This window comes from Lytechinus pictus, chromosome 14, assembly GCF_037042905.1.
Source record: "Lytechinus pictus isolate F3 Inbred chromosome 14, Lp3.0, whole genome shotgun sequence".
Lineage (NCBI taxonomy): Eukaryota > Metazoa > Echinodermata > Echinoidea > Temnopleuroida > Toxopneustidae > Lytechinus > Lytechinus pictus.
This window is the reverse complement of record NC_087258.1, coordinates 9,121,538-9,193,626: the sequence shown is the minus strand read 5'-3', so window position 1 is coordinate 9,193,626 and position 72,089 is coordinate 9,121,538. Positions and strand designations below refer to the sequence as shown.

Below are 72,089 nucleotides of genomic sequence, written 5' to 3'. Positions count from 1 at the left end.
TAGCCATTTTACAAGGGTGCATTTGCCTGCTCCTTTAAAAGAAAGAATGAGTCTTCATGGTCTTGCACTTGGTGTTTACATCTTAGTGGTACCTTTTTGTTACCGAAATAGCTCTGTATACATGCAAGGCAGTCACGGTATTTTGTTTGTTGTGACCCACTTTTCCTCTCCTCTTTTTCCACTTCGGAGGTAACTTTCTTCTCATAAAAAAAAATACCAATTTCTATTTTTTTAGTCAATGTATTATTAGTGGATACACAGCATGTTTACAAAGAAAACATTTTAGATGGGGTAAAATTCTATCAAGTCACATTAAATACAAAGTTTACTTTTAAACATGTCAGTCCTCGAGACATTCCCTAAACAAGGCCTGTTCGTAGCTTGTCAAGTTGTACTCAATTATCAGAGTTCGATTCAATTTATTTTTGTCCCTGTTGATATTTACCTCGCTTATGTTTATATACATAAACAAGTTCTTGTATTTTCTAATTGAGCAAATGTGAGCATGATGAATTCAACATCTTGCTCACAGTGGAAGTGAGCCCTCTATAGAGTTAGAAACTGGAATGTGTTCATGAATGTTGATGTAGTCCTGAAAGCTAATTTTGAAGTCAAACGTAAAAAGAGGGGACTTGTAGTATGCCTTGACAGAAATTTGTGCATTTACTAAGTTCTGACATAGCAACATATCCATGACACAGGTAGACTCATGTGGCACCGTACTATTCAAGGGGGGGGGGACAAAATATATTATTTCATGCTCAAATATACGCAAGTGATTAGTGAACATATCTGAGTCATTTCATAACCCCTTCAATCATTCAAATTTCTTAATTTAGACCCCCAGTTAGGATTTCGATTTCACGTTCATGATTCAAGCTAGTTAAGAAACAGTAAATACACCCATTAAACCATGCTGAATATCCAGTGTAGATTTTTGTGTAATTTACTTAAGAATGGCCTGGCCTCATTATTAGGATGTGGTCAAAGTTATGTCAACAGTTTGAAAGTTTGCTTTATTCCTGACTACTGCCCACTTACAGAGATTATGGATCTTTGAATGGGAGTCCATTACTCAATGTTTGTTTGTCAATTGGGGAAGATGGCCCTGTTCATACCCATCCAGGATTCTCTTGGCCTGCATTCTGAAGTCTAGTTTAACAGAAACCATGGTCTAAATCTGTGCTAGTATTATGGGAAGCCAAAATATGTAAAAGCTTTGTTAACAGCTAGTTTTCTGGACCCCTCAATTATGATTAAATGAAGAGAATTTATCATTTATAATTCAAGAGAGTGTTAAGTATTTTGAGGTTCAAATGTTCTTAGTTCGAACCTCATGCATATTGTGAAAACAGGAAACACCTTATTATTAACACCTCTTTGTACTTCAAATTCTATTTTCAAAGTCATTTGTAAGTTTTAAAGTCATTTGTAATCTTTTCATATTTAACAATGCTGTTAAATATGTTTAGTAATCATATAAAGGCCTGCATGGACATGTTCTACTCCCTGGGGAGAACTATGGCCATGTGACAAGGGCCTTCACCTGGTTACAGAGTGGATAATGTGTAGTACCTCCTAACTCTCCCGGTTATATCTTGGCTAACAAATGAACATTTTGTGCTCATTTCCACTCCCTGGGGAGCATTCCAATCATAAACAAACTTAAGACCGTCACCTGAGAGGGAAATGTATATTTATCTTGTCTAACAAACTTTCAATGATTTTTTAAACGTTATTATTTTGTGTGTGAGCAGGGTCTTGTGGATAAAGAAAGAGAATCAGCTTTGAGAAATAGATAAGGCCTAATGAGATTCATTTAAGAGTAGACTTAGGAAGGTAAATGAATATTAAGTAAGCTTTTCACTTAGAGACATTACAAGGTTAGTAAATATTTAGTGTAGAGTGTGAGAGGAATAATAGTGGGTTGTCATTGAAGTTTAGAAGTACGTCTCACTTCAGCGAAATGAGCCCAAAATTTTCCGGGGACCAGATATGTAAGAGGCCAGTGTATGACTTCTGGTTGCCGACCTGCTCTTATTTTAGAAAACACAGACTGCAATGGTATTTTGACTGTAGATCTGTATACTGCCATCTTGTGTTCAGATTTGTCACCATTCTATGTGGGCTTCACTGGTTTGGTCAAAACTACTTCATAACAAAATAATACCATCAACCTTTTGTCAAATTATTTTATGCCAGCGCCATCTATATGATTACTTATCCACATTTAATTTATGAGATGTGAGTGGAGGTTTTTATGACCAGTGGTTGTCTTAAGAAAAGGTTTATTAAAAGTGGAGACCAAAGAGACATGCTTTCTGTTTGTGACTCAAAGCAAAGTTCTGTTGATTTTGGTGAATCATTTTTTTTTAAATATATACACAAAATGGATTTTTCAATTCATTATCAAATTTTCCCCAATTGAATCTCATGACAAGAACTTGTCTTACTTGACCTTCATTAGAACCCTGGGTGGTAAGGTGGGGTACTCAGTATATAATTGGTCGGTATGTATTGTGGAGGGGGGCACATTTTTTACACTCTGATTTCAAAGCCAATACTGTACATATAATCATTTCATTTCTTGAGCACAGTAAGCAATAACCTGTTGCTAAGCACCTAATTTTGTTCTTTTCATGGTAAACCAGTTCCAAAGTACCCCCCCCTTTTTTTCCGCCGAGGACTCAAAGGATCCCTACATGTACCTACCACTTTTAGGGTCGAGTGCACCCCCCCCCCCCTTCCTAGTTATATAATAATAATAATAATAATAGCGGTATATTTACCCAGGGTAGCCGCTTCAGTTCAGAAAACTGTTCTCCCAGCGGGCCCTGCTATTATCCTTTATGACAACAAATCACTTTTTTGTAATGATCCCTACATATCAAAAAGAAATTTGAGCTTGACTGCAAATCAGAATCCTTTTACTATTTCTGTCAATGTAGGATACTGAAAAGCTGCAATTTGGATATTAGATATCTGGATATTGGAGTCATTCCCATATATTTGGTCATAAAAATGCAAATGTTTGAAGTTTGGAAAGTGATCGGTAGATCAAGTCAGATCATTGTTGGTGCATGGAGGGCCCATGGTTGGTGTAGGCTCCCTTAGCAGTCTCACAAACAAGACTTTGTTTGATTATCCACAGGAATATATGACACTAATTAGCCTCTGTTTCTGCATACAAGGGAGTTTAAATATACTTGATGTTGGCTATTCTACTCAAGTCAGTCAGAAGTTAAATCTTTATTATTTGAATGTTATTCAAATAAGGATATTTGGGAGCTGAGGTAAAGTTGAAAGGATCTTTTTAGGCATGTTTAAAGATGATCTTAGGAGCAGTGTCATTTTACCACTGACTAGCATTCATTAACTTCAAGGTCCAGTCAACTGATTCAGACCACCACAGCTATGGAAAGCCAGTTGTGCCATAATTCATTATTAATAATACATACATAACATATCATGTGTTGCTGTAATGAGAAAAATGATAGAGAGAGAGAAAGATGGATGGATGGATGGTTGGGTGGGTGGACGGACGAATGGATATATGGATGGATGGATGGTCATGTGGATGGATGGATGGATGGATGGGTGGGTGGGATGATGGATGGGTGGATGGATGGATTGGTGGATGGATGGAAGGGTGAATGGAGGGATCGTTGGATAGATGGATGGACGGATGGATGGATGGAAGGGTGGATGGATGGATCGGTGGATAGATGTATAGAAGGATGGATGTATAGATGGATAGATGGATGTTAATTGTGATGGTATTGTTGGCAACTTTTCATATATTTTATGAAATTTGTGAATGAATTTAATATCTATAAAAATGTTTCTAATCATTCAGTAGAGTGGATCATGAACTTAGTATAAAACTTGTCAACTGGACTTATTTTTTTATTGTGACATTTCTTGGTTTGATGGAGAATCCTGGAGAGAGGATGCAAAACATTGCAATATAAAATAAATAAGTCAAATTGGCAAGCTCCTTCATTATTTCTTTATCTATTCTGCTTTAATTCAATAGCTCATGTCCTTATGTTTATCTTTCTTTTTAACGTTTTCTTTTTCAGATGTTCCTTTTGTCACAAGAAAACCAGAAAGAAAAGGTAAGAAATATAAAATTACTTATTGTTCCATTATTCAAAGCATTTTTTTTTTGTAAAGGCTCGATATATTCTTACTTTTATTCAAGTTGTAGAGACCGTTGCTTCACTTTTCATATATTGATTATCTTTTAGATTTTGGACATGGCCTTAATTGATTGATATAGATTAAGCACTTTCTATCGGGATTTAAAAATGCAAAATATCATTGTATATAAAGCGGAAAGCAAAATGATTTCAATATTCAAAATTGTTATAACAATACAATTGGTCAGTCTTCTTATTGTCCAATGGCTGAATGTGAACCTTAAAATTTTCAGATCCCAAGAAATATCTAATTCCCTGTGAATATATTTTCACCCTTTTTTCAATTTTTTTTCCAGCTCTTAAAAGACATATTGATCAAAATATTATTTCACTGTTTACTTTGCACTACGCACTTTCTTTGTATGAATTTCAATATAAAATCTAGCGCTTATTCTCATGTTCTTTGGTTTCTTGTTTCGCAGATTTGATCCAATTTCCTTGATCCGTCTATTGCTCAATAAGCACGCTTTCCCACAGCCATAAATACTCCCATACAAAATATAGTGTTATTCTATGTTATCAAGGGATAAAATCAAATTGGGGTTAGTTTTCCTTGCATCGCAGTCCTCTGACCTATTTCGGACTTTTTATCGCAAAGAATTCATCAAGCTAGCCAATTTTTCGACAAGATCTGGTGCCTTTGGGGTCCAGTTTTCTCAATATTTTGCTTTCTTTTTCTTTGAATATCTAGGTTGTAACTGCCAGCAGTTTTGTATTGGGTATATTGAGTTTTTTGAAAAATGACAAATCACTTTTGTCAGTCATTAAACTGGCAACAAAGCATCAATTTGAGTAAAATATATTTGTAGTTGCAAGAGTATTTTTAATTCCATATTGAAATTTAAAAGGAAAAAAAGAAGATCTGTGATGTGATTTTGACTTTGGTAATGTATGTTGATCATCTTTTTGAAAGTTCATTTTCATTTTTGTTTTATTTTTCATTCCTGTAAGTATGTCTGTGTGTGTGATCCTTTCTGAAATCATTGACACGCTGAGTTGACTGTTACCATAAATATGTGAAATTTGATTTTTTTTTTTTTATTTTTTTTATTAATCAAATATTGACAAGATTATGTCAAATGATTTTGCAGGGATATTTTCATAGAATGTAAACAATATGAGACCACTTTTAATCATTTTTATTCTAATCATCCAATAGCCACCACTACTCCTCGTAGCCTCAGGTTAGGAAAACCATAATCCTCCCTTTGCATGTAAATGTTAATTTTCCAAGTTTTTCAGTAAATAAGAAACAAGATATTAACTCTTCAAAGTTACAGAAAGCCATTGTGAAAAATGCCAAACTGGAGTAATTTAACCTTGAAATATCAATTGAAACCTTACAGTATAGGGAACAAAAGGGTTCATTTCTTCTTACAGTAGGAATTCGAACTCCGAACATCAAGCAATTCCCTCAATCTATCAAATTTGTATTGATATTATGAAGTCAACTAAAAGAACACCCCCTCTGGCTCAAATTCATATATTTTGTCTTTTAGCTGATACAAAAATACATCATTTAGGAAATGTAATACTTTTATTCCTTTCAGTTGTAAACAGTAGTAACAGCCATTGAAATGTGAGGTTTATACAGATCTACAGCTGATGAAAATTTGATGAATCAAGCGTCTAATTCATTTGAATATGCCCTTTTTACTTCTTTTTCTTCCCTGGAAATGTCTCTTTGATCATTTATTAATTTTTATCAGTCTGTAGGAATCTGGAACCCTGGCTCCAAGTACGTTAACTAGTATTTGTTTCACCAGAATTTATCATTCATCACATTTTTTCTCATATTAGATTATTATTGCCAATTTCTCGAAAGGCTGCTACGACATTTCAGAATTGAGGAGCAAAATGAAACTGTTAAAGCGGTGTTCTTATGAAAACATAGCGGTGAAGATTCAGATAAAAGACACATTCATTGTTGGCGATTATTTTTTGTTATTGTTGGAATAGAGAATAAGGGACCATCTTGTAAATCCATTTTTCTCAAAAAGAGCAAAGCCCGTAAAGTGTGTGAATTTGATCATGTTTTTTGGTATGGATTGCAAGGATGCCATAGGATTGAATGGTTATACCTCTAGTATTGTAATCCAAATTTGTTTAATCCCCATTTGATTTCATCTAGAAGGGGGCGGGGGTAGGGGGAGGCAGCAAAACCAACCAGAATTTCAGAGAGGGGAGAAGCGGAGGCACAGACTATTTTCCAAGCTCGCACCCAAAAATAAAATAAATAAATTTAACAAATATTTGAAAAATAGGGAATTGCTCCTAAATTGGCAAATTTCCTCCTAAAAATGACTCCAAAAAGGGGAAATCCCTCCAAAAGCTGTCATTTTTCATCTTAAAAGTTAAGTTGTCGAGTTACATTGTCATATTTTCATCCTCACTCTTAAATGGTGCACAGTATTACTTGTGTACAGATTTTAGTCAGGGAGGATGTGCTCATGATTTAGCTTTTTTCTGAATATTTTTTAGAATTTCATAAATTTGAAGGCAACAAAAAAAATTTGTTAGATCAAATATTATAAAATATTGTTTGGATAGTAACTAACAATAATGAGCTACATAAATTTTACTTTGCCTAAAATGATGATGATTTTATAGACTGATGTTAAACAACACTGTGCTTTAAATTGTGTTATGATGAATGCAATCACGTTTACTTTTCAGCTCGCAGGGACATGATTAAATTCATTTATTCAATGCCAAGAGACATAGGGAATTAATTGAGGGAGAACCTTCATTTTCATAAGCATTCAATTTCCCATTGCAAACAGTGTTCTCTTAACCTAAGGGGTAATAGTCACGTCAATGATGTGTTCCCACATTGCTTATCAGTAGGTGAATAGGTGAGAATGGTGTCTGTTATGTTTCAAATATAATAGATACAAAGATAGAATTGATACCAAAATCATAATAGGTCTATGTAGTACATCTAACAATAAACTTTTCTCTTGCCTAAAATATACTTTTTAGCCCAGTTATGATTCAGTTGGTTCTTGAAATTAAAGAAGATTCTTGATTATTAAAGTCATCTGTAAGATGTTAGCCTTATTGATAATATAAATTTATGATGTATGTCTTGTTTTCTTTCAGCTGCTATATCAGGCAAGTTTTACAACCTTCATCTTTGTATCAGACGTTTTCCTTTCATGCCATTGTCCTGATATTCTTGGTGATGAATTTCATTTCATTTAAATTATAGTAGTTGCAGCAGCCTTATAAAAGTAACAGCTTTCTTGTCTCATGGTAACAGTGGTGGTAACAGCAGAAACTAGTAGGAGTAGAAGTAGGAGAAGTAGTCTTCGTAGTAGCAAGGAGTCATGGAGTATTGTAGCTATTTCTCCTTGTTTTTTTTACCACATTGAAAGGAATAGAAAGTAAATGAAGTAATTTAATAAATGTTTGGTATTACAAAATCACAAAAAAGCATTAAAAATGGAGATGCTGAGTGAGAAAACCTTTCAGGGACAAACCAAAGCTTTTCAACATGCACTCATCAGAGTAAAATCGCATGAATGAAGTAGGAGGGAAGAGGAAGAAAGAAAGAAGACATTGCTTTTAGAACTGATGAAGCAGCAATGTTTTAGACTTAGCTTTGTAAATCCTACATATGAAAGCGACATTCTTTGAGTGTGAACTCCTCTCGACTGCTAAGAATGTATAAGCGTGAGTCATGGAGAGGCAACCCCGCGATCTGTGTAAAATGAAACGAAATTGATTGAATGTTCGAGGAAAGAATCCAGGCTCCGCATCCAATGGCTCATCATGTGTGTCTCAAATTGTGGCTTTGGATGACTAAGACTGATAAAGCGGTGCTGATCGATCGCCTTTTGTTGCTTTTTTATTCGGGAAATTTGTCAATCGAGGGCTTTTGTGGACATGATACAGTCATTGCAGGGGTGGAATATGTTTCTGAATCAGAGTATAATACACTTGAGATATGTAGAGGCATATCAATGTTTCGAGATTGAGAAGAATGGGTCAGATACATTTAAATGGTTTGGAGTGACTTTAAGAGCTGCCTGAATATTGATATGTTGTAATAGAAATTCAGACTAAGAGAAAGAGAAAATAGTTTGATAGAAGCTCAGGGGGAGATTCTAAGTGCCAAATTCAGTGAAAAGCTTAAATGATCGTGATGAAGGGACTTTAATATTAAGGCTAGACAGATTTTATAAATGAGGAAACAATCTGTGTGCAAAGCTTTTTAACACTATAGTTGTAATGATTGAATAATTAGATCTACAAGATAAGTTTTTGAAGATTCTTTATGGACAAAAATCATAACCTGTCCGAAGCCAGGGTTGCTAAATCTGATTAAACTGTCAAATTAAATTGTTTGCAAAGAATTGATCATTGAAATATTACAGTGGTCACTACTCTCATGTAATGTTGCTGTCACTCCTAAACAGTTTATCCAATATGCAGACGTACGTACTACGTAGGCTATGGCAAGTCGGTTTTTTTTAATCACATTTCTTGACATCAAGCATTACCTTTGTTTATCACAAAATGATTTATTCAGATGATTTTTAAATCTTTTTATTTGTTTGATAAAATGCAATTCTTTATATAAATAGCGGAATGCTTCATATCAAGAATGGTATTGAAGGAAGAAGCAGCTTGCCACATGTAGCATTTACATCTTAGAATAACAGTCAAATGTAATAGCAATTAATTATGCGTACTAAAGTTATAGACATGCTTCAGTTTGTGAAAAAGTAGAATAGAAAAGCAACAATAGTAGATATGCTTACACCTATATTGTGAGGAGAAATTGATATGGAGAAAAAGAAAGAAAGGTAATTCTTATGGACTTAATTTTGAGAAAGTGAAAATTGAGAGATCTTGAGCAAAAGAAAGCTAGTGGTGGGAGAGGAAGAGAGAAGAGGGGAGAGAGGAAGAACAAGTAAGAGAGAGAGGGGGGGAGGGGATTGAGAGAGGTTTCATTTTGAGAAAGTAAAAAAAAATAGAGAGAGCTGGAGAAAAAAGAAAGTGAGAGTGGGAGAGAGAGAAAGGGGGATGGAGAATCTGGATAATGGAGGTAAAATGATGGTAACCATGGTAACAGGTTGCCCCTAGATACTAGGACCACTTACCTGGATCATGTTACACACTCTTGAACATTCCTCACCCTCTTAGACTACATCACATTCAGACATGGGAGGTTGAGAGTCACAAGGTTGTAACTCCAGACCCAGTTCTGGGGGTGGGGATGTTCAACTTTTCCATTGTGCATGACCAGAAGAGGGTGATTTGTTTACAAATTTTCGGCATTACTCCTTATTTGTTTAAGATCGATATGCTCGATCTGTAATGAAAATCATAAGTCAGATGATGCAGTAGATGGCAGGTTCGAATCCCACTGGTTCTAATTTTTCTGACTTATGATTTTCATTACAGATCGAGCATACCGATCTTAAACAAATAGGAGTAATGCCGAAAATTTGTAAACAAATTATAATTTTCTCCTATTAAAAGCCTCTTCATTTACAGAAGAGGGTGTAAAAGAAGTATCCTTTTGGGGTTAAAACGTTATAAGTAGCTCGATGTATTTAGATGTCAAAATTCAATTTTAAGTTTAAGGAAATATTCTCTGCACTTAGGGTGTCATTTTCCTCAAATTTGATTCTTTTGCAGACTTAGCTAAATCAAAATCATGAATATGAAAATGAAGACAAGGCAAGCTGCAGCCAACATTGGAAAACAAGTTATTGCACTCCATGGGAGGAACAGTAGAAGTCATTTATTGTGATTGGCAGAAACGGCCTTTTTCCAGGCACCCGATGAAATGTGCCATTGCTTAACATGAAACGAAACTTAAGAGTCTCTCTTTCACTTTCAGGTTCCACTAAGTATGATGTTTCTTAGCTTATAAGTCTTTTCCGATGAGTGGTTTAAGCATTTTCTTTATAACATTAGAATTATATCATTATCTTTATTCCAAGTAAGTACAAGAACCAAGCGTGATATGACTTTGAGAAGAGCGCTGTACATAGCAAGTGACAGGTGTTACTGAATGCGTTAACTTAGTTTCCAATTATGGTGCAATCTTTTAAATGAAAAGCCCTTTATTTTGACAATCATCTTTCTGGTACTATCATTTGGGACTGTTTTGCCCCTAAGCTATATTTCCACTGGTTTTCCTGACAGAGCAAACTGTTCATATTGTGTGTATGGATACTCAAAGAACCTATCTTCTTTTTTCCTCCCATCATTCAGATAGCAGCAATGAATTGGTATAAAACCCCACGTGAAAGCTCTTCTCTCTATTTATCCCATCACAGATTAATCCTACCCCTTTCACACGAAACTCTGTCCTGAAAAAAATATTTCCATTTCCAAGTGCCCCCAGTCCCTGCTTAATCTCCCATTCCATTCAGGCCATAGTAACTATGCATTTACTATCAAAATATTCAAATTGAATGAAGTTTGTAGATGACACTGATTTTGGAGCACTACCAGTTGGTATTGTGGGAAGGGCAGAAAAGGATCCCATTATCAATCTCAAAATTGTTCACTCTTGTATACCAGGAGAGAGAAATCGGTATCAGGGACCTCCTCTCTCTGACTACATTTATTTATTTTACTCTGAAAATGTTGATTTTTTTTAATAGTTTGGTTGTGCCGAACCAAGTGACTGTAAAGTGAATAATAATAATAATGCAGTTCTTATATAGCGCAATTCAGACCTTAAAGGACTCTCAATGCACTTTACAGAAATAGAAATTATACAACATAATGAATTACTTAAAATAACACTTAAACAACATCAACATTAATCAGTTACATACATGTATGGCATAAGATTGGGAAAGGTCTATTTGAATGCTTCATTAAAGAGAAATGTTTTAAGTTGTGATTTGAAAAGTCCATGATTATTTTGTGATCCGAGAGTACTGGGGATGTCGGACCACAAAGTAAACTTGATAATTTCTGATTTTGAACAAATTTGGTCACAGATTTGATGAGAAACTTTCCCCAGAAAGAGAACGAGTCATATCCCCACCACCAAAAAAAAGTCTTGCAAAGATTTTTCAAATATTTGTTACAGAAAAAGGACATTCACTGTAATGAACTTTGGAAAATTAGAAGAGAATTCAGAAATCAGCTGATTTAGAATGAGAATTGAAGAGAAATTTAGGCAATTACATTAGAGATAAAAAAGAGGTAGATTTTATTCTTGCCAGTCAGATAATTACAAGTATTTAGAAGTTTAAAGAGTAGTCAATTACGCTATTACTGAATAATTTATAGGTCAAGTCAATTAGAAATCAGTCAATTGGATGATTAGTGTTTAGGAGTCAATAGACAATGGCAAAATATGTAGACGTTTAATGTTTAGTCAATTACTGAAGAATTTAGGTGATTAATAATTAAGATCTATTCCACTAAACAGGTTTAAACTACATAATTTATGAATCAACTGGTTAAGAACTAGTCAATCAAGAAAAAAGAATCAGATGCATTACTGATTTTAAGCATCTTGATTTGAATTACTCAGCATCTCTCCTAAGTGTAAGGTCATCCCAGGTAACCCTATGAATAATAAGAAGTCCATTTTGCTCCAGGGGAAAGGGGTGATGTGCAGGATGATTTTTTTTCCTACCCAGTACCACATCACCAAAGAATCCATTATCAACCAGCAAGAAAAGTAGGCTTAAAACTCCTTCAAAAATGAATTGTGACATGAATGGTTGAAGCAATTAGCCTAATTATTGTTTCATTGCGTGTGCTTTGTTAAATGTATGCCATGTTATTTGCAAACAAAAGTTGAATTTCTGCCTTCAATCTGGTTAGGGTCTGAAAATAGTCTAGTCCATTATGTGGTCTTGTCTGTTTAATTGTGTTATGAACATGCCAAAGCAATTTGGCCATTCGAAATGTTAATTTCTGTATAACCGGTAATTTGTTAAACAAAGTAACATATGTGGAATTAAAATACAGTACAACATGTAGTAATACAATTTATCTATTTTTATTTTACTTTATAAATAAATTTATGTCTTCAAATCAGATAAATCGGGAGAGTTCAGTAGATTCATTTTCACAATCCATTAAGGTCTTGCGAACGCTCTTATCTCTCCGATGGCTGGTATGATATTGCATTGATTAATCCTTTTGTCAGAGTTTGAGCCGTGTGAAAATTTATTTTGTTTATTTGGAAATTTGATTGATGATTTTTTAATATCGAGGGTAATGCAATTGTGATTTCTTATTGAAAATCTTTAAAAAATAGTTTATTTCTTGATGGGAATCTGCAGATTTTCTGTAACATTTGTATAGAAAGTAAATATAATTACAGAACTTTAGTTCAGTCTGCCTCATGCATTAAATAATCAAAATAACTAAATCTAAATCTAATATAAATGTGGTATTCGGTACCTGGTGAAATTCCTGGCAATGTATTATTGGAAATATTTGTGATGCTCCGATGGAGCGCATATAATGTTTAATATTTTATCCGTCCCCAAATCCATGCAAAGTCGTATCGCACCCTACGCACTTTCCAAATGTCACTAATTCATTACTTTCTCATTTATTCATTAAATGTGTATGGGGTCGCTCATGGTGGGTTGTGTGTATAGTGAGGATGGGGTGGTGGTGAGGGAGGGAGGGAGGGGGGGGTTAATTGTTGCTGAGAATAGAATGATAGATGAGAGGTGCATGGGTGTAGAAATAGGCAGGAAATTGGAGTAGGTGATACCTTGCCCCCCCAAAAAAAAAAAAAAAAAAAAAAAAAAACACACTTTGGGTTTTTAGTTGCAAATGTCTTCATTTTTTAAAAATATAGTTCGGGAAGGGGAATTTTTTTTCATATTTTTTTATTATTTCTCCATATTCTTTATTATGACGGGTGATTAGCCAAAACATATCACTGTCGATCATTGTAGGGGGTGGATGGCATCTGTAAGAATGGAATTCCCAGTCTTGTTTCATGTGAGAGTCTTATAACATAAAAGTGCTGTGAAAAGTGGTTGTGTAGAGGGTGAAAGTGGATGAGATGTGGAGATGCTACTAGGGAGGGGCTGGATGGGTGATGAAGAGGGGAGAGAATGGGAAGATAAAGAAATGTCCAGTGGATGGAAAGGAGATGAAGGGGATGAGGAAAATGGGGAGATTAACAAGAGGGGGGAGGAAGGAGGTGATGTTGGTAGTGGTAGTGGTCTAGTGGAGGAGGAGGGGTAACAGGAGGGGGAGGGGAGGAGGAGGTATGGTGGTATTGGAGGGGACGAGGAGGAGGAGCTGGGGTAGTAGTGACACTGGAGGAGGTGGAAGAGAAGGCAGAATATGAGCAAGAGGAGAGAAGCAGGTGCAAGAAGGACTGGAGGATGAAAGGGTGAAATGGATGGTACAAAGGAGGAGCAGTGGGAGAGTGATTTTAGATGGAGATGGAAGGAGTATGGATGCAGGGTTGAGGAGGAGGAGGAGGCAAAAGCAGGAACTATCTGTCAGGGACAACTTAACAAACAAGATATGCCCATTTAGATTTTTAGTGCGAGTCTAGGGAGGGTTGGGAAAGGAAGTGGGGAGTTGCTGTCCAGGGGCAAGATAATGCAAGGGGCTAGTACTTGACATTTTCTTATGAGATGGTGCCCAAGTCAAGTTTTGATTCCTGTCGAAGAAAAATCTTATCAGGAGATGGGGTAGAAGGAGAACGGAGCAGGCAGTGGTTACTTAGATTTGGTCAAGAAAATCTGAGAGTATAGAGAGGAAGAAGAGGGGAACTTTATTGAAATGTTATTTTTTCATGCAATCTACGTCTTTTTTTATAATACATACAGGGGAGGGGGGTATATGAAATGAGGTAGTACTTAAAGATATGTCAATTAAAAAAACTTTCATAAAAACGTTGACGTGATTGCTAATCTCAAAAGAATTATTATTAATTGATAAAAAAAGAGATGTCAGAAATTTCATATCATTCAGACCAGAACCCATTTTGCATCAAGGTAAATAAAAATCAAAGAGATTCCGAGGTGGTCCCTAAGTGTGACTGGAAGGGATAGTCTTCTATGTGCATTGTGTGGTACGGAGAAGCAGACGACATTGAAACGCTATTGAGCATGGTGAAATGTGGAATCGTCTTGTGACTCCAACACTTCTGTCGGGCCTCCTAAGCCCCTCCGGCCGCTCAAAAATTATTATTTCCATCCGAGGAACAACACCCGGGACAAAAAGCGACAAAGAGCCTTCCCCCCCTCTGTTGCGCAGTGAGAGAAAAAGAGCAGGAAAATCGACCAGTGGCTGCGGTGTTCTTGGAGAGATCCTACCAGTTTCTAGTTTGCTTCGCTGGAATGCAGCGGTGATCTAAAAACTTGCTTAAAAAAGGTGGAAATCTATATAGGAATGCTACTTGAATGGATGGAATTTGCCTAATTTGACACATATCTTTGGATTTCTTTTTATATAATTGGAGTGGATAGCATTCTTTTGGAGTGGAAAGCATTGCTTTTTTAATGAAAAGCATTCTATCTAAAGTGAAAAGCATTCTATTTGGAGTGGAAAACATTCTTATGGAGTGGAAGGCAATTCTTTTTGAAGTACAGTAATTCCTCATACGTGTGGAATAATTTCTCTTTTGATTTTTATATGTCAAGGATTTTGTTAGCATTCGTGTGAAATTTTTTTGTTCCTTGGATCTCTTGAATTTGTGCTTTTGAAAATATTTCCGATCACATTATTGGCAAAGTGAGGAGCAAAAATGAAGCATTATTTAGATGGAGAAAACTGCTAGTGGAAAATTTGTTGTTATAGCAACAGAGAGCACTTTGAGATGAGGAGAAAGATATACCAGTCTTTAATGGAAATAGGTGGAAAATATTACGCTTCATGGTATTTTTATCCTTTATAGATCAATAAGCTCTTTTATAAAGTAACAGGTTGCTGTATGGCATCTGTAAGCCCTTGGCTATGTGACTTACGATTATATCCTTTAGAATTCTTGTAAAATTCAATTATTTATCTGTCACTTTGATAGTACATCAAAATTACCTGATAATTCAAAAAGATAGAAAGTAACTGAAGATGGAGGGATGTAAAATGGCAATGTGTGTTTTACAGAAGTCAAAATGTGTTAGATATCACCTAAAGTAATTATTTTTTTTATTAGAAGGGATTATAAGACAAATATTATAATTTATCAAAATGCAGAAAGTATTAGCAGTCAAAATGTATTGAAAAATATTTTCAAAGCTTATTGTCCAAGATCAAATAAAATATTAAGTAATTCAATCCAGCTGAAAAATGGGGGAAAGGTGGCATAGAATCCCGGAATATCTAATAGCATTTTGAATGCCAATATATTTACAAACTAAAACAAACTTTGGAAATAATCTTTTTTCAGTAGATTTTGATTTGAAGATTTTAATTTGAAGCTTTCGGTCAAAAAAGAGGAGAAAATTACTCTCAGCACAAAAACATCAACTGTTACCCTGAATGATAAAATTTGAATCACAGCCAAACTGATATTGGCCACTTGCCCAATTTTCTTTTTAGGCTGAAAGAAAACATGTGAAAAGGAGCATTTTTATATTTTTCCCATTCTATCCATCTCATATATGTCATGCAGTTTTATTGGAATCTGACATTCAGATGCATTTAATTGTATTGTCACCTTTTCTGTACACATCCGATCAAATCAACATCATCCCTTGAATTGTATTTGAAGGCTGTAATAATTTTGACATACAATGGTAGTAATTGTCAGAGTCCATGGAGTATCCAGAATATCTAACCATTTCAGACAGAAAGCTCGAGCTACATGATATTGTACATTGTTGCTTGACTGTGAAACCCTCAAAATTTTAAAAATATAAGGAGAGCTCGGATAATGCTATTATTTTATAAATATGGAAATGGAATCAACCTCATATTTTCTCCTAATAAGAAATAAGAGTGTCCTAAAAGAAAATAACAGTAACCTAATAAAATAGCAGTTTCCTAATTCCTTTTGAGAACTCTTTCTCAGCAGAAGAAGGGTGTTACTTGTGTCATAACTCTAAAATAAGGCTTTTTAAAGTTATTATTGTTTTGTTTTTACTTTCAATATGATGGCCAAATCTGAAAATCCCAGGTGTTAACTTAATATATAATATTCATAAATGCATGTCCATTCAAATTATCTTTCGGTTGACTTTTGAATTGCATCTTCAATTAGTCATATTTAATGAATCAGTATGATTATCTAAAGGAAATAAAATTGTCACTCCGTCTAACATTATGTTACTGTTTTCAAAGTGTTTATACTTAATTGATATATATATATTATATTTATTTTAAACATCAGATAGACTATGGTTCTTATGCTGAACGAAATCAAAATCAATCTTCTCTTCGCTCACAAAAAAATATATGTTTGTATTGGTAAACAAAAAGACCCTGTAAGAATTTAAATCATTTTGACATCATTAATTTGTGTTAGGGTCTTAGATACACGATTGCTCACTTGACCTATACAACTACAATCTAATTCTTTACAATAATTGAATTATTATTATGATGATAATAGTAAATTTGGAAATCCCTCAGAGACATTATCCTAGTTTGTTGATCTAGGCCTACATAAATGCTGAATAATTACCATGTATTTCTTTTTGTTCTAAAATAATTTACAAGATATTCTGATCGTACTGGGACAATAGTTAACTTCCTCTGTTTGTAGCTCAATATTTTCTACTTTTCCATATTCAAATACAAATTTCAAGTTAGAATTTAGACCATGGGCAAAAAATTGCTCATTACTCTGCTACTTTTCCATGGCAACGCTTTCAGAATAATGATGCTGTATTGGTAATTACAGGTAGACATTCTAGACTGTCTGTTGTATAACCCAAGGGCATACCTAAGGGAATGATGCTACTTTTATGATCTTGAGCTGTCATTAGGGTGATTGCTGATTGGTCTATATTACGCTTTTCACACTGCACTCTTTTTCCTTAACCCCAGGAAATTGGTGGGGCTAATGGGGGGGGGGGTCTTAGCCCCACCAATTTCCCAGGGGTTAAGCTTGGCCCACTTCGTTTTCACACTACGTTTTAGCAAAGCTAGCACCACACTTGTGGTGCCAAGAGATGAAGTGTGAAACGAAACTGGGCTAAGGAAAAGTGGGGCGAAGCATTAGCCAATCACAGAAGTCGAAATTGCACATTAATCGCGCTCTGTATGGTAAAATCATCAATATTCATGAGCTGTGTGATAGTCCGGGGTTACAGCGTTAACCCCGGTTAAGCAAATAGTATGGGGTTAAGAAAGACCGTGTGAATCCCCAAAAAGATAGTATGGGGTTAAGGATAGTCCGGGGTTAAGGATAGTATGGGGTTAAGGATAGTCCGGGGTTAAGGATAGTATGGGCTAAAGGAAATGCAGTGTGAAAAGCATATATCTGTTTCCTCTGTTTTCTCTCTTCAGTCTCATCCCAATGGTCTAATTGTTATTTATACCATTTACCATCTTATCCAAAACCCACCTTTTTAATGTTTAGATTTCCCCCACTCTGTAATGTCAGGTGTGCGTTGATCTATATGGAGGTGTGCATCTTTGTTTTACTTTTGTTTCTTTTCTAATTTTGAGTATCAGCGATTAATTCATTTATTTGCTACACTTTGATTTTCATAACTAGCCTGAATACAACTTTATGAATTTATTCAAACCTACATCTAGTTAGGTCTTTCAATTCCATTTACTTGCTTTCATTTAAAAAATGACTTAATCATCTTTATCCGCTTTCCATTTAATTGCCAAATGAGAAATAACTTGCGCAAGGAAAAGAACGAAATATTTCCATTTTATGTTGTTGTAACATTCTGGTATATTGTTTATTACCCCTAGCAAACTACTAAATGAGGCAAATTACCGGTAGAATGCTCATCTGTCTAGATGCGAGCATATTAAAGACTGGAAGAGGAGCTTCAGCTAAGTAATTCCGGTCTGAAATACGAATCGTTTGAATCAAATCTCTGAGATGGAAACAAACACATTAAAGACCCAGACTTTTGTCTTCTCAATTTCTTTGGAATTGGTTCGTTATTTGTCCATTATCTCTACACTCGCCTCACTCATGTTGATGAAAAATGTGCATGCCATGACATTCTTCTGATGCAGTTGCCATGGTAACCACATCCATACCTTTTTTAAAGAAGTATGTATTTATTGTGCTCTGGAATTTCAAGCACTGTGACCCTGAATGTGTAGTTTATGTTGGATCAAAGGGTTGGAGCCTATTGATCATTAGTATATATGCGTAGCACTTGAGTTTGAAAGCTGATGTTGGAATGCTTCCCAGGGAGTAGAGAATGTGCATACATTGTGTGCATTCAAGCTAAAATATGTTGAATTTGGGGTAATGATAATCTATACACTACTGAGGGATATCTCCCAATGTTTAGAATGCTATATAAACAGAATATTATTATCATTATCATGCTCCTCATCATCACCACCGCCATTATCGTCATCATCACTATCATCATTATTATCTTCATCATCATCATCATCACCATCATCACTATCATCATCATCACCATTATTATCACCATCATTATCGTCTTTATCATCATCGTCATCACTACCACCACCGTCATTATCATCATCATCATCATCATCAACATCATCATCAGTATCATCATCTTCATCACCACCATGGTCATCACCATCACCACCGTCATCATCACCATCATTATCAACATCATCATCATCATCATATTAACTCAAGGCTTTATCAATTTCTGCTTCAAAACGAAAGTAATAAGAAAGTGAAATATTTATGACTCTGCTAGTAATGGTATCATTAATTGATGCTAACTGAGCTTTTAACAAGTTTTTGTTTTTGTTTTTTAACTTATTAGTTTTTCTGCTTATAATATGTCATTGTGACCTGGTTGATGTATTTATTATCCCTCTGTATTACTCACAGGAGGAAGATGATACAGTTAGAATGTTAATGATGACATCAGACATCAGAAAGAGTTTTATTGATGTTCTCACTCCCTCATGTAGACGGCAATAGATGGGGTTGCTATGGTTACATAAATCATTCAGCATCACTGCATCTATCTCAGTATTGGGAGCATCACCTCTAGCCTGAAATTCAGACCCAGTAGAAGTAATAAAAAATTGCTGAGTCTAAGGCACTTGAGTTTGTGAAATATGAAGAATGTCTCCTAATTTTAAATGAAACTTGAATAAATTATTAATAACAAAGAGATAGGAGAACAGGAGAGGGACTATTCTTCAATCTTAGCAATAATATCGTGAATTGATTTATCTGATGAGTTTTCAGTCCTTTATTGGCTATTTACCTTTACTGCAGTGTCTCCTTAGCATCACCGATAGAGGCATTGGTTTTGGTCTATCAGAAATATTAAATAATTGAAGAAACTAATAAGATTTATCCTTCTTTTATTATCCCTAAAAATGTAATTGAAATACATCTAAGGTTCTGAGAATCTAATAATCTAATGTCTTTTAAAGAATTAAACTCCCTTCTTTGAGTAGGAAATACAGACGTTTACTAATTTTATGCTTGGTCAATAAGCTGTAATACGAATGAGATTAATTAAAACGGTTCTATAGAAAAATTAGTACAATTTGATTTAAAGCAAATGTAGTCCAATTCTGCTTTTTTTTATTGGTAAGTTGGAACTGCCTATTATAACAATTACCTGTAATGTACACTTGTACACAACTAACTGCTTGTTTCACTCTTGAAACCACAAAATCTATATAAAAATTAAATGCAGCTACTATTAGGAATTGAAACTTTATTATTGGGAGCTATCAGTGCTTAGAACTATTCATAATTTTCTTTATATAGCTACTAAAGCACTGTCAGTTTCGATATGAATTTAGTTGTTTGATATGATTTTATTATATTCTATGGTAAATTTTTAACCTAGAGAAGTAGTAAAGGCAAAATTGAACAGCTTGCATTAGTTTTATCTTAGACTCTGCTGGAAATATCTTGTCATAATAATTGAAAGACAAGGTCTGAAAAAAGACTAGATCTAAAACACAGACGAGCAATTTACTAAGCTCAGATAAATTGGTAATTCCAGAGGCCTTAAAGAAGGTATGTTCAGCTCTGTATAATACAAATGTTGTACACTCTCATTTGAAATTTTGTTAACATTTTATGATCTTGAAAGAACAAATCTTGCATGCTTCCGTAAGGGGTGCCAGAAGCATTATGTTTTTGTTTTGTTCTTCTATCGCATCTGTTTCGTTCTTGCAATAACTAAAGAATCATTTGAAGGATAAGTTTCAAATTTGGTCCAACTATGCATATAATTACAAGGATCTGATTTTTATTTGGGGTCACAAGGTCGAAGGTCAGTTTCATTACATATACAAATTATTTTTGTTCCCATAATAACTAAAAAGGGACAGTCGAAGTATCAACTTCTAACTTCAAATTTAATGCAATATTTTGGAATCCTATGGCTGTTCATCTACTTTGATAAGAGATGTTCTTAACCTCCTGACAATTTCCTGAGGCATACTGGACATAGCAACAAGCAATGTTCATCTGTTTACAAACTTGACCATAGATATTTTCATGGAGTAAAAAAAAGTCCCTATTAAACAGTATATCGGTAGTCTAAGAATACCCAAGGAAAGAAATACCCATGAATTTGAAAAGCATTAGCGGTAAACCACTCTATTAGTCCAAGAAAAAGATTGTCTCTCCTTTACTCTTATAGATTCAGCTGCCTTGCAGAAAAGTGCTTTGCGTATAGACTGTACTTCTGCTTGTGTAATTCAGAGAGTGAGCGTGCAATTACCGCTTTTCAAGATTATTTGTAAAAAAGTGCAGTGGACCTGAATAAGACACACCTTGTGTGTTAAAGCACAGTCATGTTCTTTAAATGTTAAAATGTAACGTTCTACGAGTTTGCAAAGGAAGGCTGATAAGAGGAGATGTGTGTTATGCGAAGGTAGGTGATATGTTGACATTTATCATAATAATTATGATCCATTGAAGGAAATCAGGATGAGAGAGAGAGATATATATATATACTTAGTATATATTGAAGGTGTTACTGTCTTCATGTGAAGTTGGAACATATTTTGTAAAATGAAACATTATGTGAGCCCTTGAATGGAAAAGAGCGAATGAAAGAGAGGGAGGTAAGAAGAGCTTGAGTTAAAGACAGAAAAAACAAGTAGAGAGTTGGGCAAGCAATTGATTTCGTAAAGAAAATTATGACAATGTAGAAATTAAATTGATAATTCAAGGAATAGTATATATGTGCAAAAAAGTATTTGTTTAAGAAGCCAAATCATTTGAAGTAGACATTTTCTCCCTGTAAAAAGCTATCGAGCTCAAAGAGTTGGATGGGTAGAATAATTCTTCCACCGGGGAGGCTCTGGTTGAGATGGGGGAGCATTTCACAAAAGAGTATTATCATTGATTTTCACTGACTAATCTGCTCTCAGCCAATCAGATGCAAGGATTCACAGTAGCTTGTAACAATAGTCAGTTTAAACTAATGTCAAGATGCTTCATGAAATGCTCACCAGGAACAAGAGAGGTAGGAGTGCATCACTTCATCCGTGAGCGATCATGACAGTGACTCATGATGCTCTAGCCCTCAGGGCGACTGAAGCATTTCTTGTCGCATTCGGGATGTGATGCACATTTTAAAGCTGTCATTGGATGGTAACAACTTATTCTTTTTGATCCCTTGTGTCTACAAGTCTGGGCCCCCATGACATACCATGAATAAAGTCATTTGAAGCGAAATGTCGGAATATGGTGATATACATGATTTTTCTGGGAAGGGGGGGGGGGCAAAAATATATTTTTAAAAGTGACCAAGCTAATTATGAAGGCATCCTCGTTCACCTTATTATTTTTTTAGGTTGCTATGAAACAGTAATGCCTCCTGTAGGCTGTGGAGCTTATCATGATCTTATGAATAGACTTAAAAAACTGTCTCTTGTAGTTTTCTGTATTTTTGAAAAATTCACTTTTTAATATTTATTTTTTTAATGTATACCATTTTTATATCAGTCACGTTGATAATATATATTTTTCCTACAAATTGCCAAATTGATTCTAAACACTTGTTTCCAATGGATCTAACTGAAACCCTTACAATGCAAAATAATCAGTAATAACCAACAAAACTTGTTTGTATCATAAATCATACATTTTTGTGAAATGAAAAATTATTTCAGGTCAAGGCCAACATATACATCTCTTTTTCTCCTACAAAGATTTTTTTTTTCAAACCAGACTAAAATATAAAGGCTAGCTCCTCCAAAACATTTCAATCATTTGAGTAGGTGAGGTGTCAGGCGTACATGCAGTTAGCCAGCTGAACAAAGAGAGCCGAGGTGTGATTTCCGCCAGCCGAGGTATAAAGCTACAAAGTTAACACCCTCGTATGGAATAATTTTTTGGCGTGGCAGGTGGTTAGGTATGCCGGGATGTAGGAGTCTTTTGAGCATCATCGCCAGTGTTGGTTATTTCCGCCACCGATTTTACCACATTGTATTCTCCGTCTGTGAAGCTATTTGCCCCCCAAAATGAGCTGCTATTCTGGTAGTGAAAAGTACACGGACTTGCGGGGAAAATCCTATGAACAGTTTTGTTAAAATGTTTTTAATTATGTTTCAGGCCACATGATTTTGTCAATAGCCTCCTCTATCATGATGACTTCATGTTTTTTCTTTCAGTCCATGACTTAAATTATTTAAAAAAATCTATTAAACATTTTGATCTTTGCTTTTTAACATCTCTTCTTTTTTGTATCTTTTCTTCATTTATGATATTTTTTCTCCCTCTCTTCCTTCCTTATCATTGTTCACTTTTCTTCTTTTTATACCTGACATTTCTCTTTTCCTCCTGTCTTCTCATTTATTTTCTTATATTTCATATTAATCAGCCTTTCACTCCTTTCTGACTTTCTTCTTGATCTTCTTTCTCCTCTTCTCTCTGTCCTACTTTTTGTATTCCTTTGTTCCTATCTCTCTCTATTAAACTCTTTCAGTAACTCAGTAGAACCAATATTTTGTGGTTTTCTTTGTGTAATTTTTACATTTCTCTCTAAGGGATGACTCATTTATTACCACATCTTACGTTGTCATATTTTTTTCATTGAAAAAAGTTGATTTGATGAGAGCTGTCCATATTATCAATGATAATAAATAATTTTGTATTACAATTTAATAAGTCAAGATCCTAGTTTGTGGTTTGTGGCTAGCGAAACTGGATTTTTTTTTAATTAGAAAGATTTATCTTTAAATTTCAAATGATCAAATTCAAATCTTTAGACTAAATCTATATATAGTTTTGACATGTATCTGGATTTCTTTTGAATCCATGAAATTTAGAGAGAAATTTGTCGCCAAAACTGATGATGCAAACCCATTGAAACCCACATTCCAGGAAACAATTTTTTCATTATTATCATGTTACATTCATTAATTTTGGATAAGGAAAAGTAATCTTTATTTCCCTGAAAGGAATATTAGCTTGTTTTATGTTCCTATAATCATTATGGGTATAAAAGATCCATAAGTATAGCATCCCTTTTCCTTTACAAAACAGGACATTTTAATGACTTGGTATTCATCTCCCAGCCATAATTTCTCTAGTCTTGGAACAAAGACCTTTATGCAGGACCTTTGATTAGAGAAATTATTGTAATACAATTGAAATAAATGAAGCTGTATATGTTCACCTTTTTGTACATACTATCATATTTGATACCTGGAATCATACCTCCTTGCTCTCAGTGTAATAATCCAGTAAAGACAAATGCTCAATGTTCTCAGTATATTATACAGGGTCTGCATTTGTAGTCTACAATGCATGATGTCATTAGGGGATTTCCCTGACACTTTACTCCTCTCCCAGCTGCTCTCATCCACATGGGCAAAATAGCTTCTATCCTGGCACTCATTCCTGTTTACATTGCGCAATTCTGAGTTCATTTCAGGTTGGAAACTAACGATACTTCTCTCAGGAATTATGTCCAACCAGTATAATGATTTGGGTATTTTTCCATCTTAACTTTTAGTCATTTTCCATCTTTTTTGTATTCTATTTTAGGAATATGCTTACAATCTCAACTAGTATAAAGGTACATGAATATCTGCCAAGAAGGTTATTTCTCCTTAAAAAAGCTCCACACCCTTATTACTTTCAATATTGCTAGATTTTTATTTTTAAGACTTGCTATTCCAAGTAATGTTTGCTTTTTGATACCAACTCCTCCACATTTTCTGGATTCAGTTATTAGTTTGTACTTTGGGAGTGCCATACAAAGTCCTTTTCTGCAGCTTCTCTCTCTTCATTGCAAGAGCTTGTAACTCGTCTTGGATTTAAAGACTTGTGATACTTCAACTCTTCAAGGAATATATATCTTTTCTTAATTTTTAGCTTTTGCTTTTCATAGGGGTATGACTCTGAACATCGGAACATGGTATCCAAGTCATGTCATGAAGTAAACATTTGAAGTGCTCGAAAAGAGACCTTTGTGACTTCGCTAATGACTTAATGACGTTATCATCATTTCATCTACTATAAGGAAACAGTCTGTGAAGTTTTTGTATCAGCAAAGTGGTGTCACAGTATCAGCAACATTAATTCTTTGAACAAACTCATTTGCTATTGTTATTTGAATTAAATTACCTCGTAGACAATCCATTGTTATCATCTACTCAATACCTCACAAACCATAGTGTGCATATTGTGACTGGACTCCATGGACAATATGAGAGATAGATCCGCATCTTTTTACTACAGTCAGACTCAGAATTCAGCGCAAATGTTCAATGAGGAACTGAAGTCAATGTGTGAATAAAGTCCGTAATTGATTTGGTTTTCAAGAACTACAACCACCATTGATAGACGCTTGTCAGTTTTAATGCCTTTCTTACCCTAATATCATTGTGACTTGCAAGGATACCTGTATCATCATTAATCATTATCTTTTGTGAAAATTGATTTGTGGAGGATTGTACAATTGAGACTGTTTGAACTACAACCGACGGATACTTCAACTTTAACTTTTGAACTTCATCAACATTTCACCATTGTTAATAAGCTTAATCCAAGGAGATTAAAACCAATCATGTTATCCGCACCCCACTTAATCCTCTTTCTCGCCCTCTTCTCCCCCTCGCTCTGCCGAATCTTCATCTCCACAGGACCATGCGACATGGTTCTCTGCATCTTCGGGGCGGTGTGCGTGGAGAACGAAGAAGGGCGCCCCCAGTGCATCTGCGACCGGGAATGCCCGGACATCATGGCGCCTGTCTGCGGGTCGGACGGGACCACGTATCTCAGCGAGTGCTTTCTGGATAAAGCATCGTGCGAGCAGAAGAGGAGGATATACGTCGCATCGCAAGGATCCTGTGGTAAGTAGAAAATCATTATCTTCTTTAAAATATCAGGGTGTATTTCACAAAGATTTATAGTATGACTTGGAGTCGCTCTTAAATGCCGATGCTTATATGTTATACAACATGCAATCTCATTGATTAATATGCAGTAGTGCACATCCTCTTGGCATGATCTGACCAATGCTGTAATGCCTTTTATACCACATGCAACTAGGCATTTAAGTGTGACTATGGCCCCTGTTACATCTGAAAGTTTCCTACCCGAGACCCGACCGAGTCCACTTGCAACCTTGACTGGATTATTGGTGGATTAGCTTCGCGAACGGACCGAGTCCGAAATGTGGTCTGTTTACATCACAGCGTTCATTCCCTCCCCTATCGGTACGGTTTCGAGCGGTATCCGATTGCTGACACCAAAGGGCACTCTCGATCTAGGCTCTGAATAATTTGCGCGCGCTAATTGAAGTTGTTTACATTTCGTTATTCTGGAAGCATGCTGATGATCCCAGCAGTCGTTGAAGATATGATCGATTTGAAAAGAATACGTTTAAAGTGCTTCCTTCTTTCCACTAAAATCAAAGACTTTATCAATCACAATTCACATGTCAAAAGCCGCAAAACATTCGAAGAACGACGGGGCTGGGGAGGGGATAGCGCGCGCTATGACGTAATTTGACAGCTGGCGAACGGACCGAGATAGGTTTGAAAGCTTGTGTGCGTTTACATCTACGAATCGGTGGACCGGGGCCGGCCCGATACCTACCCGAGACTACCTCTTGATGTGGTCTCGGGTAGGTTCGCTAAAAGGTGGCCCGAGGTAGGTTTGGGATGTTTACATCTGATTTCTTTCCGACCCGAGGTAGGCCCCGGGCCGGCCCGAGGTAGGGAATCTCTCAGATGTAACAGGGGTCTAAGTCATACTTAAATCTTTGTGAAACACCCCCATGGTGAAGTCAAACTTGCTTTATCGACCACCTCTATAGAAAGACTCGCTTGTCTAAAGACCACAAAATGGGTTTTCCTTGAATAGCATTCCCTATTGAAACATGTATTAAAGAAACCTTTTCATAAAGACTGTGAATGTCAAAGCTGTCTTATTATTTACCAGTAACTAACCAAATTAGAAACCAGAAATTAATACATGTATGCCAATCTCATTTTCTGATTGCTTTTAATGGAATCCAAATTTGGTTGCTCAAACCGTCTTCCTCAACGCTGCTAAGTGGTTTCTCCCTCGGCAATGCAAAGTCCTCCACAAAATCCAAGAAAAACAGACAATATTTTGATGCCCATTGGAAAAGTGTTTGAAGGGTCAGGAAATATGGTTGAAAAGAAATTTGAAACTTTACTCTGTCCATTATAGATGAATGCTTGAAGCCCAATTGTGTTTTTCTTATAATTAGTAGCTGTAGTATCATGGTTGTATCATAAGTGTGAGTATAATAGAAAAGTGGGCTGTTCAAGGACACGTCTTGCTTGCGTTTTCGCAAGATTGATAATATGAGACTTTTCTTAAGTAGTTCTTTAATAGTAATTTCCGTACCTCTTTTACAAATTAAAGGCTGCTATGAGAATATTGGATCTGTAATATACATGGACCATCTGAAGAACAACCTCCTGCTGAAGCATTATTTTGTTGAAATAATATAATATGAAATCAGATTTATAAATTCTTTTAGTATTAAGTACGTTAGTCATTGTAGGATCATAAAAACAATTTGCAAGACAAAGTTAGCAAACTGTGGAAAATAATCGTTAGAATAGTTTACAATGTAATGTCTAATATCACAAAAACTCTAAGGCACACCTTTTTAGTGGTACTTCATTAAAAAAAAAGATGCCTATCGCTTTACAAATGGGCGCGCAACGGTGACCGTGATTGGTCGTTGGCATTTAACGATCGATTGCAAAGTTTTATGCAACAGGGCCCAGGTGGGTGTTTCATAAAGCTGTTCGTAAATTAAGAGCGACTTTAAGAACGACTGGTGAACCTCTCTTACGCGCTAAATAATCACAAATGAACATTTAATGGTGAACATCATTTACCACAAGAAAAGATCACCAGTCATTCTTAAAGTCGCTCTTAACTTACGAGTGGCTATATGAAACGGGCCCCAGGTCTGAAACACTACACCACCTTCAATCTTTAAACCATTCTCTGATACCCCTGTATGAAACTCGAACATAGTTTTTTTGCCAAAAGCTACCAGCAGGACCGTGATAGTCTAACCATTTCCCACCTTAAACATCACCTTGATATGGAGGTGTGTGAAGTCTGATATTGTCCAAGCGTTGAAATAGGTCAAGCAATTTGTCGCGTCTTTTGCAATTATGTTGGACAAACCGCTGAAATTGCGAACAAACATATTACTTGCCTGTTGCTTGTGGACTCCTTTGATCTCTTACTTACACAGTGGCACGGGTGTGTTCGTACAGTTTGCAGAACGTGTCTCGTGGGATGAAACGCTTTTGGAAACAAAAGTGACATATAATGGATATTCAAAAGATGCATTGTGGGAAGTTCAAAATCACGGCATTAAATAAACTTTATTTGAATAATTGTTATTTTTATTATTCATATTTGATATTTCACTTGTGTAAACACATCCTATTCATCTTGCACTATGTGGAAAATGCCAGTCATGGAAATTGAAATGCAACTTTTGTTTTTACTGGTGTGAATGCACCCCCAAAGACATTGGCCCTCATCACACACACTCTTTGGTCCTTTGCAAACAGTCAAAACAAACAGCGCTCATGAATAGAGCATAACGTTTTTGTTCTTGACATTCCCTTTGTGTGTGACTCCTCTGCATAAGAAACGGGAGACCCCTGTCAAAATATAATTTCTGTTTGCTCAGGAAATAGTTTGGCTTAGGGGACATCTTACGAATGTTTGCTGGAGAAAACCCTTAAAGGGAACGTTTCTGAACATGGTTGAGCTTGAATTCAAAGTTATTTGATGTTGAGAAATGAGCAGGCCATTGTACAACTTAATCCCAAATTGATAGCTATCAAATTACATGAGGGTATTTTTTCATAATCATTTAATTTTCTCAATTCCAAGAGTATTTAGTATATTTCCAGAAAATAATTCCATCTATTTAGTTACAAGATGCCAGCATTTACCTTTTTTATAAGTTGTGTTTTATAAAGTGCATGTCTTGATTTAATTTACCAGTATTCCTACATGTAAGTCATTATTCAAACTGAATATTAATTTTAAAGATTATTTTATCTTTGCCCAACATAGCAAATAGACCGTTTTTTTTAATCAATAGTAATTATTGGTCACTAGGTCCCATGGAAGGAAATGCCCATAAATAAATGAGTTCAGTTCTATCAGATGTTTTATAAAAATTCAGCTATTAATATTAGATTGTTATACGTGTGTGAATCTGTCTTTTTTTTTTACATTTTAATAGCAACCAATAAAGAAACGCTCTTTTCAAATATTACATTCTTGCAGATATCTGCACGAAATATGCTACACAATTTTTTTCTCTCTCAAAATGAATGGATCCCTTTATAGTATCAAGCTCTTCATGTGTGAAAAGCATAAGTATGATATGAATATTTACAATGCGACAGTATCCATCATTCATTAGTAGTTGGTAACGACTCAGTAAAGAAAGGCTATAGGGGCATATAAAAAAGGGTAACATTTTCTGGAAAGCTTGTCTGAATTGCCTAGTTTTTTTTAGATTTTAAAGGTGATAAGAGAGGATATAGTTTGGATGTCTTATGGAAGTTAATTCCATAGGCATGGCCCAGCATATGTAAATGATATTATGTCCATTATGTTTAAATTGATGTTGATATCGATTGATATTGATTTTGATTTTGTTCAAAGCCACCCTTAAGATGTATTTTTATTTTCATCTTATTTCAAATAAAGCCCCCCCCCCCTCTGCTCAATAATTCCCTCTGTGTAATAATTCCCTCTGCACGTCTGAATAGGAAACTAGATAGAAGGTACACTCTAAATTTGATAATTGTTTATTATAATTTATAATGTTATCAATTTTTGTATATACTTCAAATGTGATTATATGTTACTATGTCAATTGTATCATAATTGTAAACATGAAATTGAAATTGAAAGTGGAAAATAAAAAATTGAATTGAAAATAAATGCTATTATTATTATATCACACACAAAAATTGGTATTGATATTAATATATTCATTTGATTCTGATTGTTTTCATTCATATCAGACGAGCAGGACCCATGCGAAGATGTCCAATGCAGCTTTGGTTCCCTGTGTATCGTAGAGAACGATAGAGCAACATGCGAATGTCCCGATGTGTGCGCTCTGGACTACAGTCCCGTCTGCGGGAGCGACGGTGTTTCTTACAGCAACGACTGCGAGATGACGGCGGCAAGTTGTAGGCAACAGAAAGAGATCACTGTCATCAGTGAGGGGATGTGTGGTAGGTATCACGTGGGAAGCATTTCACAAAACAAGTAATCAAGTGATTTCCACTGGCAACTGTTGCAAGCTACTAAAATCTTTGCATCTGATTGGCTGAGAGCAAATTTGTTGATGACACATGCTTCATAAAACACTCCAATAGTCTGCGTTCAATTTACACTTTTTTTACATTTCACTGATTTTTTTTTACTGTATGGAGAAGCTGTTCGCAAATGACGTCAAAATCTAGTAATTGTTAAATCTTTGATGGAGTTGGACTTTATTCAAGCCTTCAATAATGTTTTTCATTAGTTTTTCTGCTATTTTTTCAATAAAGTTTTCATCAAGGTCCAGAGTACAGGCTCTCTCAAATCCTTACAAAATCATGTATTGTCCTCTTCAACGCTGTGCTTCACGACTATTCCCCTTTCTTTATTTCCCCCACAGTTGAGGCAGACCCATGCGACAATGTGACCTGCAGCTTCGGTGCTTCCTGTGTCGTAGAGGGCACTGTTGCTAGTTGCCTATGTCCAGAGATTTGCTTGGAGAGCTACAACCCGGTGTGCGGGAGCGACGGCATCGATTACAACAACGAATGTGATTTGAATGCCGCTGCTTGTTCGCAACAAAAGAGTATAAATGTGGTTTTCCAGGGCCTGTGTGGTAAGTCTTCTCAATTATAATAATAACAATGTGTAGTTTTTGCTTAGCATATATCATGTACCATTCAACATTTCTTGCTTCAAAAGGACTAAGATACTACCCTGTCTTTAGCCCTGCAAGCCTTTTACCAGCACCTTATCATTCAAGGAATCAATTCCTGCAAGGTACCCATAGTGATGCACAGTGTGGCTGGGATTTGAACCCACGACCTTCTGTTTCAAATTCCTGAAACTAATCTACTGGGCCACAGAAAATGTAATTAAACTGGAGCTCTTGGCTACCTGCAATATGCTCAGAAAAATGCTGTTTTATGCATCTCAAGTTAAAAAATATAAATGTGATATACCAGAGTTTGTGTGGCATGACGAAACACCTCCGTTTGAGAAGGCTATACCCCAGATCGTTTTCACCAATTCTCTTCTCCAACCACTATAATCCCGAACTGCCCCCAAGCAAGAAATTTAAGTATCAAAACACCTGTTTCTTGACCTCGGTCTGAAGATAACGCGACAGCCCAGCACAGCAGGGGGTCACACACGATGGATTGCAACGTGTCTAAGAGCCTGCTATGGAGTTCCGTGTATACACGCGGTGAATGCATCGTGTGCGCAGCGCTTTAAGGGCAGTCCCTGCATGCAAAGCATAACCTAATTTTTATTCGCTTATTTTCCTTATTTCGAGGTCGATTTTCTTCGTTCGAAATTGAAAAAGGACTAATATTGGATGTCTGAATACAATATGCCTTTGAAAACGTGATTAAATATCGAAGACAATAATTTAATTCCGAAGTTCCTTCTTCAGGCAGAGAAGTCTTACGTAATAGCACAGCTGTTGTTTATCATTTCGTCCTTGGCTTTACTGGCCAGTGGAGGTGAAATTGAGACAACGGGGATTACCTGGCCAAGATGGGTTTATCGGGGCTTGGAAATGTTCAAATGAGAAATGAGAGTTTCAAACGAAAAATGGGGTCTAGTACCGCAGTTTGCGACCCCAACAGCGGTGAAACCCCAAACGGTGTATTTTCGTAATGGTGAGACCTTTCTTGAATTGAAATACACTGTTACCTGCAATATACTTTAAAAATGCTATTTTATGCACTTTAACAAGTCAAAGTCTATAAATGTGGTATACCAAAGCTTGTGTTTTAAGGCCTCTCTTGAAATGGAATACACTGTTTCCTGCAATATACTATTAAAAAAATGCTATTCTGTACGCCTTAAAAAATGTATGAGCTGGATCTTTTAGTAGAAATGCTCACTCGGACGTAAGATGCATAGCCTAGCTGGAAGTCAGTTGAAATGATGAATGGCAATTAGACCGAATTTAGATAGAACTTGTTGAAGACATACGAGGATTAGACCTTGTGAGATGAGGCCAAATTGAAAGTATACAAAGCGGATGTCGACCAAGTAACAATTTCTTAAAGCAATTCTGTAAAAGAACGATCTGATAAATTACTCAAATCATTATATTCTGTCCTGTATAGACCCATGCCAGGATGTGGAATACGAAAACGCAGTTTGTAAGCTGGACCGTGAACGTCAGCCTCAGCCGAGCTGTGAGTTTGATTGTCCCGAAAATGTTGTGAATGCCGTCTGCGGGTCCGACGGTGTGACGTACGCCAACGATTGCGAGATCTCACGGGCTGCATGTCTTAGCAACCTAGAAGATGTCCTTATCACCTTCACTGAAGGGCCATGTGAGGATGGAACTCGTAAGTGGATGGAAGAATTTTGCTTTTCACATCCAGAAGAAATGCACACATGAAGCCAAGCATAAACCCGAACTCCAAAGCTAACCTTAAACCTAAAACAAATCATTTTGAAACTAAAAACCTATCATAACCCTAATCCTCATTTTGTAGTTTCAGATAAATTACTATACAACACTTGTTAATTTGTTTATTCATATTGTTTGTAAGAATTTTCACTTGCAAGGAAAAAATCACAAGGGAACCCTGGATGATTTTGCCCCCAAAATGCTCAAAGAGCTCTGGAAACTTTAAAAGACGCTATATAAATCATATGTATTATTATTATTATTTATTATTAAAAAAAGAAGCCCTGGAAAACCCTAATTCATTGCTTTGTCAATGCTTATCCATTGTTGCTGAATTAGGCAGTAAGTTGTGAAAAGTAGCCCCCGACGATCAACAATTATATTTTTTGCCCCGCTTGTCACAGATCCATGTGAAGAGTTTACCTGCGACTACGGCCGGTGTTTGGTGGATGATTCCGGCATGCCCCAGTGCGTGTGTACCCCGTGTCCGGAGGTCTACAAGCCCGTCTGCGGAAGCGATGGTATGACGTACTCCAGCGTGTGCCACATGGAGGAAGCCAGCTGCATGGAAAGCACTGACATCACTTTGGCTAATGAGGGTGCCTGTGGTGAGTGTGAGAGTGGTTTAGTCATGTTTATGGTCCATGGGAATGAGAATCGTTGTTACGGTCACACCAAAGGAAACTGACTCGAAACCGACCAATGACATGCTGGAGTTGGTTTTGATACTGTGGCTGAGGGGGTTGATCAAACCTCCTAAATTTTCAAAAGCAAGAGAAAAAAGGGGAGGAAAAGGAGTAGAGAAAGGAAGATAAGGAATCGAAACCCCTTGTTGTAAACACTGGTTACAGGGCTGAGCTTAATGAATCAAATTGGTTGGATCATGGATAAGCACCTCCTCTTTTCTAGGAGAGCCATTGGACTGCTTGCATGATACACTTTTGGACCCTGATTTACTTAACAGTTCGGGTGATTGAGGAATTCATGTGTGAATGTGAAGGTACCTAAGAGTTCTCTCTATTATGTCATAAACATAAACAAGTTGCAATCAAATACTACATGTATTTCTGTAAATTTTAAGACCTGCCAATTTACAGATCTACTTTTATTCACAGAACTGCATGCATTAGCAACATTAAATATATTTCTTACAAGACACAGAAATGATTAAATCTGACATTTTGAACTTTGTCTATGGGGTCCATCACTTAATCATACATATGATCATTTTGACCTGACATGGTGGCTCAGACGTAGGGCGCCCGTCTCACGAATGGGAGGTCGTGGGTTCGATCAAGGGCTGAGTTATACAGTACCAAAGATTTTTAAACTGGGTCCTACTGCGTTCATGTCAGGTGCTCTATGTGTTAGAGTGGAGAAGGGAAATAATAACACAATAGGCAAGGCCCACTTGGAGAACAGTTTATTAACACTGAAGTGGCTACCCTGGGTAAAAAAGAATTATGATCATTGTTGTTGTTGCTGTTGTTGTTGTTATTGTTGTTATTGTAGTCATTATCATTAAATTACCTTCCCTCCCTTTGATTGTCTTGCCCTGCAGATGGACCAAACCCAATTGGCTGTCAAACCCCAGCATGTAATCAGACAGAGGGTGCTGTCACCGATGTGTGCGGAACAGACGGTATCACCTATCCTGGATTGTGTGCGATGCAGCAGGCTTCTTGTGAAGCCGGAATCAACATTTCAGTTGCTAGCAACGGACCTTGTGGTATATGTCATTGATATTTTGTGTAATATAGAATTATGCATATTGGAAAATCTGCTTGTCATATAGTTTTAGTAATTGCTTACTTCATGTTTGGTGAGATACAGATTGTTGATAGTTATAACATTGATATTGTCCAATTATATAGCAGGATTAGGCATGTATACTTTCGTGTAACATCTTCTGTAGTAGCCAGGCATGGAGACCAGTAAAGTGTTTCACAAAAGAGTGACTGAGAGTCATACTTCAATTTCAGTTGTGTGCGGTGTGTAACGCATCATCAGATTAATATTTTGCCAAAGAACATTAGTACTGCAGCAGGGAATGGAACCTGGTGCTTTTTTATTCAAAGTCCAGAAACTTATCCATTTGTGAATAAATTCAAATTAGAAAAAAAATATGCACCTCTCGCATTCCTTATTAAGACTTTTGTATATATTGGCAGTGAGCCAAAATTGCCTCAAAATTAATTAGATCTAATCATAACAATAATATAATATTTATGTCTCTTGTTTGAATATTCAGAGTCGTGTGAAACAACCGAATGCAGTCATGGGTCGTTTTGCCAGATGACACCCGATGGCCCAACCTGTACTTGCAGTGACCTTTGCCAACCGGTCAATCTACCGGTCTGTGGTTCGGACGGTGAGACGTACGCCAGCGAGTGTAAGCTCAACGTCATGGCTTGCAAAATGAGGAAAAACATCACTGTTGTCTCCTATGGAGCATGTGGTAAGTGCCAAAGGGACTTATCTCATGTGAAGTGGGGTTTGTTCATTTGATGCGGAGATGGAACCCTGCCTTGGAACCCACAAGTGCCATGAAACGCACTTACGTCTTTAGGACATATCTTCATCTATTTAATGCAATCATATTTGACAAATGCATAAACTGTTAAGATATGTCAATTATGCAAACTGCTTAAACTGATAAAAACTAGGAAACAACTGCTGAGATAGATAAATGCTAGTAAAACTGTTAATGCAAATGAAACTGCTAGGAAAAACTGCTGAGTCTATGCTACTTAAGCAGTTACTGCGAAGAAGAACTGCTGAGTCTATGAGTGCAGGATGCTATTTTAGCAGTTAATGCTAAGAACAGCTTCCTTCGCAGTTTTCTTAGCAGTTAAATGCTAAATAACTGCTATCATAGCATTTATTTTGGGTAACGGTGTTCAATTAAGTAGAAATGCCAACCTGAATTTACTTGGCAAAATAAGAATAGACCCCTTGATTTAGAAATTAATTTAATGAAATGTGTTTGTGTTAAAATGCACGATATGGAATTATAGTGTGTTGGCCAGAGTGGAAAGAAGCAATCTGGCGTTAATGACAGTAACGGTGTCAAGGGAATGATTTGAACAATGAAAATTACGATCATGAAAGATCATCTGTTTTGGTAGAAGGTGTTAATAAATTCAACGTTTGTTCTTAACACAAGAGAATATTTACCTCAAAATTTTTCGGCTATCCACTGCATCCTTCAACGATGTGACCCTATCTGACTTTAGTGACGTAAAAATGGATCATTGTGGTGTAATCAATTTACTGAAAATTCTTTGTGTTGTATAACAGAGGACTGCATTGGTGTGACCTGCGAGACGGAGCGCTTCAACCAGGTGTGTTACCAGGGTATGTGTGTGTGTCAGGAGTCCTGTCCTATGTCACGGTCAGATGAAGACATGGTCTGTGGCTCCGATCAGGTCACCTATGACACCGTGTGTCATCTGAAGGCTGCAGCATGCCAGATTGAATCAAACCTCACAGTGGAGTACTACGGTCCTTGCGATGGTGAGTTATTTACCTCACTCATTAGACGTATCTGCCTCCTATACCTGGTTCATTGCTTTAACTTGCTACTCTAATGTAATATTCATATTTTCATGCATCGCGCCCTCATCTGTCACCTTCCTGCCAATGCGTTCTTCACTCTTTTTGAAAGAATGATTCAATACCAAGTGGTAGTGGTGTTTGTTAGTTGGCCTGACTGCTAAGAATGCATGAATGCTTGTAAGATAGGAACAACTTATGACTTAAATTCCTCTCTGAGGGACCTCGTAATGAGGATGGATACAATTACCAAAAGGTTCTGTGCTAGTTGTTGTAGATTAATTTCCTTTTCCTAAAAATAAAAAAAGTATCTACATGTATTTCACCGATTTCTTTGACTACCTGTCTTGTACATATGACATCGTTATCTCCCTTCTATTCTAACCCAAATAGAGTTCTCCGGAAGCGGAACGGAATTTCCAGATATCTCAGGCAGCGGTGCCACGCCTCCTAATGAATTTGATTTTGAGCTCTGTGAGGAGAACTCATGTAGCTTTGGTGGTATCTGCCGCCCTCTATCAGCCGATACCTACGAGTGTATCTGCAAGTTCAATTGTCCTGCGGTGAGGATGCCGGTCTGCGGATCAGACGGAGCAACGTACGGTAATGAATGTCAGTTGAAGGAGGCCGCCTGTGAACAGCAGACGAGTGTCATGCTTGAGAAAATCGGCACATGTGAAGGTAAAAATAATAATATTCATTAAATTTGTTCATATAGTGCATTTGTGGACATTAAATTACATCTTTCTTTAACATTCTACATGTACATCTTACATCATCTTTGAAGCTGTATTGTTCATTTTGTTGGATACAGTATAATTTAGAACAGACTGAGTGATTTCATTTGGAGTATTCTTGGAAATCGGGAAGGAATATTGCCTTGCAATAAAGCCTTTGTTGTAGAATTGTAGAAAGGATTCTGTTAGATTTGTTGTTCAACATTTTACTTAAAGAATGAATATCAAACATTTGTGTAAATGTACATTTATATGACAAACCTTTGGAACTTAAAGAGTTGATGAATTTGTTGGAAATGATGATTGGTATATCTTTGTAATAAATCAGGTTCTGATGTGAAATAATTTCATTGCACAAGCATTTCAATGGAATTCACGTTTTTAAAAACCAAAATACTTCTTCTTTGCCTCTTCTAGACGTTGAAATGGAGCCTTGCGACGGAGAGAGCCCTCTATTGAATGAGCTGACAATGGAGGAATACACCTGTCAAGAGGACAATGGGGGCGAGGATTGCCCCTCTGGTAGTTACTGTCATATACACCCTCTTGGAAAGTTCTCAGTTTGCTGCGCCGGTGAGCAAGTAGTAGAAACATAATAGTAATGATAATAACAAGTAGTAGAGGCATAATAGTAATAACAATAATAATATAATCTTTTATAGTGCTTTTCGTGAAATGCACATCAAAGCGTGTTACAATGTAGATAATTAGAAAGTATGAAAACATTTTTTTTTAAGAAAAGAAAAAAAAGCAGCCTAACCAGATTTATGCCATAATCACACCTGCAAAATTTTTTAGATAAATGTAAATTGCACATATGAAAGAACCACTGTGATTGGTTCCTGGTCAAGCGAGCATGCAACAATGATCCTGATTGGTCACAAGCCCAGGCAGACTTAAGCTATTATCTCCATTGACAAACCATTGGGTGGTTTGGAGCCGGTCTCGTTGGTGTGACTGTAACAATGATGGGGGAGGGGGGGGGGGGGTAATGACAAGCAGAGCCCTGAAACTTGGAGTTATAGAAAGGGGGAAGCATTTGTATCCATCGTGTAGAGAAGATCTCAGATTTCGATTCTGGCAAAGATGTGAATCTTAAAGATTAATGCGGTATTGCAATAAGAGAGGGTGTGTTGTTTTTTTCATAATAATGACAGAGTTTTTAAATATATACACTGAATTAAAAGACGAAAGGATTTCATATAATTGTATGGAATGGAATTTTCTTTTCTAGGGTGTAAGATTTATATCAAATTGCGAGTAGTATTCGAAAAGTCATTCCAGAAAATCACATTCAGTATTTTTTAATGTAATGTAGTGGTAAAAACCTAAGAAATGTACATTTCAATTAATCAAAGTTTTATGCATGAAGATTTGTAGAAAATTTATCAAACTTGTAATTACTGTCCTCCTTTCAGTATTAACTATAAGTAATATTATGTTATCACTTGAGTAAAATAGTTTTATATTGCCATTCTGTAATTACATCATATAATACATTTACTCAGATATAATTCATTCTTTGACATTATCATTTAACGTTTAGAATTCTAGTATTATCCTTTTCATGCAATATTGGTAATATATACTCATGAATGATAATGATCATCATCAAATAGATCCGTTTAAAGCATGTACCATATAGGATGAGAAACCAGACCCTTTGATTTTTGGTGTAGATTAACTATATTGCAATTGAATACAAACTGTTAATTCAATTTACCTTCTTGAAAGTATGTATTGATTTGACTGCTATTCAGGTGCTCTTTTCCAACTGCTGATTTCATCTTGATATAAATGTATTCTTTGGTATTCTATTAGCACCTTTGGATATGGTTCTGATTTTGATTCAATCCAATTTATTCATTTCGTAAAAAATATGAATGGAGTAAAAAGTATCCATATTTGTGTCCATATGGAATTAAAAAATCAAATAGATTGTCATAATAAATACCTTGAAACATTGAGATTACTATTTTGATATTCAGAAATATCATCAGTGACATAATAACATGGGCCTTAGATTAACTTAATAATAATTAGTGCTCATATTGTATTGTAGGTACATGTAGTTCATGCATCCAACTAATGTAGTATTATTGTCTTTTTCTCCTTATCTTATTTTATCTTATCTCCTCTATTATCCCCCTTTATCTTAATTCATGTTTTCACCTTATCTGAAATATATGTGTAAACATCATTCATGTTAAATTCATATGTTATCCCATCCATCTGAATGGTCTGTACACACCCACTGCTGTTTTGATCCATCGGTTTCTGTATTCTTTTGTCCATGTAATCCCAATTGTGCATCATTTCAATCTAACTGGTTCTATTTGCTTGTTTCATCTTTCTTGTAACATATCTATCACTAACATTGTGTTCTGTCTTGTGCTTTCATACTAAATTATTGTAACTTACTGTTAACTTTATGTTTAACATGTGCCTCTCCCATTGTCTTATGTTATGTGTTTTCCATTGTTTATATATGTCCATGTGTGTAACTATTCACTTGTGTTCTTGCCTATTAAAATCATGTGTGTTCCATGGTGCCTTTCCTAAATTTATGCTTGCTTTCTGATACTTTGTCTTGTCATTTTGTCTAATTCTTAATCACTTTTCTTTTCTTCTTAAAAAATGTGTTTTTTTTTTCTTTCTTTTCTGTTGTCATTCTGTGTTTATTAAATTTTCTTGACCTTTCTTGACCTTCCTTTCATCACATCTTCTTCCTCCCCTCTCTTTTTCACCCAACCCCTCTTCATCCCTCTATTCCTCCTTCCTTCATCCTTCCCAATCTCTCCCTCACCATATGTCTCCTTCCCTTTCTTTCTTAAAATGTCAATCCCTCGTATCATTCCACCTTGTATTCCTCTCTCTTTTCTGTCTATCCACCCCTCAAATTTTCCCATCTCTATATTCTTCCCCTCCTCTATATATCCCCTCTCATGCCCCCTCTCTCATCATCTCTCGCCTATCTTCTCCTTATTTTACTCTTTCTCCATTCTTCCCATCCCTACCTTTTCTTACTTCTCTCCTATTCTGCTCTTTCCTTTCCCTATCTCTCCATCACTCCCTCGCTCTCTCCATCCACTCTCTCCCCATCTTTCCCTCTCTCCTGCTCATTCCATCATCTCTCTGCCATTCTCCATTTCTCTTTCTCTTGCCTTTTTTCTATATATGTACTTCTACTACTTCTTTTGTCCCCCCCCCCCTTTCAAATTGTTGTTGGTGGTGGTGGTGGTGTGTATTTGTGTGTATCTGTTTCATTTTGTGCTGGCTCTTTATCAAATCAACTCTATCATTCTTCGCTAATGAACCCCTTCCAAAATGACCCTGTCTTTGTATGATCCTCCCTTCATTATTCATCTTTTCCCCTACCTTCCCTCTCTCATGTCTGGATCTGTTCTTCACTCCATCGCTTCGGAAATGGCTCCTTTTTAGTCCAAGGAGGTTTGTCTCAGATTTTTTTATACATTCTTTTAATTAAGTCTATGATTATGATATTTCTATTATCCAAAATAAAAAACAATTGTATTACCTTGATAATGCAAGAAATTCAAATATATTTCATCGATTGTAATAAAATCATCAAGCAATGGCATTTTCAGGCAAAATCAAGGCTCGGGCCATGTTTTCTCGCCAAATATGACATGACCAATATTAAGTGATTTTCAGACTTTCTGATTACTTTATACTGCCATCACTACTCCTATTGGCATAACAGTTACAATCAAGAAGGAATTTTGAATGTACTTCTTCTTTGTAAAGGAAATTGGACTAGTTATTGAAATAAAACAATTACATTATCCCTAATGATGCGTTAACTTGAAAACATAAAATAATTAATTCAGAATTAGATTGTAAAAGAAAAATAGAGTGAAAATTCAAAATTGAGAAGTAAACAAAGGGGAATTTCTTTACTTTGCTTTAGAATTTCCCCTCCCCCTGTAAAGGCAAATTTTTCTTATTTTCAAATATATGCTTCGTATGTACAACAATAGGTTTGTACTAACAGTGGCTTGAATAGTGTAGCCATTGAGATCAAAATAAATTTGAGGCAATTCATGATGTAGATGAGAATATAAATGTAGATGCCCATGTAAACCATGACCAGTATTTTTAACATTCATTTAGATCTCCTGAATTTTGTAGTATTATAATCAATTTATATAACACCTTTTTAACAAGTGTAATTTTCCAGTAGTGATTAGTTTCATATATCCCTGATCTAACATGAATTTTGTAATAATTATAAACATATTCATACAAAGGAATATGCAAGATGGCTATCATAAATGTACCTATTACCCATTGGTAAAATAAATAAAAATTGGCTCAGAAATGAAGTGGTTATTGAAAAAAAACTACAAATTTGAATTGAACATAAACTTGTCATCTTAGGAACAGTTTTCAAAATGTGTTTCCAAGAGCTTTATACAAACCTTGAAAATAAAGGACTGCATTTATTATCTCAGATCATTGCAGAGTTGACTCTAGGTGGATGGGACAGGGAGGGGGTCATGTGAGATGCACAATTTTATCTGTTGACTTGATTGTATACTTGACATGGAAACAAGTGGTGCAAACACATTCCGAAACACCTTTGGGTTTATCTCTTCTGTAGAAACATGTTTCTGGCTCAAACTCATTTTGGATTACTCAAATTTGTGTGATTCTAAAAAGCCTTTTGAACCCTGTAATCAAAAGACACTAATATTAATTATCTGCCAAAAGTGTCCGGCAGTGCATTCATGATCCTTAATTCTACCCCAGAGAGGAGATGATAAATACATAGTGATTTTGAGAGCTGAAGTCATCAAAACAAAAAAGATATATTCCTCAAAATTACAAGAGCAGAGGGACTTTTTGAGTTGATAGAAGAAAATGTTGAATTTTAACTGCTAAAATTTGAGATATGAATAAAGTTGATAGTAGATGATATTGAATTCTGACTGCCAAAATTAGAGATATAAGGTCTTTCCAACCCTAGTGGCTAAAATGAATTGAGTTGAAAGTAGATGATATTGAATTCTGACTACCAAAATATAAGGTCTTGACAACCCCAGTCACTAAAGTAAAATGAGTTGATAGTAGATAATATTGAATTCCAACTGGCTAAATTTGAAATACAAGTTCTTCACAAGTCCAATAACCAATCAAAATGAGCAGATAGTGTATAATATTGAATTCTGACTGCTTGTATACAGAACAAACTTCTCAACCGAGTTGCATGGAATCAACCTATGGATGCTGTCCTGACAACCAAACAGAGGCTCTTGGGAACAACGGAGAAGGATGCCCAAGTGAGTCGACAATTACATTGGTTTCTCATACTATATTAAGGAGGGGGTGTTTATCGATGGGCCTGTTCATAAAGGACTTTTAGTGATGTTAAACTTTACTAGTATGGTAAATAAAATAATTTCTGAACTGCATATTTTCATTATAATTTCATAAAATATACTGGATAAAAAAAAAATGTACTGTTAACTTTATTGCATTATTGATTTATCCTACATGCATTGTCAAATTTTTATACCTCTGTAAATGCGTACATATCATCATTTTAGCTGCAGTATGTGTACAATTGTTTTACTTGAAATGAATAAACCATGAAATGTAATGAAATGAAATGGTAACCAAATGGGAAATCTTGAATATGATGGGCTGCTGATGAGCCCTTATAGCCATGGTAGATACCACATTGAAAAGTTAACGTAATCTTATAACTCCTTTATAAAAGTTTAATACCATAATAGTAACTTTTATGCAGCAGAGCCCAGATGATTACACGTATTTATGATTGATATCACTCTTATTGTTTGATGTTATTCATCTTCATACAGGTGTGTGTAACTGCAACCCACTTGGATCCTACTCAGTCTTCTGCGAACCAAGCAACCTTCAGTGTCCGTGTAAGCCAGGCGTCGGTGGCAAACAGTGCGATAGATGCGAGCCGGGCTACTATGACTTCTTGTCATTGGAACGCACTGGAATCGGGTGCAAAGGTAAGATTTTCATGTTGTAGCTCCTAGTCATGGTAGTAATAGGGAGTTTTCACACAGCAACATATGGAGGATTCAAGAACATAGAGAATGTATTGTCATATGCCCTTCATGACAAAGAAAGACCAAGAAGTCTTTGTTGACAATTGGTGAATCAAAGCAGCAGTTTCGTCCTGGACTCTGGACAAACGACATATTTCCAAATGTTTCGTCAGCTCTGAAATTGAGGACAAAACTTGCTCTGGTTCACCAATTTTTGATAAATACCTCACAGGTGTACTTTGTCATTTGGCGGGCATTTTCAATACATTTACTGTGTTCTTGAACCTGTCTTGCGTTGCAGAGCAAAAACTCCCCAACGATGATAATGCAACTTACCCAGCCTGCAAAGTACATTGTGTGTATAGTAGACAGGACGTAACTGGGGGTAATAGTGGTGATATCCGCCTTTGAATGCATTTTAAGTTCCGGGGCCCGTTTCTTAAAGAGTTACAACTATGGTAAATTTACGATTATGGCACCTACCATTAAAACCTTGATTGTGATCGTCTGCTGGAGCCCTGTTACTACATGTGTCAAAGTAATTGCCATAATGGCACAGTTACAACAGTTTTAAGTCCTTTATGAAACAGTACCCAGTTCCCCTGTAAGCAAACTTTCTCATTTCAACACTTGTATATTTCCAATCTTTCAGCATGCGGTTGCTCATCTTACGGATCTCGTCGCGATGATTGCGATCAGACGTCAGGAGCTTGCCGATGCAGAAGAAAAGCCATTGGCCTCAAATGCAACATGTGCCCTGAGGGTCTCACAATGACCCCGATGGGATGTATGACAGGTAATAAATCAAATTTTCACTATTCATTGATGACTCCTGAATTCAGCCACCAATTTCAAAATCTTTCCCATCCTGAATGTGAATCGTTTGATCTGCAAAATACCCCTTCCCGAAACTTCCACGCTGACTTGATGAAATGAGAATTTACTTTGGATTTGAATGTTTTCAAGGAAGAGTTACGAACATTTGAAGAAGGAAGGTTGAGGAAGTCTGGTTAATCACAAAGAGATGACAATGTTGATTTGATATCCAATTTCTGTCTTGCTTACCTACAACAGAGGAGGAACAGATGATGAACAGTGCCATTACTTGCGCAAACCTGACCTGCCCGTTCCATGCTCGATGCCAGGAGTCGACCGTAGAGGGCCAGAATGCCACCTGCGTCTGTCCTACCTCATCGTCGTGTAACAACGACACCATTCAAATAGTTTGCGGAGACAACGGGGAGACGTACCCCAGCCGATGTCAGCTAGAGGTCTTTGCCTGCAAAGAACAAAGGGACATCATGGTCCAGAACGAAGGAGCCTGTGAAAGTAAGTTCATCAAAAGGAACAGGGTTTTTGGACAAATCCCCCTTTGGATCAAAGCAGGTTCCCACAGTCATGGAAAATCCTGGACAAATTTGTGGTCATGGAAAGCCAGGGAATTTACCTCTTGGCTATGGCAGCTTTCCAGTTTGTTGTGTCTCGCAACTCTCATACTCTGCTATTATGTGTTCATGATTTCCATTTTTTCCAGTTTTGTGACATCCCAATTTCTACATAACTCCTGGGACGTCAATGGAAGTCATGGAAAGCAGCAATTTAGTCATGGAAAAGTCATGGAATTCTGTTTTTTTAATTTCTGTGGGAACCCTGTCAAAGGAGTTAATAAATATTTGTTGCTTGATTTGCTTACTGTACAATTTTTAATGCTTTTTTTTTTTATTACAGTCAAACTTGTTTAAGTAAACTGTAAAGAAGGATGACTTGTCTACACAGACCACAATTTTAGTTTCCCTTTGAAAGGATTCTGTTCATAAAGATCACCTGCTCATAAAGACTGATTTTTTTGTCTCCTACTTATGTATAAATTTCACTTTGATGTCAAAAGATATCTAGATAACTCTTCAATTAGATTTGCCAGTTTTAAGAAGTTAGTTCTGAAATAACTTTTGAGTGTTTCCATTTTGGAGGCTTCACGTACACCGTGTATTCTTTGTGGGTATGTGTTTGGTCCTCAAAAGGACCACCCAAACTCTACCTTTCGACAAGACCGTTCTTGTAATCTTTTCCTGAAGCATCCACATTGATTAGTTCAGACACTTATTCATCAAAGCACATATTTCTTTTTTGATTTCACCATGTGCAGCTGTAATCGTCACACCCAACGAGATCCGTCCAGGATGCGAGGAATCCGAGTTCGGATGCTGCCCCGACCAAATCACGCCTGCCAGTGGCCCCGGCCTTCAAGGTTGCAGCGATGCCTCAGGTACACCTGCCCTAGCAGCAGATCAGAGTGCTGGTGAAGCATCTGCTTCCTCTCCTGTGCCACCTCCTGCGGCATTTACAACCGCCGCTGCGGCACCAACCACTGCCGCCGCAGCGCCCTCTACTAAAGTCTCTTCCACCACCATTTCTGTTGCACCCTTTGTTTCAACCGCTCTTACCACAGGTGTGCATGCTGTGACATATATGGTTTTTAATCTGCCATCTCATTTTCATTTTTCTTTTTTGGTCATTGTTTAAAGGCATTCAGGATTTGACTTTCATGGGGAATGTGACACCATCTGTGTTTTACTTAGTAACAGGTGTTACTAATCATCCAATTAGGAATCAAGTTTACTTGACAGTTATATAATTCAAGTTTATTTGTTCCCAAAATCTGATGAAAATACAAAAGCATTAAAAAATCAGGAATACATTCAAAATACAGCTCAGTATGTTCTGTATATTTGTCTCTTCACCTCTTAGGGTAAAATTATTCTTGACCTGGCAACATTTTGATTCGGCAAATTATTTTCTGCTGTGTTGGGACAGCATAATTAGTTGTTCCCTAAAGACATAAATACATGACAGGGATAAACTGTGCTCTTTGTAAAGTGTGGTGTCGGTGTTAAACATTGTAATTAATGCAATCTCCATGAAAGCACAAGACAGACTGCCTTTTAATTATCATGTTAATGGTGTTGTTTCCTAGGGAACTGTGATCTATCTCTCATTTGATTCAAATTTAATGATTCCTCCCTTCGAATCATTGTTTCTCTGTTTTGGTAAATAAAGAGTTATAATGGCAACTAAAATGAAATGCTCAAAATCAAATTCATCTTTTTCTTTATATTTCTAACCATCAATTTGAAAATGAGGATATTTGAGCTCCTCAACTTTTAAAATTCTGATATTCTTTCAAAAAGAGAGTAATATTTGATCTCTGAAAAATGAGTGAAATGAATGATGTCAAACCTCCGCCATGCATCCTTATGTTGTCATGTGTGAAATATATGAGTGCACATATATATTAAAAACATGGCTTCAATTAAGATTATCATTTGATAAAACGGGAATCTCAAGGAAAGACTAAGACAAAAAAATGTTAATAAAAACGTGCAGAAGAAAAAAAAAATACAACAGTGCTTTTGGAAACAACTGTCTTGCATCCTGTTCTAATAAACAACTCGAGTCTAAGATTATCAGTGTTTAAACATGATTGTATGATACAGAATTAATGTGGAAATTCTTTTGTAAAATTCAAAATTTCTTTTGAGTTGCTTTGGTAATCTTTCCTGAAACAATTCTTGGAAAACATCAGAATCTCAAAATTTTCAGGCAAAATATCTGTTTGAGTGCATATCATAGTGTACTTTTATACATGTTGGAACAGGATGTAATGTCAACCTTTTCATGTTCATACAAAAATGAAGTTGTGGCTAAATGTGTATTTTGTTCAAAGTTTGCAGTGAAATTCAATATTTTCCATAATCTAGTGCTATATAGACAATGTTCATTTTGTTTATATATGTCTGTGCCTTTTGACATATCGAGCTACCTATTGATAAATGTTGCGCTTCGATATGGAGGATCAATTTTAGAAAGTGAAATATCAGTCGCAAAGCTTTTATCGTTCTTGAAATAACTTAACATGAAAATTATATAATATTAATTGATTTATTTATACAGATTTCATGGCAGCATTAATGAGCATCAATGCTACATTGAAATGATTTAATCATACTTATCATTATGTAACAACTACAAAACATTGTTGAAATTTGCAGTATAATGTTCTTAACTTATCAACTCAATACTGGAATTATAACCATGATAATGGTGAGATCAATGATCTTAATGATGAATATCAAAATAACAGTAATAATTGATGTAATTAGAGTTAAGTGTATATTGCATTGTCTGCAGAAAAGGTAATATGCCATCTATTTCAATTTAAGCCATCATATTAATTTTAGAAATAATTTCTATTTGCTACCAGTGGAAAATATTTATATTTTTTTTTTTTTTGTCATATTATAGATTACCTTTCTTCATTCATTTAAAATTTAGGTTTAGCATATAAACTAATATATCCTGATTTTATTTGAAGATATATACACTATCATATCATATTTATTTTAACTTATGTAAAGCTCAATAACATGGTTTTATTTTTAACATTTTCTGTCTATTTTTCCCTTTTTGTGCACCTCTTGGAATTGAAAAAAAAATGCAGTCACCTTTCTCAGCTCATTTAAATCATATCAAAAATGCACTTGATTTTCTTGCACCATTTCATAAATTAAATTAATTTTCTAACCTTTTGATTATGGCAACATTCAATATCTACTTATATATCTCATACCTTTTTCAGGTTTAAAATTTCATGAACGGCAACTTTGCACATCCAAATCTAAATGTTTTTCCAGTTATTTTTGCATCGTTTATCAATTAACAAAGCTACAATCAAACATTCCTAATAGCATTTTCTGTTACAAAGCAAAAAATTATTTTTCGCTTACTTACGCTTCTTTTATGAATTTTTAGTAAAAATTTTGGTTGAACATTACTAATTGCCATTTTCGTTCTGTCAAGTATCAAATTAGTTTGTTTTTGCATTTTTTGGTTCAGTATCTTAAAAATATGATTTTTTTTTTTCCTTATTATATATTCTATTTCATAAAATGTTTGGCTGCATGCGCTCTTTTTCATCAAACTTCTGAGTTGAATATTTAATCTCTGTCAAAGTGGTGGAAGAGATATATTTTCTTCATTATTAGAAATACAGCAAAATATTGATGATATTAAGAAAGTATTGTATCCTGTCCTGATCCAATTTTACCATTCATGTTAAGAATTGTTTCTGAAGTGGGCACTATTTTACAAAATAATCTGTGTTTTGACCTGTAAGAAAAAATCCTGTTGAAAAAAACTAATTTCTGCACACATGTTAATGAAGTTATTTTTTATATAAATGATTGTGTCTGATTAATTGAAATAAAAATTTGATGATGAAATTAGTTGTTACAAATATTAGTTAGGATAAACGTCCCTTGTCTGAAAACACATGATATATGCAACCTAGGCTTTCGGGATGTACAAATATTCTTTGTAGGGTAATGGTGCCTCCTGCAATGTGCACTATTTTTTTTTACATTATTTCAATTGGAAAATGATCCATTTGATCAAATTTCAAGATTTTTTATAAGTAGATTTGCAACATTTCAAGAGCTAATTTTATATCACCCTAATGTGGAAATTGACCCTCAAAACTTGAAGCAGTGTTACAATTTGTGAAGGGTAGAAATAATGAGTTGTTAAAGTCCTTTAGTATTGATAAAACTGATGTCTTGGTAAGTGAAAGGTAATTAGCAGTGCCGAGACACAATCATCTGTTATCAGTATTCACTATATCATTGCTTCAAATTGACAATGCAATGACATTGATATTCATGATCATCAATATCATAATATATTCACAAAGTTTTTGCTTCTAATTGTTTATGCAGCAGCATAAAAATTATGTTTCAATATTTCATGATCATTATTCACAGATATCATGGCTTTGAATTGGCAACACAAAATCAAAACTAATCACCTGTGATCAGTATTCACAAAAACCATGCCTCAAATTGGCAAACCATTGACAGAAAAAAAATCACAATCATGAATTATTCACCGACATCTGCAATGCTAGACATGATCATGCTTTCTACCCATTTTAAAGACAAGACAGTGTTTTAAAAATCATGTTCTACTCTCCCACCCCGATTAGGAGTGCCTTGTTTGTTGACATTTGATTTGAATTGTATTTACTTTGTAATGTCATGACGTTAACCACTCCTTGAATTTCTAGATTCCGTCCTTGGTACAACGACGGTGGTGACTATCGTACAGGGATGTGACAGCAGTCCTTGCCAACATGGAGGAACATGTCAGAACGACGAGATCGCTCCGGGCTTCAGGTGTATCTGTCCTCTTGGAAAGGGCGGACCAGTCTGTAATGAAGGTAGGTTACCATGACCATAGAGATGTGATTGCTATTTCTGTTTTAATTTGGTAAAAAAATGTCTAGATCTGTTATTGATTTGCCCAATTTTTTTTAAGAACGAAGCAAGACAAATTTGATTAAAAAGCTAGGAGACTATCTTAAAAAAGATGTAATATATGCCTCATATTTATTTCTGCAAAAGCCACAAAAAAAGTTTCAATACAAATTTGGTGTCATTGGTACTCCCAGCCTTCATGGAGTCACCAGTATGGAGGCTATTTTGACTTTTACTGTATGATAATGATGATGATGATGAAAGAGGATGAGAAAGGAGAAGAATAGTGATGATGAAAATGAGGATGAGAAAAGGAGGAGGAAGTAAAGGATGATGGTTATATATAATTGTGATATTATAGTTAAGACAATGATGGTGATGATAATGACAATGATGATGATGAGATAACGATGATGAAGATGATAATGTTTATGATATTCTTAGAATGAGATGAAGATGATAGCAATTGTTCTGTCAGAATTGAATCCGTAAACCTTGCTATAATGGAGATACCTACATGGAAGTTTCTGTGTCTCGGTGTGTTTGACTTCTTAGAACTAAATCTGTTTCTTGAAAGAACAAGTTGTTGCCATGGTGAATCTCATATCACCATTTTCTCCTTTGACCTTTTCCACCTTGTGACCTTCGACTTGCAGTCGTGACCTTCATCACACCCTCCTTTGCTGGGGACTCCTACCTCGCCTTCCCTGAGATGGATGCTTTCATGGAGGTCGAGATCGTCATTGAATTTCAACCGAACGCCACAGAGGGCGTGCTTCTCTACGAGGCACAGACAGCAGAGGGTGTCGGTGACTTCATCTCATTGGCAATCGTCAATAACCATGTCGAGTTCAGGTGAGTGTTCAGTGAGATGAATTTTATAAAGTCTGGGGGAATTTGTATCTAGTTATGTATTTATTTCATTCATTTTATGTTGATATATTGCCTTCTAATTGGTATGAATACTTTGATGGCTCATCTGCATGTATATTACAAGACTATTTTGTTGTAATGGAATGAATATTCAATGAATTTATTAAAGAAAAGCCAATTCTGACAATCCATTATCTCATTTCATTTTGAATGAAAGTGTTGATATTTTTGGTATACACATTTGGCAGAAAATTCCACCGTTAAAAGAAATTGATTGCTATTTGGAGCAATTTTTATTTATTGCTTGATTATGTAATTTATACCAACATAAATTAATTCCTATTCCTGCTCATTGCATTTCAATTGAATTACTTGCGTGTGCAAAATATACTGTGACCAAGTCATGCAACCTTTTATGATAGCCCAGGGATTCTCAAATGGTGGCGCGCGCGCCACTTGTGGCGCACCGAGCCTTGCGGAGTGGCGCTTGGGAGCTGGTATTAAAAAAAAAAGTAAAAACAAGGAAACATTGGGGAGAAAAAAATGTATCTACCAGTAACTTGGAAATAAGGATTTGGTGATCATTTCAATACAAAGAAAAAAACAAAAAAATCTTTACTTGACACTTAATTGCTAATTTATTTCCTCATTTTTTTTCCAACTTAGCACTCGATAACCCCTATTATGGATTATGGAGGATCGATGGTGTTCTGGTCATTTTTCTTTTAATATTAATATTGTGTAGTTTGTTGGCATTTGTATTTCTTCTGTTGATATTAATTAGAGCCCATCTGGGCAGTTTAAAAGGCCTCATATTCCAAAACTTCTGGGGGCTCTGCCCCCTCGACCCCCACCAGGGACCTCTGGACCCCCTCCGCTGATACATTGCTGGTTTGCGTAATGGATAGTGGAGCATTACAGATTCTCGACAAGAAATGTGGCACTTCCAAAAAAGTAATTGAGAATGGCTGTGATAGCCTCTTTAGGATATAGCATCTAAATACTGACAAATGATAATCACCCCACTCTTTGGTTTCAATCATTCAGTGTATTCAGTTTAAAATATACATGTATGTATATGAGCCATCAGAGACTGCAAACAATTAGGATCCTGCTTCACAAATCAATGACAAGTGCCATAGATCTTTGACAGATCTGATCACAGTCAATCATGTAAATGGATTTCAGTGGCTTATACCAAATATTACATCATCCAAGTTTTGTGAAACCAGGCAAAGACATATTCTCAACTTAGTGTTCAAAAAATATTTGTACTTGTCCAGTATTTGTCAAGGTTTATTGAAATGACATATATATATTTCCTTATATAGCATCAGATTTTATTTTCACAAATGGGCAAAAAATGGAAAGAATCACTTCATTTTAATTGTATGTGATGCAGACATTTCACTGTTTGTGTGAAAGTCTTTCCATTACATGTTCACAATCTAATTTTTATGTGTTAAAACTCACCATCACAATCGAGAAAAAATTCTTTGTGGATTCTCACATTTGAAGTGTAAATGTTTTATTCTTATTTTTATTGAACAGTTCTAATCTTTTTTTGCATGATGGGACTGATATTTTTTTATTTGATTGACGAATGTTTTCAGTTTTTGCATGTATCTCTTGTTAATATTTAAGGGGCTAATGTGTGAGATTTTTCAGTATTGCAATTTTATTTTTCGAAAGGGATGGTATTTATTTTAGGCATGATAAGGTAATGCAACTAGCTTTTTAGCGCATTTTCTTTTTTAAGCTTTAATCTTGCAATGAGAGTTAATCTTACTTTTATTTCTTTAAAGAGAAGCTTTTAGATATGCTTTTGTGTTTTTCAATTATTTAATTCTTAACAGGAACATGATATTCCTCCTATTTCTTTCTATTTATCTCATGTTTAGAATTACTTTAAAACAATGGATATGTAAATTGATCAATAAATTTCAATAATGGTATTTGATATCGTCTAATATACCACTGACCAGAATTGTGTGTCATCTTTTTCCTGTATGGTGAAATTACATTGTTTTTTGTTTACTGTTAAGTACATTTTGTTCTCCTCTTTCAAATGTCTATAATGTAAACTTGATCTGAATTTTGTTGTCTTTAAAATATGTTCTACACATGAGATTTCATGATATTTCACAATCTTTCTCTCCGGCACTGCTATAGCAAGAGACGCACGCTTGATCTAGGCTTCAAGGCTGCTTTGAATAATCCAGACATTAGCCCACCCATTCGAAATCTGCCATAGGCCTTTGATTCACAAAGCAATACAGAAATATACTAATTCCCCCATAGCACTATTTAGTTCCAAATTTAGATATAACTTTAGCCCAACTGGCTTATATAAGAATCAATCCCAATGCGAACTAGTATTTGATCAAATAATATTTTGGAAAAGAACAATTATCAGCATTTTCAAAGAAGTTAATTTCTCCCGATGTCATCAGATTGCCCTCAAAGTGAATTTTCTGTGGAGATATTTTAGGTTTTTATTTATTTATCCATGTAAAAATTTGGCATTCCATATGCTTTAAGTCAAATACTGTGGCAAGCCATAGGGGTAGAGCCCGGGAGGATGAGAATTACTCAATTTTTTTTATATTATTGTTGTAATGAATCCACAGTGTTTACTACTGGAATCTATTGAGAAGAATAAAAAGAAATACTGTATATGACCATTCCATGGTTCGTCATTTCTGCATATCCTCCTAATTCAGGTTTCTTGCTTCTGACCAATCAAATGGGTGAGTGAAATCATGTGACCCAACTTCTGATCAGGTTGAGTGAGAAGAGGAATACCAAATCTTCCTTTTGCCTGCTAAAGTGGCAAGGAAATTGGTTTATCCTCACTTAGAGGGCTTTATATGAATCCCAAAAATTTCAACTAATTTTGCTTCATCTCGCTATACGCACTATTAATCGTTGCAATATACCTATGTATTTATTCTATGTATAGATGTTTACATTCTGTTTTCACATCTTTTATCTCATTAATCTGTTTTTTTTATTGCATGGCTGTTCCAGTTTCATTCTGCATTTATTTCACTGTTCTGTTGGCGTTAACTGTGTTGATACTATCATCAAATCTACTTCATAAAGCAAATGTGATGTGGCACCTGTTTTAGTAGTTGTTTTATTGTTACTTTGATTGTTTTGCTATGAGCAATGCACAGCATATTTGCCTTTTAAGGTTTTGCATTTTGTTTTTGCATGTGGTAAAAAGGTGGGAAAAGATTTATTAGGTTTACGGCAAAGTTGAGCCAATTCATTGTGTGTGTAAAATGCACATTTAATAGTGAGTGGTGTTATTTCATCCTATCTAAGTCTGAATTTAGGAAGGAAATTTATTCAGGTTCTGTTGATGTCAAACTGTTTTCATCAGTGTCTTTGGTAGCTTTTATGCATGAATTTAGATGTTGAAGTTCATGCATGATTCAGCATTCATTTAGATCTCTGTTCCAAGAAATTAGAACTTCAGATTGTTGTCATCTCAATGTAAAACTTCAAGCTTAATATTCTGTCAAGTGTAGATTATTTTTACATAGATAAGGCAAAAGAAATGTATAAAGTAATAAATAATGATAATGATAATATTTTCCTTAATTCTTGAAAAAGTTAAGAAAGCAAAAATGAATGGCTTGTGCATTTTAAATATAAGAAAATAACAAAAGCAGTGTATTCCAGAGAGTGGTTTTTTTTTTCTACGTCTATTTATGTTTATTTGAAAATTCTAAGACTGTTTTAAAGGTGAATCGAATTAAAATGGGAAGTTTATTTGAACAAAATAGGATTGATGAACAATTTGGGAAAATTTTTAACAAAATTGAACAGACAAGAAAATCATGAATTTTTAAAGATGTAGAAATTTTTTACCACTATTGGATTTTAAATTGGCCGCATAAGATATGTCTCTGTATTGTCAAGGAGTGACTACAAGTCCATATATCCAATGAAAAGAAAAACTTAGAATGTCATCTTATTCAGACTTTCAACTCAGATATATATTTTTCGTTTACAAGGATGAAGAATAATATACTATGTGTGTGATATTTTATTAACTTTAAAATGAGCTCAAGAGAGGAGAAAACCACCAATTCCTGATAATTACGTACAGGACAAGACATGGGAAATTAATCCCTATACCACTTGCTGCCATCTCCTCACTAAATGTCAATTTGAGATTAATATAGTTGTAGTGATCTCATTTTTCAAACAGCCATAACTTTCTTATTCCTTGTCCAGTTTCTCTTAAACTTTTACCCTTTACATTATTGGTAATATCGGTAATAGGCAAATTCAACCATTTTGTGATAAGATTTGTCATTTCAAAAATCCTAAGTGGAATTTGCTGTTCAAATCTTTTCACATCGTTAATGTATCATTAACCCTAATTCATAAGTGTACATTTAATTTATTTTGATACTTCATCCATTTTATAGAAAACTCTAACACTGCATGACATTATTTTATGTACCGTAAGTAACGGTGTATTAACCGCACCCGTGTATAAACCGCACCCCCAACTTTGGACTAAAAAAAAAAAAAAAAAAAAAAAAAAAAAAAAAAAAATCCTCACATTTACATGCATATTTGAGGTACGAAGAAACAAAAACTAAGTTAAAGATTTCAAAGTATTCAAAGAGATTACCAGTATGCAGAAATCTGCTGTTCTTGATCAATTCATCTACAAATGTTAGCAAGAAAGAAAGGTCCCGCCAATATTGGCAATTTACACACTCACTCACCTCACAGTCACAGTGTACACACACACAGCACTGCCTTTCTTGTACATGTACATTTCAAACTTCGATACGGTACCACTACCAGTACATCTTATCAAATTGTGATCTGTGTCTTTCACATTTCTTGCATCACAACCTCACAATCACTTTCAGAATTTGTCTAGCATTCGATGTCTTAGCATGAATTTTGGATACGGGATTACAGGAAGGTTCAAGAAACAAAGAAATTTGTATTTTTTCCAGTTGTTTGACGGCTTCGTGCCGTCTCTATCGTGCGTGGTGCACGGTGTACATGGTATCTTATGAAAAGCAAACGGGAAAGAAAAAAATAAGCTGGCGCGAAACGGGACTTTGAGGGGTTAAATTAAATGAATAGCGCCAGCTTAAGTCGCACTAAAACCAAAATACAACGCAAGCTAGCTCTTGGCTCTCGCTCAGCTGTGACAAATTATTACCGAGAATGCTTGGCGTCTCTATGAACTTAGCCAGGGAACTTCGCTGCTTTGAATCGAGAATAAAGTCGAAATTAGTGTCATGAAGGTGGGTGCATTTGTTACGACAGTATTTGATCATAAGATCATAATAATCGCTACCCATTACCCGCGGCTCATACCCCTCTAAACGACATTGCACTGGGCGGCTACGGCCGGCCACTCGATGTGTTGTGAACTGGCAGACTTCTTACATGTTCGGGAGGGGCTACGCGGGCGGGCTCAGACCCGTCACCGTGTATAAACCGCACCCCCGACTTTTGCTTATATCCCGCCGAGAAAAAGGTGCGGTTAATACACCGTTACTTACGGTAATCTAATGTAAACACTGTCACTGCCTACTCCATCAGAAGAGATTTAGATGCGAGTTTCTTGAATTAGTTGATCTATATACATTCAGCATGCCTTTATCAATTAGGCATTGGTATTTAATTGTATTTTGAATAGTTATTAATTGTATGCATACTCTTAGGATCACATTTTTGAATTATAATAGAATTAGATAATTTTGCATCACAACTTGAGGGTGAAAACACAAAAAGTTTTTGTAAATGCAGAATATTAATCATAAGGAATGCAATTAACAATATCAAGTAATTGATGAATAATAATCATTTTTAAGGGAGTATTTGTAATTATCTTACATTTATAAGATGCATTGATGTTGTAAATTTTGAGATATATTGATGTACTCTGTGAATTAATGTGGTATATTGTGGGTATCTGGAAAAAAAATGTGTACTTTGAGGGTAAAGTCTAACAATTTTATTTTAAACGCACTTATCATATAGTTGTATTCAAAATATTACTACTAACAACATACATGTATATTTGGTGAAGCCTAAATATAAGATATTTTCTGACTTTGGTTGCCAGCAAACTACATTTGATTTTTCGGAATTGCACAATGACAGCTTTTGGATGTTATGCAGCATATTATGCAATTATTCAAGAGGGCTGGCTAAGCAACCACACTCATGGGTCTTATTGATGCTATCTTCAAATTATTTGGTGTCATAAATGACTATGGTGTAGTTATCATTTGCATAGAAACTTAATCGATTTTACTAATATGATATGCAAATCAAAATATAAAGCGATTTCATTCTCTCCAGCAATATTTGTGATTGTGTGCATTCAGGAGATTTCTTCTATTTTTAAAATGAATAAAAACTTTTCTTATCTATAGATTTTGCTGATTATAAAATGAGTGTGATTATATATACACATTTATAAATTTAATTGGCATGAAATATATGTACTGTGTAAGTTTTGATCTAATATATGTACAGCTAACATTCATGGAATGAAAGAAATATCTGTCATACTGATATCTACATTAAGTATTTGGCAGTACAAGGCTCCATCTTACAAAGAGTTACGATTGATCCAATCCATCATAACTCTATGGAAATCCATCAGTGTCATAATTTTTTCTACTGGAAATTTGCAAAATGTCCTTTGTTATCAAAGGAGAACACCCCAAATTGTCAAGAAATCAATGAATTTATGGATATACATTTATATCTAGAAATTTTTTAGAACAAACTTGCATTTTATCTGTTGACTTTGCTGGCTTTCCATAGTTGCGATTGATCGGATCAATCGTAACTCTTTGTAAGACAGGCCCCAGGTGTATATATTTTTTCATGTGGGCAGAATGCATTTCATCGCCTTATTGCAGCAAATAAAGCCTCATATCAGGATTAAGCTGATTATGAAGAAGTCATTTGCAAGTTAAAATGAGTGTTAAAGGTTTGCTCGGGAATGTCACACATTGGAAATATATTTCTGGGTTGTACCTGGTCATTTGATTGCATAATTGATCTGGAAAAAAAATAGGAAAATCTGTCATCTGTTGATATGATTTCTAGTAAATTTCTATTTTCATTTAACATTGGCCTCAATCAATTTTCTTGTCTTATAGATGTAGAATGTATTTTTTTTCCATGCATATTATTGCACACTCATCGTCCTCCTTTTTTCCTCTTTGAAACTAAATGTTCAAGGCACTTTGATACAGTGTATCCCATTCATATCTTACATGTATAACCCAAAATCAATTGAAATTAGGCAGAATATACCCAACATTGAGCTTATCAAATATAGTCATCATAGCTTTCATTCCCGATGACTTTTGATATAATGAAAAAATGACCTTCTGTAGTCTGACCTTTAACCTTAATACTTGACCTTTCTCTTCTAAAGATTTGACCTTGGCTCAGCTGACCCTGTTGTCATAACAAGCACCGTCAACCTTCAACCTTCGACCTGGCACCGTCTGAGGGCATACCGCAGTCGGCGGGACGGCACACTGAGCGTGGATGGGGAGCCAGAGGTCACAGGGTCAAGTCTGGGTGTGTCTGGTGCCCTCAACCTTGGTGAAGATCTCTTCATTGGATATGCCATGCCTCCAGAAGTGTAAGTTTACCTTGTACTCGTTATATAGGGCAATATATAAGTTTCGCTAAAGTGCCAATGCTCAGAACGGTTACACAGAGTAATGTGATATGTAAATATCACATGTCCCCGGATCATCACCTGATCAATGCGATGTTGTGTATCACATGTCCCCAGAGCAAGTTCTGACGAGTGTGTTGATGTGTATTGCATTTCCTCAGAAGCTGATCAGTGTGATGATGCCTATGACATGTGAACAGAACTTTACCTTTCTATGCAATGGTGTGTATAGTGTGTTCCCAGATCATGAGCTGACCAAAAGGATGATGTGTATCACATGTCCCCTGAACATGACCTGACCAATGCGATGGTGTATAATGTGTCCCCAGATCATGAGCTGTCCAACTTGTGTATAGTGTGTCCCTAGTTTGTCTGACCATTTTGATGTTTTTGTCATGTCCCCAGAAAATGACACGACCAGTGTGATAATGTGTGCAGTATGTCCCCAGAGCACCTCACCAAGGCTATGATATGAATCATGTGTCCCCAGATTGAGTATTAGAATCTGCCCTGTCCCTTTCAAAACAATTAATTTCAATATCTTTGCTCTTACAGAGGACTGCGTCTTGCCAACACAAACCAAGGATTCGTTGGATGTATACGTTACGTCGAGATCAATGGCCAGGAGCTAGATATTTCATCGTCGGGCTCTTCCGTGGAATACGGTGCCAATGTGGGAGAGTGCGGTAATGATCCCTGCAAAAGCAAAGAGGTCCCCTGTTTCAACAATGGAATATGCGAGGCTGTCAACGCAGAGGCATACAGGTGTATATGTCAAGGAGATTTCTTTGGTGAGTCTATTTCAGATGTAGGAGTGTTTACAGTGCAAGCGACCCTCAGTACATGTATGTCACAGAGTATTTGACAATCCTTAAACCACATGTACCATATGTAATTCCTTCTATAATTAATGGGAATTTGCCCCATCCCTTTCTTAGTAATTTCATATCACAATGCTTTTGATTTGCAGGGTGTTTTAGTATTCAAAGCAATGAAGTTTATTTTTATTACTTATATGGTAAATGTATTGTGACTCTGTACTTGTTGGCCTAGATCCACAAAAGAAGTTAAAACCAGGAGGGGGGTTTGATCACGCATTAAGCAGTTTCCATGTATAATTGCACCTAATTCAGGCACATACACTGCGAAAGGTCCAATAATAAAGTTACACCCTGAGAAAAGGCGGGTAAAATTCATGCATGTTGCCATGGTGGTTTCTGTAACTTAATCATGAATACTGTTTGCTATGAACAAACATGTTTCTTTTTTTTCTGAAGGAATGAATAAATAAATCTTAAGATTTCTTTGGTTGTAGGTGCACTATGTGGAGATGTACTGATAGACCAGTGTGAGGGCCACATGTGCCACGAGGAATCTACTTGTGTAGCGTTACCAGAGGGTGGATACAGATGTGACTGTCCTGAAGGTAGAACGGGAAACATGTGTGATGAAGGTAAGAACTTTTGATCATCTAGAGTCGGTTCTTGTCGATGTGACTGCAACATTGCTCACAGATTTAAAACAAGTAGTATATTTAGACTAAAGCTGTGATCCCTTTGCGAGTAGGCAGTGCTGTTTGGAAGTATTCACTTTATTTCCCAACACAATTTCATTCCAGAACTTGACTCAAATGTACATTTTTTCATTGAGAGCACCATGGTTCAGACTTTCAGTTTTATCAGAGGGTTGTGGTTTAAAATCACATCCATGCTCTTATTTCCTGCAGCAAGAAATTTATTCACATTGTGCTGCACTTGACCCAGGTGTAGTAAACAGAAGTAGTAAACAGGTGTAATAAACAGAACCTGGCAGGAATATTGAATCCTTTATATGCTTTTGCACTGGGATGGTGTTTAGGTTATGGCCAGGGTAACAATGACAATTAGTGCTTGCAGCACTTCAAAGTGGATACATGCGATCTTTGAGTCTCATTGTTATTGCTACTATTTTTTTTTTAAGTAAAAGGCAACATCTGAAATGTTTTGTTTTATCGTCACTCTCAGAAATCAACAAGGTCGTGGTACCAGGGTTTGCCGGCAATTCCTACGTGCAGCTGCCTTCGCTCATGATGCCCGACACCTCCGTCATCGAGGTCGAGTTCCTTACCTCCTCACCGAATGGAGTGATCTTCTACAATGGCCAGTCCACTGACGGCAGGGGGGATTTCATCTCCCTGAATATAAGGGATGGTTTCTTGGAGTTCAGATATGATCTTGGCTCTAGTATCGCAGAAATCAAGTAAGAATTTTATTTATATGGTTTACTTGGTTTCTCTACTTTTTGTGATGGCCAGAAAAAGCAAAGAGCAAGTTGCCCTAGACATTTTTAAATAGAAAGAAAATCTTTATCCCCTTCTGAAAATCCCTATGCATTATTGACATGGTCTGTAGTGATTTGTTTTATTTCTTGCTACTTTTTGATAAAAATTGATTTGAAACAAACAACTCCCTCATGCAATGATGTTTTTTTAATGTGGCTTCCATTTCAATAGAAGATATCGTTTCATGCTCTGGAATGAAAAAGATAAAGATATTTATATGCATGTATATAAAGAAAGATTTGTGCGTCGGTTATGGTTGAAAATCAAATAAACGAAATACAGTTGTGGAAAGAAAACCCTGGAGATGAAATTTCCTGATAATTTTGGCATAGCCCCTTGGTTTAAAGAAGTATATTCAGTGACAGTCAAATGTGTCAATGTGATGTATTTGACAAATATTTTCTTTCCTTTTTTTTCTGTTTGTTTCTACCTCTGTCATCTCCCTCTTCCCGCTCCTCTCTTTCCCTCTTTCCATTTCTTTTGTTCCCCCTGTCAGGAGTATTGATAGGATAGCTCTGAATGAATGGCATACAGTGAGAGTGATCAGGATGGGTAAGAGCGGGGAGATGATACTCAACAACCTCCCACCAGTTAAAGGAACATCACCGGTAAGTAGATAACCCTCTCTCAAAGTTCTTTAACATCCCTTTCATAAATTCATGGGTGTCCTAAATAGTTCTGACTGTATTCCTGAGGTTTTGTGTCATCTAGTGGTTAGAGCAGTGGACTCATGATTGTGCGGTTGTGAGTTCAAATCCCAGCTCGGCCATTATCTCCACTTCCACTAAAAAGGCATGTGAAAAATTTATGTCATCTACATATATAAGGTCAGCCGCATTTACTGATTAACTTAGACATATGTTTCCTATGTAATTAGTTATATACCAGCTTGGCTTTGAAGCGGCAGAAAGCTGCTTTCTGATTTCCTATGGGAGTATGGGAGTTACGTCAACAGTACTGCCATTATATATATCCACACTAGGCACTCTCAATTTCATCTTGGAATTCATGAATGGGACCTTCTTTTTCTTCTTGATGAATTTGATATTGGTATTGATGAATTTTATATATTCAATGATTAATTCTATTTTTCCAATAATGAACTTGTTATCAATGGTGAATTTGATTTTTTCTAAAGACGAAAATCATTGTTTATGATGTATTGTATGTCTGTTTGCTTGCCAGCCTGGGGCATCTCAGTTGAATCTCCGTCAGCCTCTTTTCATCGGTGGGGTGAGGAGTTATGGAAAGATCTCAAGGAGAGCAGCTATTACTGATGGTCTTAATGGTGCAGTTAGGAGGGTAAGATTGACAAAAGAAATGAGGATGATGATGATGATGATGGTGATGATGCTGATGACAATGATGGTGATGATGATGATGGTGGTGGTGGTGGTGGTGGTGGTGGTGGTGGTGGTGGTGGTGGTGGTGATGATGATGATGGTGGTGGTGGTGGTGGTGGTGGTGGTGGTGGTGGTGGTGGTGGTGGTGGTGATGATGATGGTGAAGGTGATGATGGTGGTGATGATGGTGATGATGGTGATGATGATGGTGATGTTGATGATTTTAATGATGGTTATGGTGGTGGTGATGATGATGATTGATGATGATGATGATGACGATGACAATGACTATGGAGATTTTTCCCCTTTACTTTGTCTTTGTCCTAAAAAAGAAAGAAAAAAATTTAGTTGTCATTTGTCATAAAAGAGAACAAATTTTAAAATTTACATGTATTTTCTTTTGCTTCATTTATTGTCAGTTTGTTGTAAATGAAGAAGATTATTCTGCACTAAGAGATTTTGCCGAAGCTGAAATTAATGTGGAAGAATTCAGGGAGGATACCATGAACATGATCCCAATAGCTCCTAGTGCTATGCCAGGTAAACCTTGCACAATGTATAATATACTTCACTATTCTCATGTTCAGATATACCAAGACATGAAGTTAATACATATTATTTTCTCATTAATGCATTGATTGAGTGAATGTGTTTAAGAGGAATCTTAAAAGATTTTATTTCAGAAAATCAGTTCTCAACTTTATAGAAGCTATACTTTGATGTATTATTGTAATTCATCAGTAGTGATTGTAATAGTAAGGGAATGGAAGAAGAAGTAGTAGTAGCAGCAGCAGTAGCATTGATATTAGTATTTTAAATTAGTTATTACAACCATCATTACTATGTCACTATTACGAGATATGGAATGAAAATATTGTATGTCAATTTCCCTCAAAATATTTGTTGCATTTGGGGTCACTGAAAAAGAGCTTTTAATCTTAATTACTTAATAATGATTGCTTTCATTAACATCAACCCCTTTCTATTGTTTTTATTTCCATCAGAAATTCCAGTAACAGTTACAACCACCAGAGCACCGATGGTTGCCACGAGAGCAAGAGTTGCCATGACAACCGCACCAGTATTGGTTATTGATATCAACGATCCTCTAAGGTTTGATGGCCAGACGAGTATTAAATACTACAATGGGGTTACAAAAAGGTGAGCATGTATATCTGTTGTTTTAGGGCTAAAGGGATTCTCACTCATGAATTTTTTAGAGGATGCTGCAAGAAAATATTTGCAATCAATTATGAATATTCTGTTGCAATCTTACGATTGATACATGTAGATCAATTTTAGCTGCAGCAAATCAGATTGTACTCATTGCTTCAAGAAGCAGATAAGGAGTCACTCATAAATTTAAAATTAATTGCAAGACATATGACTGATTAAGGGATTGGCAATAGACTTGTACTTGAATTTTCTCATGTCAAATTCTCATCAGTGAAAAATGTTTTGCTGTAGCAGATTCCAAGACTCGGAATATTAGTCTTTTTTCAATATGAGTGGATTCCAGTATTTTTGCCTTCAAAGCTTTCCTTTAAATTCACCTCTTTCCTTAGTATTCTACTTACATTTTTCTCTGTTTTTCTTTATTTTAGTTATGGCTTGTTGTGTACTCAAGTATTGTACGTGCTGATTTTTTTATATTTTTTTTAGCACTTCTAAATAATGATGATGATGATGATGATTATGCAAGATGCACGCTTTATGCCTCTTTATGCAGTTCCAGATTCTGTTGTGTTTGTATAGGTTGGCCGGGTCTATGGAGCATTTTCTGAAAAAATTTCATCAGAATGATTTTCTTTGACTAATCTGCTCTCAGCCAATCAGATGCAAGGGTTCGCAATAGCTTATAACAATAGTCAGTGAAAATCACTCTTCAGCCCATGATAACATGATAAAATCCTTTCTACTTTCAGACAAAGAGCTCTCCGGACACATCAAGTCGAGCTCTCTTTCAAAACAGCCGAGCCAAATGGTGCCCTCTTATGGAACGGAGTAGGCAATGCCGACTTCCAGGCCGTAGGAATATCGGACGGATTTGTAGAATACGCTTACAATCTAGGAAGGGGGATCACAAGGATAAGATCAACACAAAGAGTCAATAATAACAAGTGGCATACTGTTATTATAACAAGGTAGGTGAAATACACCTCTTTCATGTTCATATCCATATTTGAAAGTTGAGGCTACCAAATGAATTTGTTCGAATAAAAAGTGAAAAATTAAACAAACATATCACATCATATGTGTTTGCCTGTTTTAATCCTGCCACTTTGTATCATATTTATTTTGTACTCACATATCCCAGGTTGGTGATTGAGTTAATATACTAAACAATTTTCTTTTTCATCAAAAGTTATGATACTTTAAATTTTGCTTAATTCAGTATATGCAGAACATGCTGCATTGCTGATAGCCAAATGAGAGAGTTGATGACATAATCTAGAAACATAAGACATGATGTTGAATTTTGTAGATCTAAGGGGAAACTATTTGTTTGAATCATAGTTGGTATGTTAACTTCATTAAAATTGATGAATGTCAATTTGCAACCCTTAAACCAATCAAGAGATGTCTATAAGTGTGATGTGAAGGTGGATTGTTGTTATTATTTGTCTCTGTTTCTCTCCAGAAATTTAATTGATGCATCGCTTCAAGTAGATTCAGAAGAACCAGTCATGGGTCAGTCTAGATCTGGAGCATCACAATTAGATACAGATGGATATTTATATCTAGGTGAGTCTATCTAAACCTAAATATTTATCCTGTACTTTTATGGTTTTTCCCCTTTGCTATTTTATGTAATGATATTCTTTACTCACAATTTCATTTGTACTTCCTTATGAATCTCTTTAGCATATATCTATCTCTCTTTCCATTTCCTTTTTCTTTCATTCTCTTCCTCTCTCTCTTGAATTGCTTTTACCATATCTATTCCCCCATTCATTCTTTCTCCCTCTCTTTTTTTCTCTTTATATCCTCTCTTTTATTATTTCCTCTGTCAGTGACTCTCCCCCCCTCCTGTTCTACAAATTCAAATATTCTCTCAACTTGTATGTAATTTGTGATTGATTAAATCACCAGAGATTAAAGTTCGACTTAAGCTTCTGGAACATCCCTCCATTCTACATAACTCAAACATTCACTCAGTTCTACAAAACTCAAACATTCACTCAATGATAATGCCCTTCTTTTCTTTTCTTTTTTTATTTCTAGGTCAAGGAGTCAACGTCCCTGGCAGCATGGCTTCAAGTTATACATATTATACAGGCTGCATAAAAGATGTTTTATTAGACGAAGACCGATTGCACCTATACGAAGATGCACAAGGAGAAAGGCCATCACTGTTCTGTTCTGAACCATGAGGGCAGTATAACCTCCCCCATCTGAGAAACTACAAAGCTCATCAGATGCCATAGCATTAAAAGGACTCGAAAATAATTAAAAAAACAAGAATAAAAAAATGAAAAACAGAACAAAACAAAAAAAGTAAACTATTTATATGTATAAATGAGCATTATATTATTGAGACATGTCACGAAGGTATTTTAATTTAGATGTTTTAGAGGTGTAGCAGAAAGGCAGTTGTAGAACAAGAAAGTTAACCTTTTTTTTTAGATGTGTACATCTGGTGTGGTGGATTGTGACCAAATTTCTTACTTTACAATTAGTAAGAACCATTGTTATCTAAGCATGGCAGTACTACACATGGCATATACTTAGAACTGATTTCCTCAGATCTTTAAAGATATGTATGCACTCTTTTACAATAAAAAATATGCAATGAATTCATCAGATATTTGTTATCTTGGGTTAGATCTTTTTTTTTAATTTTAGCGGGATGAGTAGAACGTGACAAGTCATTTTCATTCTTAAAGAGAAAAGTGTTGATGTTTCACACTCTCATCGTGTAATGAGGTAGAAATTCTCTTTGCTTTCGTACTTACACGGTAAATATCCCAGAAAACCTTGGACAAACTTCTTATTTTAATAAAGTTACCTCAAACAGAGGATTTTTATCAGGGATATTTATGAGTACTTAAATTTCCCCTTGACAAACAACCAGGGGTCTGTGGCGCAAAAGAAAAACTCTGGCATTTTATTTTGCCAGATTTTTTCAATGCATTAATTATGTGTCACTAGCATGTTTTTGTTTGCCAGGGGCCTGTTGCATGAAAATTTTGCCATAGAATAAACAAAAACTCTAGCAAACAAAATTATACCATTGGCAATAACACATTGAAAAAATCTCGCCCAAAAATTGCCAGAGTTTTTCTTTCATGCAACAGGCCCCAGAGCTTTTGTTTATTTGCCAGAATTTTTTTATGGCAAAAGTTTCATGCAACAGGCCCCGGATGTTGTTTTTTCTATTACAGACGTGTGAAATCACACTCTTTGTCCATTCATTGCTCCTGTCACAGATTTCATGATATGATAATTCAGTTGTAATAATAGTGAAAACTGATAATATATATATATCCACATGCTGCAGACAAGTTGTATACAAGTTTTTGTCAGATAAGGGACCTGTAACAAAGATATACAATCAATCATACAATGAATTGTAACTGCTAGTCTATAGCACATTGTGTACAAAAAAAGTTACAATCAATCGTGAATATCAATCATATCTCTTTATAACATAACAGATTGAATCAGTTACGTGTATGTGTATTGCACTCAATAAGTAAATGGTTACAATCAATTCTCTCTAAACAAAAATGAATCGTACAATGAAATGTAACTGTGTAGCAAACAATAAGGAAATGGTTACAATTGATTGTTAATATTAATTGTATCTTTTTATGTTACACCCCAAAGAAGATGTATATATTTGTTCAGGTAAGCACATGCTCGAGTTAGAGTAGGTCAGTTTATGTAAACGTCAGAAATGGACACAGCACCACCTTGTGAAAATTACCCATCATGCTTTGTCAATTGTATATAGAAATGCACATGGTCTACGCTGTTATATTTTGCTGGGAGACACCTTTAATAGAAACATGTAGGATTTATTTTTGTTCGAAATTCAATTCGACCATTTAGCCGAATCAACCAAGCCGAAACCAAGAGTAAAGTTGTTGTTATTTGTGTGCTTTTATTTGTCATGGTGTTTTATACTGGAAGCCCATTCACTTGGTACATGGTTTTGATAACTACTTAATATAACCTTCAGGTTTCAATCATGTCTGAACTAGAGTACAAAACCTTTTTATCAATTGATGCACATGTCTTTTCAATTTTTATACAGTTATTCCTATACCTTTTTATTCCAATTATGAATGCAAGTATTAAAGAAGACTAAACTTCTCACTCATTTATCAACATCATAGTAAGAGGTAGAAATGCTTCCATATAATGTAAAAAATTAATGACTTATCAAGTTTAATCTTAATTTGTATCAAACTATTTGACAAAAAATGAAGTAAAGATAATTTTAGTGATTTTTAAAAATCTATTAATTTGTATCATATTGATAAAAAACAATGAAGGAAAGATAATTTGTGATTTTTGTAACATCCAGCCTTCCAGTAAAAAAAAAACATTACCAATTTCTTAATCCTATTTTAAGTCAGAAGAAATCATTATTTTTCAACTTAGTTTTGCAATGTTATTTGTATTGTAGCTGTAGAATTTTAAAGGAAAAATAATAGTCAATTAACAGTGAATATTAGAATGTAGTTTAGAAATACCAGTGAAAATGAATAATTTTCTTTAATATAAAATAATTATTTTGATCTAATCATATACATCCCACCTCTCTTATCCAGCCATTTGAATGCACATCAAAGCAATTAATCTTTATTATACTTGGAGTTTACATTCATTAAATCTTTTTTGTACAAAGGACATTTTTCTGCTTGTGTCTATTCTATCTTGCCTTTTATTTTCAACCCATTGGCAATTTGCGGGGATTATTTTAACAATTAATATGGGCTATTTTCAGAATTTTGGGGGCTTAATTCGTCTAGGCTCTTTGTTTTTAGGGAGGAGGTTGAGCTGAGGAGACCGCAATCTATGGCTGGATAAGAGAGATGTATTTGAAAACAGCCTTGTTTGTTAATAAGATCGATATGTATAAGTACAATTAATATTATCAATGTACAATTATGAAATGTTTAAGTATCATCTGTTGTTACTATGCAAATTTTTGTGATTGTGATGAATAATTGTAATTTTTCATTCTCCAATGTGATACCCTCAATTCAATGAAATTATTCCTTATGTGATTTTATAGATTCTCATCAGATGGATTAGAACGTACTGAAACTACATTGTTTATTTTGAGCTACATGTATGCTGTGAAAAGTTGGCCCCAGTGGAGTGAAGGGTTCATTTTTCCTGGGAGATTACATGTACACCATTAGGGACCGTTTCCTGCATTGTATCTTTTTGATCTACTGTAAAATCGCCTACTGACATCAAATAAATCCAGAAGTAGTCTTTTTGCTTTTTTCAGGTTTTCAACTTGTGATCAAAAGCTAGTGAACCCCACCAGAAAATGAACATGAAAAGTGTTCAAGTACTGCCATATTTTAAATATTTAATAATTGTGAGGTCAGGTGATAAAATATTACATTCAATAAAGTTTGTTTCTCTGGGCTTGCCAAACATTGCAGTGTTGTTGTTTACATTCAACACTCTGCATGAAGGAGTGCTTTTTAGTGGGGTTCACTCAAACTTTTGAGCACAGCTGTATATTTGTAGCCATTCATGAATTGTAATGGTATTTAAGTCAGCCATTTCTCAAAACTGCAATAAGCTACACCTCTCATTTTGAAATGGATGAATAACTTGAGCCCAGTGCACTCTCAGTTGATCTATGATCCAAAGACAAGATTTGTGTTATCAGTTTGAGACATTGAAATCATGCCACAATAGCAACATTTTATGATCGACTGAAGAGAAAAATGAAATATTCAATTATTTTCTTTACCCTTGACTGGTTATCATACATTATTCGTCAGATTTTCTGCGTTTTCATTTCTTCTAATAAAATTATTGTTAATAGGTCAAAGTGTGCACTGAGCTCAAGACTTGTTAAATGAATAAGATTTGTAACATGTCAAATTTTAAATGTTTGTGAATTGTTGACGATGTTGACAATTATTTAAGCTATTGTACTTTCATAGAAATTATGAAAAAAAAATCTATTCAACAAATGTGAATATGCTATCATAGTTTTGTTATAATTATTATTATGCAAATAACTTGTACATTTTGGTCACTTGCTATTCCATGTATACTTTGTATTTATTAACAATTTCAGTTGTGACATAAACTAAGAGATTAAATAATGAGATCAAAAGTTCAGCTGAAAAGCTGCTTTAGTTTCTAGTTTTCTTTCATCAGACATATTTATCATTTATGTTATGTGATTATTTTTTTAGTGTGATATATTATATATTCTTAATCTCTTTCTAAGCATTTTGTATTTTAAAGTTATTTCTTAGATTGTTAAATATCTCGAATTTTATTGTCTGTTTTTAGGTTTTGATCTTTTTAATATGTCCGATGTGAAAATATATCAACATGGGAAAAAAATATTTTGCATTTTGTTGTAGCTCTATGGGTAGATCACACCGACTACTCTGAGAATAGTGTACTAAAATAGGCAAAGGAAGAGGACATTTTTTTGGAAAAAAAATAATTTACCAGTGTTTTTGTACTTATGTGTGCCTATGGAAGCTTCAACGTACATACATGTATGTGTATGTTAGTTATCCCATGTGTTATGTCATTTGTAATATTTTTTATTATACAATGTATGTAGTGTCTTGACCACAAAGTTATCCCTGTACAATATTATATATATAGTCCAAAATATGGAAGAGAGAAAGAAAAAGGTAAAACATAGATTTGGAAGTAAATGCCTGTAAGATATAGTTGAAAGCGAATTTTCCAAGTTTTACTAACAGAAAAACTATTTAAGAGAAGGGCCAAAGTGGGAAAATAAAATATTTCAACACCACATATGAAAAGCTACCTTTACCATTTGTCAAGTCCAAAGCTTGGCCACGTGTAGGAATCAGCGCCTTTCCCAATCCCCCCCCCCCCCCCCATTGTGTTAAATTGAATTCATTGATTAACTTGATTCACTTGACATGAACATTTTGCTGTATAATACCCTATATACAGTGATAAGATATTCTTTTCTATAAACAGATATTAAAAGTTGTTTTTGGTGTACAGTTGTAGAGTCGTTGCAATAATTGGAAATAACACCTGATTTTCTTGCTTTGGCCCTTCCCTTAATTTGTATAATTAGTTGATGTATTATTTCATTAAAAAAAAGGGTGCTCCACAATACTGATGTCAATAAACTGAATGTCAAAAACTATATTGTTGTTTCAAATTGTATTTATTACTTCTCAAAAATATGAGTCATAGTACTGTGATACAAATAATCTTTTATTACAATATGTCTATAAAATGATTACAAGATTACCATAATCTCAACCATGGTAAATTACAGACTGGTTAACACTCACTTTCGTCTACTAACCATTTGCGAATAGTTGTTTGGTTTTTTTGGCTAATATCCATGTCTATCACCATTTAGTCTTTATTTTAAATGAACGGTTTATAACCAATATTCATTTGACAAATTAAAAATAATACATTGAAAGTGTGAAAAATAGACTGTAGATCAAGTGAATATAAACCAAACAGGGATGCAGTCAAGGCCTTGAGCCTGGACCAAGTCCGGTCTACTAACCATTTGGTCTCATTCTTTTTTTGTTGATTTTTCTTTTTCTTTACTAATATCCACTTGGTCTAACACTACTCTATATGGTTAAATTGTTGATAACCAATATTTTCATTTGAAAAAGGAAAATATAGTAGTTAGAGTGGAAATTAGACGAACTAGGCAATAAACCACATTAGAATTAGACTAAATTAAATTACCAGTTGGGTTTAATAATTCCATGTGGTATGAGAATATCAGAGTAGTAGACCAAATAAATATAAACCAATCAGGGATGCAGTCAAGGCTGGCCTGGGCCAAGTCATGTGTACTAAGTCTATGAATGTTTTTCTCCAAGCAGCCTCATGACCACCGGCCTTGACTACATCCCTGATCCCAATGCATGAAAATTAGCTACGATGGTAACTTTACCATTATTCTGTAGGCAACAACAGTCATTTCCCCCCAAATCACGACATATTCACACTTATCTCCTCACATTTATGAGAATCTGCCCAAGTCAAGTTCCCCCCCCCCCCCGAGTCTTGAGGGGAGCGTTTCTTGAAAGGACTTGGACATTACATGTACATCCGACAAGTCCTGTTTTATCTGACAGTTACCATATTAACAGTGCTTCTCAGCCAATTAAAATCAAGGAAAGTTGTCCTGATCCAAATACTTATTGGACAAAAATATTGATGAAGCGATCCCCAGAAGTCTGCTTTACTTTGATTAAATTCAATATTGAACAGGCAAATAAGTTGAAATAACACATGCTTTGACTTGAGTGATTATTTGACTTGTGGCCAGTCACACCAGTGAAACCGACTCCAGGGGGCTGTTTCACAAAGATTTAAGTTTGACTTAGAGTCACACTGAAATGCTGACACGTATATGATATGCAACACAGGGGTGTGCGAGTTCAGATTTTTATCTGATTTCAGATTTATTTTTTTCAGCTTAATTTCAGCTTATTTTTGGCCTTCCTCTGTACAAAAAGTATGGGAGCTCTTTCTATTTCAGACTTTTTCAACACTCTTCAGCTTTTTTCAGATTTTTTTTTTGTGACCACTCACACCCCTGGCAACACACAATCTTATTGATCAATACGCAGTAGTGTGCGTCCTCTTCACATGATCTGAACAACACAGTCATGCCTTTTATAATGCATGCAACTAGACATTTAAGTATGATTCTAAGTCATACTTAAATCTTTGCGAAACACCCCTCAGACCTGTTCCAAACCTATTACATTATTTCCAATGACATACCATCGGCCGGTTCGGAGTCGGTTTCATTGATGTGGCTGTAGCATAAACTAATCATTTTCCTTTTCACACAACATTGTCAACAACCTAAAGCTATCAGACTTAACCAGGCATAGCAACAAATAAGATGACACAACATTTGCTCCTGCGATACTTGCTCCGGTCTTAATATCTCGAGGGCATAAGGTTTGAGATAAGCTTGTAATAAGAGTTTTTTGTTCAGAATAATGTTAAGGATAGGATAAGGGATTATTTAGTTTTGGAGGTTAGATTTTATGTTTGGCTTTAAGTGTAGATTTTCCGTCAGAGCAATTGCTGCCAGAGCAAATGTCAGGGAACCACAAATAATGTATGCAAACTGGATTCCAAATGTATACTCCAAATCAAAGAAATACTACCTTGTTTCTAGGTTCTCAGGTTATAAACATTTGAATTCAATACCATCAAAATCATACGTTTGGATGAAATCCATCATGTATTAAAGCATGCAGTCATTTATTTGAGCCAACTGGCAAATTTGCCAATGACTGGTACTAATAGAGTACCGAAGCGATGACGTCAGTTGCCATGGTGTCATGGCGGCCTGGTTCTAAACGAATGAACCCCGAGCATGTTTCTCATAGGAGAAAATGGCTGCTAACAGAATTTCATCGCTTGCAACTTCAGAATGATGGTAATTTTTGGAAATAGAAAAGTGTATAGACGATCGTCAGCTGCGACTGTTTAGAACCCGACGGTTCGTTGCCATAACAGTGACGTCACACTTCGGTACTCTATAGTTGTATTGACCAGTCATGGTCGAGATGATGGTTTATCATA

At 35.5% G+C, this 72,089-nt stretch overlaps 1 protein-coding gene across 4 annotated transcripts; it reads left to right on the top strand.

Moving 5' to 3' along the window:
- The first annotated feature begins 25,345 nt into the window (after positions 1-25,345).
- Positions 25,346-69,654, top strand: LOC129275923 (agrin-like). Of its 4 annotated transcripts, none has more exons than XM_064109863.1 (29): positions 25,346-25,580; positions 29,784-29,999; positions 30,428-30,643; positions 32,130-32,357; positions 32,827-33,030; positions 33,984-34,151; positions 34,674-34,880; positions 35,723-35,938; positions 36,371-36,658; positions 37,132-37,287; positions 41,922-42,017; positions 42,561-42,722; positions 43,414-43,557; positions 43,836-44,090; positions 44,908-45,027; positions 48,880-49,032; positions 49,726-49,924; positions 52,666-52,692; positions 57,390-57,602; positions 58,197-58,432; positions 58,957-59,094; positions 59,645-59,879; positions 60,458-60,569; positions 61,147-61,263; positions 61,724-61,844; positions 62,309-62,465; positions 63,230-63,448; positions 63,946-64,049; positions 64,530-69,654. In XM_064109863.1, the coding sequence occupies exons 1-29, from the start codon at positions 25,382-25,384 to the stop codon at positions 64,676-64,678; spliced, it is 5,055 nt and encodes a 1,684-aa protein (XP_063965933.1). In that variant the 5' UTR covers positions 25,346-25,381; the 3' UTR covers positions 64,679-69,654. The 4 variants fall into 4 exon arrangements, with proteins under 4 accessions (XP_063965933.1, XP_063965931.1, XP_063965934.1 ...); XM_064109861.1 differs by having other exon boundaries at positions 44,908-45,210; XM_064109864.1 differs by lacking the exon at positions 52,666-52,692.
- The last annotated feature ends 2,435 nt before the right edge of the window (positions 69,655-72,089 follow it).

What these genes read in the sequence shown, in the direction of transcription:
- LOC129275923 (XM_064109861.1), top strand. Translation starts at nt 25,382, where the DNA reads ATGGTTCTCTGCATCTTCGGGGCGGTGTGCGTGGAGAACGAAGAAGGG. An exon ending in TGCTAGCAACGGACCTTGTG is followed by an intron (nt 34,152 to 34,673) that starts GTATATGTCATT and finishes TTGAATATTCAG; the next exon opens with AGTCGTGTGAAACAACCGAA. An exon ending in CAGTTAAAGGAACATCACCG is followed by an intron (nt 60,570 to 61,146) that starts GTAAGTAGATAA and finishes TTTGCTTGCCAG; the next exon opens with CCTGGGGCATCTCAGTTGAA.